The sequence below is a fragment of the Ostrea edulis genome, chromosome 7 (genome assembly GCF_947568905.1).
Source record: "Ostrea edulis chromosome 7, xbOstEdul1.1, whole genome shotgun sequence".
Classification (NCBI taxonomy): Eukaryota; Metazoa; Mollusca; class Bivalvia; order Ostreida; family Ostreidae; genus Ostrea; species Ostrea edulis.
In genome coordinates, this window is record NC_079170.1 from 73,279,168 (window position 1) to 73,330,655 (window position 51,488).

The 51,488-nt window shown below is 35.0% G+C and overlaps 1 protein-coding gene across 8 annotated transcripts; it reads left to right on the forward strand.

Annotated features, from left to right (window-relative positions):
• Nucleotides 1–9,696: 9,696 nt before the first annotated feature.
• On the forward strand, nt 9,697–50,944 carry LOC125654313 (sulfate transporter-like). 8 transcript variants are annotated; one of them, XM_056145317.1, is made up of 18 exons: nt 9,697–9,864; nt 30,317–30,649; nt 30,933–31,043; nt 32,180–32,406; nt 33,224–33,388; nt 37,147–37,308; nt 37,615–37,697; nt 37,857–38,004; nt 39,017–39,130; nt 39,327–39,404; nt 40,789–40,884; nt 42,665–42,771; nt 44,681–44,750; nt 45,287–45,472; nt 46,089–46,250; nt 46,957–47,011; nt 47,765–47,886; nt 48,359–50,944. In XM_056145317.1, exons 1-18 carry the CDS (start codon nt 9,807–9,809, stop codon nt 48,455–48,457), a joined length of 2,376 nt encoding a protein of 791 aa, XP_056001292.1. In that variant the 5' UTR covers nt 9,697–9,806; the 3' UTR covers nt 48,458–50,944. The 8 variants fall into 8 exon arrangements, with proteins under 8 accessions (XP_056001292.1, XP_048740182.1, XP_048740178.1 ...); XM_048884225.2 differs by lacking the exon at nt 9,697–9,864 and adding an exon at nt 13,187–13,719; XM_048884221.2 differs by lacking the exon at nt 9,697–9,864 and adding an exon at nt 13,187–13,367.
• Nucleotides 50,945–51,488: the final 544 nt, after the last annotated feature.

A 51,488-nucleotide genomic window follows, 5' to 3' on the forward strand; every position in this document is an offset into this window, starting at 1 on the left:
TCGATCTGCAAAACGTGGAATAAAACATCGGAAAACGTCATCCCGGTTCTTGTTTATGAACAAAACAGCGGCTCCATTCTCCCCGATGCCGCGTAAAACTTAAACGTTTAACATACCCGATGCTAAGAGCCGCTTTTATGAACTGTCATGACGCGTTCCGATTTTTTATTCCGCGTTTTGCAGAGAGTTTCGTAAATGTCAAATTCACGTATGGTTCTGTGTATATTATCTTATAGTTCGTGTTAGTGCGGATTTCAGTGGCCCTTTTAACAAAATATCTTATGATTATGATGAACACTATAATTATTTTAAAATTCTTCTTTCATATACATACAATGTATATTTCTCAGTGACCAACACCTATGTATGTCTACCTTGGTGATAAAACATGCATTCTTACTCAAAATATAGTATCACTCAAATGAGTACATGTATAAACAGAGACAAAATTTATATCTTAGTCGAAATATATTTTCGTGAAAATGGCCATAGTACAATGTATCTTGATTTCTGGAGAATCCCTGTCGCATTTATCTCTTTATTTAATGGATCTTGTTTTGAATGGAATCGAGGAAGAGGTACATACCACGGAATTTGTCTAGAAATTATAGGAGCTACGAGATCACTGTTCATTATCTTCACCTTTATAGGAATTATGAGATTGATCACTGTTCGTTATTTTCACTTTATAGGAGTTATGAGTTTGATCACTGTTCGTTATCTCCACCTTTATAGGAGTTATGAGATCACTGTTCGTTATTTTCACTTTATAGGAGTTATGAGATTACTGTTCGTTATCTTCACCTTTATAGGAGATATGAGATCACTATCCGTTATCTCCACCTTTATAGGAGTTATGAGATTGATCAGTGTTCGTTATCTTCACTTTATACTAGTTATGAGATAGATCACTGTTGGTTATCTTGACCTTGATAGGAGTTATGAGATTGATCACTGTTCGTTATCTTCACTTTATACTAGTTATGAGATAGATCACTGTTGGTTATCTTGACCTTGATAGGAGTTATGAGATTGATCACTGTTCGTTATCTTCACTTTATACTAGTTATGAGATAGATCACTGTTCGTTATCTTCATCTTGATAGGAGTTATGAGATTGATCACTGTTCGTTATTTTCACCTTTATACTAGTTATGAGATTGATCACTGTTCGTTATCTTCACCTTTATAGGAGTTATGAGATTGATCACTGTTCGTTATCTTCACTTTATATTAGTTATGAGATAGATCACTGTTCGTTATCTTTACCTTTATAGGAGTTATGAGATTGATCACTGTTCGTTATCTTCACCTTTATAAGAGTTATGAGATTGATCACTGTTCGTTATCTTCACCTTTATAAGAGTTATGAGATTGATCACTGTTTGTTATCTTCACCTTTATAAGAGTTATGAGATTGATCACTGTTCGTTATCTTCACCTTTATAGGAGTTGTGAGATTGATTACCAGTGGCGGATTTAGAGGGGGCGCAGCCGGCACCCCCTCCCTTAAAATTTTCAAATTTAAATTTAAGGTAAATCAAGGTATCTTGTTTCGGAAAATGTACTAAACGATAAAAGAAACAATAATTTCTTCCACTCCCGGAAAATAAATGACAAAATCTTTTGATTTCTTGAATTACTTTATAGGGAGAACTTACTTTTTTTCCAAAAAACCCTTAAAATTTTGGTCATTTTATTAATTTCACCTTATCAGAATGATAGAATATAGTACAAATGACTAAATAGGAGAAATATTTCAAGCCCCATAAAATCTGTAAAATCCGGGAGCTTCATGGGGCTTCGCCACCTGGGTCCCCACCAGGGCTTCGCCCCCTGGACCCAGTCTTCATAAAGTGGCGCCCCCCCCCCCGTAACCTCTATTCCTAGATCCGCCCCTGATCACTGTTCGTTATCTTCACCTATAGGAGTTATGAGATTGGTCACAGTTCGCTATCTTCATCCCTCATGCATGACGCTACCGGCAGAAGTAGCGAGGGTCCTTTATTTTTCAAACGCTTACCGGGACATAGATCCCCCCGTTTACAGTCATATCCGAGAGAACTGCAACTTTTAATACCAGACGTTGGGCAATGGAGCAGTATCATTTAGTTCAGTACCCTGCCAGTGTATGTGACAGGAATTTTCAAGACGGTCTTTAACCCTTCCGATCCGTCCCTTTTGCTGCATCCTTTCCATCGACACATGCACTTTCAAAGATTTTCCTTGCAGAAGGGAAACAATCGTCTTTCAGCTTTTCAATGGTATTATTGTTTTCAGCAAGTCATCAAGTGTCAAATTCACATTAGTGCTTAGTTCAACTAATTCCGAAGCCACGCAAAAAAAAAAAAAAAATTTAATAATAATAATTCCGAAGCCACGCAGAGGAAACTTGGATCGATCAGCTTGTTGCTGACATTGTTTTCGTTTTCACCCTCATTTTTGATTTCCACTATCATTCTAAACTTTTTACGTTGTGTTTTTATATATGAAAAGGTGAAGATAACAAACATTGATCACTCTCATAACTCCTATAAAGGTGAAGATAAGGAACAGTGATCAATCTCATAACTCCTATAAAGGTGAAGATAACGAACATTGATCCATTTCATATATCCTTTGAAGAATACAAAATTAAGAGTTGGGGAAAACATGGACTCCTGGACATACCAGATGTGGGAGCATGGACTCCTGGACATACCAGATATGGGAGCAGGTGCCTAGGAGGAGTAACTGGTACTTATATATTATCTACACACACGCCTACGATTCGTTCATCTTGATACTTACATTTTTAAATCGATTAATTTGATACAGAAGAGCTTGTTCTGCGTATGATCAGTTTTCAAATCGAAGCAGGCTAATGACAAACAAGTTGATGCTACAGGAGTTTCAACAGTCTCATTTAAAGTCGGCATTTCGCAAATTCTATGGTCGTTATAACAATCTAGTTTGCAAATACAACCCATCATTGGATCAAATGCTGTCTGACGTGACTTTTCTTGGTACACTGATTTTGACTACGGATAATTCCGTTTGCCTGATCAAGATATAGGGCTCACGGCGGATGTGATCGGTCGCCAGGGGATGCTTACTCCTCCTAAAGACACCTGATCACACCTCAGGTGTGTCCAGGGGTCCGTGTTTGCCCAACTCTCTATTTTGTATTGCTTATAGGAGTTATGAGATTGATCACTGTTCTTTATTTTCGTCTTTCATGATATACTTTTGGTAGTATCTATAATTGAAGACATTTCTTTTAAAACGCTACTCATGTATAATATATACATGAAAGAAATCTTTCAAAAGTAATACCATGGTGTACAATCAAACATCTAAAGAATGTCGATACTGATAATTATGCTTTTGAAATATTAAAATATAAAAAATTCTCGCAATACGATTTGTGCATGCGGGCATCACAATATTGATTTCAAAACAGCATCGGGCACTGAAACAGTACAAATTGAAGAATGAAAAATAAGGTTTGCCTCAATTTCTGCTACAGACCGGTGTGTGGGGTTTCATTTCCAATGCACCGCAATGATTTCTCAGATTTAAGTTTTGAAAATACCAGCGTTGGCTCTCTTGCTGTGAGTCTACACGAAATGAAAACTCAGAAGTATATGATCAATGGAACTGCTTTCAGTTTAATGGCAGATGATAACGACTTTAAGGATGTATGCTACAGCAGAGAAATTTGATGTGGATGAAAAGTGGAGGATATGTACAACAATATTTTGAAATTGAAAACTTTCAAATTCATTTTATTTAGTCAAAAAATGCAGGTTTAATAGAAATCACTCTGAAAAAATTTAAAACCCCTACTGGACTCGAATATGCGATCTACTGTTCAGCAGTCGACATGTTAATCTACTGAGCTACTCAGCTAGGCGATGAAGTTTTTAATGAATAGACAAATATTGCTGATATTTATATTTTCACCCATGTTTTAAAAGGAAGACAGCCATTATGACAATGTAGAAAACCTCCTTAAAATTGGCATTGTAACTAACGAGAGGGTCAAATATGTAATCTCAAGGATTGAAACGTTGAAAGCGGCCAATCCAAATGTATATTCATCTTTACTACGACTGTCCGGTTACGAGTATCCCATGCAATTCCGCAAACCAAAGCAAACCACATGAAATGTCTTTGAGAAAACCATGGAGAGTGTAAAGACAATACTGAGTGCATGAGTGAAGATGACGAATAGTGATTACTCTCATAAATCCTATTAAGATTGCAACATTGAGAGCAAACGCGTCCTATTGATCAGACAAACTACCGGTAGTCACAATCAGCATATAAAAATGATTTGGTGTGAAACACGTCAGACAGCATTGAACCGAATTACAGGTTGTATATGCAAATTAGATCATTATAACGGCCATACGATTTTCGAAAAGCTGACTTCAATCGAGACTGTTGAAACCCCTGTAACGTCAATGTATTTCTAAGTAACCTGACTCGGTTTAAAGTTGATCATACGTAGAACATACTCTTGAGTATTGAATCTATTGAAAGACGGTGATAATTAAATATTGCTATAGAAATATACGAAGTTGATGATTGAGAAGCTGAAGTCATCCCATTTGTCAGATCCAGAATCATCTCGATTCACATATAATGGCCCCGAGGTTATAAGTAAGACGGAAGATATTGTGTCATATATCCTGGGTCTTGTCGTGAAGGCCATTCAACAAAATCCAGAAAGTGTTTCGGGTTGAGAAGAGTGTTGTAGTAGATACACACAGGTCATCAACAAAGAAATTGAAATGAACTTCTGTAAAAGCCTACTGTGTTAATGAAATTTGATTTGCAAGAATTTAAACAGAAAATCAAGTAGACTAGACAAACCTGACGAGCCGTTTACAATGGAACCTACAAAATCATACACAAGTTCGTTCCACGGAAACTGGGTTTTTTTAAATACAGAAACCTTTAGGTTTTCGTAAGGAGCTCAGAAATGAAAAATAAAACCCCCCAAAAAAACCCAAAAGAGACACAACCTGAGAATCATGGGTCTTTCGGCAGGCGTTGGCACGAGAAAGAACCCTCACTTCTCGATCGGCCTTGAGCGCAAAGCATACTTCTAAAGGACTAAAGCCAGAAATCATGAAAAATGGCCCTGTTTCCAAAATTTAAAATCTGTTGGGGGTCAAAAGGCTACAAAATTTGCTTTCTAAAGCAATTAATTTTATCCAATTCAGCTGGTGACGTCTCATTATGAGTGAAAAATTCTCGACGGAACGTGAAGCAAACAATCAATGAATCATTGACGTAAAGCAGGCACTTTTCCCAGCACAATTGGGAACATATTCAACACTCATTAATATTTACATAACAGTAATATGAACTATACGGGACATTTTCTAACAGAACACAGATGACAACAGAAATAAATACATACTAATTGCCCTTTTTCTGTGATATATTTGTGAGGAATTATTCCAGTTTTCTACATAAACCAGAACACAAACACAACTGACGACTTCTGAATTGGGCACCTCGTCCATCATCAAATCTCTGGAGGAAAATTGCAAACTAACACTTTATACACATTAAATCTGCTATTGGCGATGTCCCCTTCTGTCTGGTACACAGGCAATTCAAATCTAACCCATGTTAGCCTCACTCATTGCATTTATTTACAATAAAAAAGTGAAGACAAAACAATGATCATTTCCATAATTCCTATAAAGAATTAATACAAAATTAAGAGTAGGACAAACACGGACACGGTCCTCTGGACAAGCACTAGGTGCAAGGACCCCCTGTTAGCCAGTCACACCCGCCGTGAACCTTATGTCTTGATCAGGTAAATGGAGTTATCCGTAGTCAAAATCAGTGTGCCAAGAACGGCCTAATAAAGGTTATGAAACAGGTCAGAAAGCATTTTACCAAAGGACAGGTTGTATTTGTAAATTAGATCATAATAACGACCATAGAATTTGCGAAATGCATACTTCAAATGAAACTGTTAAACCCCTGGTAATATCAACTTGCTTATCATTATTCAATAGCCTGTCTCGATTTAAAAACTGTTCATACTCAGAACATTCAAACAAAATCAATAAACAATTTAATCAAAGTTCACTCTACTTTGTATCTGTTTAGATTGATGACAAACCTGATGACTTCAGCTTTTCCATCATCATCTTCCCATATTTTTGTAGCAACATTCCATTATCACCTGCACACGGTGTTTATATCTCAATCGATTCGATCCCGTGGGGATCCGGGTTAGATTAGGTCCTCAGTACAGAAGATAACAAATAGTGATCAATCTCATAACTCCCATAAGCAATACAAAATAGTTAGTTTGGCGAACACGGACCCTTCGACACACCAGAGGTGGGAGCAGGTGTCTAGGAGGAGTAAACATCCCCTGTCGACCGGTCACACCCGCCGTGAGCCATATTGAAGGCCACAGCAAGATATTTTTTCCTTTCACGTATAAGTTTTTAAATAAATTCTGCTTCATATGAATATAGAAACAGGTCAGCTAACAAAGGAGCACAATTCGTGTCCATTGGAATTCCAACAGACTGTTGGAAGACCTGGTCACCAAAGACCACGAAGATATTGTCAATGAGGAACTCTAGCATATCTTTTATTTCAGCTTCAGAGTACTTGAGCATGGAATTAGAGTGGTGTTTAACAAAGTAATTTTTTTTTTGGATGATTGATCACTGAATATGAATTTTTCCGTTTTCCATTTTTGTTGAAGAAGCAACTGTCTATGATGTCAAAAAGTCTAGTCTTTAATTCATCGTGAGGAATGGTCGTGTAAAGTGTTCAAAAGTCACAGGATTTGATGTTATTGATTTGGGAAAAGTTTTGCGATTTCAAGTTTACTAAATGTTCTTTAGAATTTTTGAGAATCCACGTTTGATTAACACCAATTCTGGCAGATGTATTCGCACAGCAAGTTTGACGTTTCTCCTTCACGGCTGTTAAAAACACCGCCGCGGTGGACGAGAGGTTACAGCGTTCGCCCCGCATGCGGAGGGCCCGGGGTTCGAATCCCGGCCGCGACACACCTAAGTCGTTAAAACAGGTAGTGACAGTTCCATCGCCAAACGCTCGGCATCAGATGTGAATGTCATGGGTCCTCGGAGATGACCTTAAAAACGGATGACCCGTGTCACAGTAGGTGTGGCACGCTAAAGAACCCTCACTGCTCAATGGCCGTAAGCACCGAGCATAGGCATAAATTTGAAGCCTTTCACCGATCTTGGTGACGTCTCCATATGAGTGAAAAATTCTCGAGTGAGACGTTAAGCAAGATACAATCAATCAATCAATCACGGCTGTTAATGTTTTCGTGAAGAGCAAAGATAGGAGCTTGGTAGAGCACTTACTGGATCCAGCAATGTATCTGTGTAAGGGTTTTCATGTAGTTTAGGAATCCACTATAGGTACGGTTACTGATATCCATTCGACCCATTGATAGGGATATTAAATGTGTCTGAAACTGAAGCATGGTTTTGAAGAATTTCATCTTTTGAAACGGCAGTTGGAGTAAAAGTACGATTACCAAAAGTGGAATTAATGCCAAGTTCGTTTAAAATACAGGTGTAATAATGAGCCTTACAAACAAAGACAATGTTGTTACAAGCTTTGTCAGCTGGAACCAAAACATATTCCTCGTGTAACCTATCTAATTATTTGATCACGTCTAGTTTACTAAATACAGAAGGGTAGATAGTACGTATTTTTATTTTAATATGTCTAATGCGCGATTTTGATATTCCTCTTATGTTTTTAACCCATTCTGACAATATATCAAGTTCTTCGTTTTCATATTTAGCCCATCGCCTGGCATAATCTTCGACAGAATTCATAATAGAGATAAGTTCTGTCGCAAATTAAAAGACCGATGTTCTCTGTATTTAGGACCTTTTAGAATAAGTGACTTGAGGTCCTCATTTTCAACTATATCAACATCACCAGTAATGCCATGTCCAGCTGGACTATAGTTGAAAGAAGATGAAGAACAAGAACACGTTGGTGGATTACGTATAAGATGGTCTATATCTAGGCACTGCAAAGTTTTTTTTCATAATCAAAAAGTTTGGATGCAATAGAAGAAGTATATTTGTAGAAAATACAGGGTGTATACTTGAACTTGAAATAAGTTGGAAAACAAGACTGGACCCTTTTAAGACGAAGAATGTTGCCTATGTTGACGGCATCTATTTCTTTGTTAATACTTTGTAGATTTGAGCTTAAAAGGAACTGGCGGCATGATTTGGAAGGAAAATCATCCATGACCCGTGGTGGTTTAAAGAGACATCCATAATCATAGATTTCAGTCAATATTCAGGTGATGATTGTATCTCGGGAATTTTTCATTCATATGGAGACGTCACCAAGACCGGTGAAGGGCTTCAAATTTAGGCCTATGCTCGGCGCTTACGGCCATTGAGCAGCGAGGGTTCTTTAGCGTGCCACACCTACTGTGATACAGTGCATCCGTTTCAAGGTCATTTCCGAGGACCCTTGACATTCACACCTGATGCCGAGCGTTTGGCGATGGAACTGGCACTACCTGTTTTAAGGACTAAGGTCTATCGCGGCCGGGATTCGAACCCCGGCCTTCCACATGTGTGGTGAACGCTCTAACTTCTAGGCCACCGCGGCGGTAAGGTGATGAAAAAGTATACATGTAGATCTACTCGCTGTGGCTTCTTCAAATAACGTATGTAAAACTCTCAATGGAACAGAGTAAAGATTGTACGAATATGATGTGGACCTAATTGTCAGACAGATTTTACCCAATGACAGGCTGTGGTTGTATTGGCAAACTAGATCGTTATAACGACCATTCGGTTTGCGAAATTTTTTACTTTAAACGAGACTCTTAAAACCCCTGTCTTACAGTCATTGTCTTCCTTACACCGGAAACATTCGGGGATTTAGAAATCAGAATAAGGGAAAGGAAAGAGGAGTCCGAATTATAGCTGAAGCTGCATTACACAAAGGTGTGTATCTGTCACAGAGATTTCTGGAGAAAGGCTTAGTGAAGAAACCAGCACAAACACATCGTATGATGAATCGCATCCTGGGATTGTTTTGACACGTTTTCCTTCATGTTTTATGTAACTCTCTTGCTTTTAAGTTTATGTATTTAGTTGTTTTTTCTTCGTGCTAAGACAGACGTACGTGTGCCTATCTACAACACAAATTTCTCGTACATAACGGAGTCTGAATTCCACTACATGTTTAATTGCAAATCTCTGAATGATATAAGAAAACAATGTTTATCACCAAAACAAATACGTTTCAAAAACATCATCACTTTCAAAAATATAATGAATTCAAACAAGCAATCTTTTCTAAGAAGATTGTGTTCCTTTATAAGAAATATTAATAATCTCTGCTCCCCGACCCAATGACTACTCGAATCTAAAATTGCATATGTTGCCTATCTCCATACTCACGCATGCCTTCAAACATTTAGTGATATATTACCATCACTTTTATATAAAATATATGTACTAAATCTCTGTATACAATTGTGTAATTGTGATGAGAAATAAATTCAGTTCAGTTCAGGCAGTCACTAACAACACACAGCACAATCGTCACAATTTCTAGTCGCTGTACACAAATTCTTATAAAAAAAACGATGTTTCATGAGCATGCCTGTGAATTATGTTCTTAAAATTACTGTGTCCTTGTCAAGTCTATGCCAAACAAACATTACATTCATAGTCGGATTACATAACAAAGACATAGCACGGGGAAAACTGACCAATTGAACAATTAATTTTCCGTCCTATCAGGAAGTCCGGAAGATGAGTCTTTTATTAATTAACACGGCCAGGCTATCACCTGGAATTCACCTTTATCCAGGTAAGGTTCAAGCGGAAATTAGTATACCCTTGAGTATTTACGTACACCACCACCACTTCGAGAGATCTCGAGAGAAAAACACACCGGGACCCAATTTGACTTCGAAATATCGAAAGATCGATAGTTAATTGCATAGTTAGAGAAAAAAATCTGACTGGGCGATAATCCGGGAATATGAGGTCATGTACCCAGTCAAGAATACATGTAGATGGGATACAAAATGGCTTCCATAGATCTATATACATGTACTTAACCGATACGTAAAATAAACATTATTATAGAAAGAAATGATAATGATCCATTTTGAAATGATTGTTCGTGTCTGACGCGGTAAATTGATCCTACTTGGTATACAAAAACAAATCATTGAATAAAGTAAAACTTTTATATTTACTTATTAGCTCACTGACTTACGAACACAAATGAATATTTTCAGGTCACCTGAGTAAACTCAAGTCACCTATTGCGTCCGTCGTCGTCCGTCATGCGTCAACATATTGAACATTTTTAACTTCCTAATAACTGACATTTTAATTTTTTTTTTTTCGAATTTGGTATGAAGCGTCTTATATATTATGTGATGTAGAACAGGAAAGCCTCTACAAAATTTTTAAATTTCATGATATCCAGGGTGTAGAGGTCCAGACTCCAGGACGGGACCAAACTTGGTATATAGTATTCATGTGTAAAATTAGAAGAAAAAAACATCTCCTTTAATGCTATTTATACTAAATTGAAATTAAATGGATATGATAGCTCTTTATCAAAATTGTAAATTTCTTGATCCCACTGATAGGGGTTTTGGTATATTACGGTGGAGCCAAAATTGTATGTGATTAAATGTATTAACAATTGAATATTTTAGCTTCTTCTTAATGCATGTAACTATCATTCCAATTCTTTTCAAATTTGGTATGAAGCATGTTTGAAACAAGGGTAACACAAATTGTAAATTTCATGACTCCTGTACCCTTGGGCCTTAGGGGCAGTGCAAAAACTTCCAAATATTGGCCCAATTTTCAAAAATCTTCTTCTCTACAACCGTACATGTATAAGAAAAACTAAATGCATAGTGATGTAGAGCAGGAAAGCCTCTACAAAAATGGTAAATTTCATGATTTCCAGAGTAGAGGTTCGGACTCCAGGGCGGGGCCAAACTTGGTAGATAGTATTTATGCGTAAAACATTTTTTTAAAATTTCTTTAATGTTATTGATACTAAGTTGAGACTAGCTGGATATTTAGATAGAGCAGGTAACCCTTTACCAAAATTGTAAATTTTATGATCCCTGGGATAAAGGTTTAGAATCAGGGTGGGGGCCAAAATGGTAAGTGATTAAACGTTTTCACAAAAGAAAACATCTTAACTTCTTCTTGATAGCTACATGTATTATTCTAATTCTTTTAAAATTTAGTATGAAGCATCTTTCGAAAAAGGGTGGTATAACTTGTATATTTCAGGACTCCTGCCTTATTGCTGGGGCAAAAACAGTCAAAATTTAACCATGCACCGCATACAATTATATCTAAGAAAAACTAAATGCATAGTGGTGTAGAGAGGAATACCTCTACCAAAATGGTAAATTTTATGATCCCCGGGGTAGGGGTTCTGACCCCTGGGCGGGGCCAAACTTGGTATATATGGTGTATATGTGTAAAACTTTTAAATACTAGTAATATCGTCTTTGATGCTATTGATACTAAATTGAAACTAAATGGATATTTAAAAGGAGTAGGTAGTCCTTTACCAAAATTTTGAATCTTTATTATCCTAGAGGGTGAGGTGGGACAAAATTCATTAGATGTATAGTGATTATATATTGTCTTCATCATTTGAAAGATTTCTTTAAGTTTGCCAATGCTGTATAAGAACAAAAGCATATTTAGGAAAAGCAGAAAAGGGTGTATCAAAATGGTGAATTTCGCAACCCCAGGGTTTTGACTCTAGGACGGATCCAAATTAGTCATTATTCATATTGTGTTAATGTTGCATAATAATGTATTATGTAAATCCTTTCATCAGTATAGGCATTTTTAATGGGCATTTAAGTTTTAAGAACACACCTAGTTTGATATCTTAACTGAATGTTAGAATTCAGCTTGTAGATCCACGTATTCAGAACAGAATTTTTTTCTTCTTCTAGATTTCATTATAGTCCTGTCTGCCTCTTGCCTAATCTTGAAATTAAAAGACAAATATTAAATAAACATATACATTTTTATATGCATGTATGACAGCAGATAAAATGATAATAACGTTCAATAATAAACTTCGCGTAAGGCAAAACTGAAACATATTCCCGGGTGGGGTGGGGGTGCATCCAGACATCATGTTAGCCAGTTGATAAGAACATGTCACCTCGGATGAGATTAAGGAACAATGTAAAACAAAAAGAATTACGGTCGAGGGGAAAAACGATAAAAGAAGCAGTCATTTTTTAACTCTTAGAGAAATTAATTATTGTTACTTTTATTACTTTAAATTTGTGTCGTTTTATGAATTTGACCTCATTAAAAACTCTTCGCCAAATGAAACTAGGCTTCTTACAACGTAAGTCAATTTAAGTTTTATTGCCACATGGTCTGGCCCGACATGTAAGTGTAAATCATGCAGATCTTAGGTCCAGTGTACGTAGCTTTATATGTTGCTTCTGCTCTTTTTATCTATGCAGCTTTTTATGTGGTGTTTTTGTATGGCTCAGTAGAACCTTTGTTTTTTTTTCTATTTTGTCTCCTTAGTGATGTTTCTGCTTTGTAGCGTTAAATATCAAAATGAATTTGAAGATTTGAACTGATTTATTCATAACCATTATTGATTTATAATTATGTTTAAATTATATTGATTAGTACTATTTACCTAGTTTATTTGACTGCTGCTTTTTATGTGACATCCTTGTAGTCTTTTATTTATTCCTCTAAATCTTATGCTTTCTAAACGTCTACTTACTTATGACGGAAAATAATAAAAACATACTACAGAGGAGACGTATTTCAAGCCTATAAACATAGAGACAGCCCTGGAATCCACACATTTAGGAGAAATTATCGCCGCAAAATAAAAAAGATAATCAGAAAGGGGGTGGGCTAGTTGTGTCCATACTTCAGATGCCTGTGACCCTCACCGAGCTATTCTCTCTCTGAGTCTCTCTCTCTCTCTCTCTCTCTCTCTCTCTCTCTCTCTCTCTCTCTCTCTCTCTCTCTCTCTCAATCTCAATCTGCAGATTATTCCTTTAATTAAGAAATAGGCCAGTCGCTTACTTGTTTTCCTAAAAATTCTTGATTGTAATATATGAATGAACTTCGGTAAGAGTTAACAATCTACGTTTCAAATTCCAAGGGAAACTACTCGTGTTTCCAAGCAAAACAATGCAGAAATTTCAGAAAATTGACATAATTATAAACGTAACTGTGACTTTGATTACTCCTTCATATGACATATAACTCTGAGAAGTTCTTTCAAGATGTGAAGCAAGTCATTACCACGGATCCCGCGTCACGACTACAGTAAGTTCCTTCTGTATCTTGTGTCACGTTTCAGGGACATTTCGAATTTCCTCCAGATTCCGATCTCAAACAATCTGTGATTCAGGTCGTCCCTGTAGCCGTCACGTGCGTAGTCAGGTCCAAGGATAGCAGATTTTTGTGCATCAAAATGTTTTGATGATGAAGCTGTGGTAGATTGTTTTAGGAAATTTGGGATTTCTCAGCTGCTTCAGGGTCAATGTTCAATGAAGTGTTGATGAAATAGGTGACGAAATGGAACGACAATGTTTAAAAGATCCTCTTTATGTGATATTTGTAAAAAAGACTTCTGGGAAAGTGTTCTGAGACGTTGTGGCAAAAGTTATAACCAAAGGTAGAGTATTCAAAAAAGTTCTATTGTATATTAGTTCTGTGGAAACGGGGGCATAGGAAAGACCGAATATAAATAACCCCCTTGTTTCCACAGAAATTATATTGTATATAGTTCTTTAACATGATTTGAATTTTTGTTTAATGTTTATATTGAAAACAGAAAAAGGCGAGAGGGCAGAGTTCTTGAAATATATTTCTGTTGTATCAGACATTTCAAGATTTTATCAGTCAGAATAAAAATGAATTGTACTGTGAACTTTTCTGGTCTGAGAAAATTTTTATCAGTCAAATCCTTCGGACTGGTAAATTTCCAGAACACGGAAAAGGGTTAGAATGTTTTGTATGTTGGTATTACATGTAAAGAGGAGATGAATCTGACCCATTTCAACTGTTGATTATATGTACTAAAATATTACCCTCACTAACCTATTTCAAACAAAAGAACACATGTTAAATATTAAACCATCCTGATCTATTACAACTGTTGAGTATGTTAAATATGTAAAATATTACCCTCCCTAACTTATTTCAACTGTTGAATATGTGAAATATTACCCTCCCTGACCTATTCCAGCTGTTGAATATGTAAAATATTACCCTCCCTAACCTAGCTATTTCAATGGTTAAATATGTTAATGTTTACTTTTAACAGAGTGATAAAATTAGTTTTAGATACCGATCTCTTTTTACTGGGGCTTAGCTTTGATTTCGATGTATGGACTGTTAAGTCAGTAAGCTACTGACTTCTTCATGTAACATTTGTACAGTACATAAGAGCAGGCCTTAAAGCTAAGTGATATGCCTTGTATGCATTCATACCTGTATCTGTGTAGTCTGAGATTTTATTGGTAAAATCAGATGACAAGAAACAAGCAGTGAATGAACTCAGCATTCTTCCACATCATTAGGTAGAAAATATATAATTGTGTAAATGTATAGAAGATTACTGGTGCACGCATTCATGTCAAGATGAGCACGGACGAAACTGAGGCGACCGGTAGGTTTCTGTATGTTAGACATGTCTATTAGCAATATAACCAACTGTTGATTCTTAATCTTATATTGCTAGTCGAGGAAGTCTTACTTCCCTGAAGTTTATTGTAGTGTGTGGCATATAGTGTTTATTTATATTAAAATGTGCATTTCGGAATATGAATTTTATACAGCGTAACGTGCATGTAGTACTATTTTGGATCCAGAGTACTCATTATCTGTGTCAGTGTTATGTGATTGCATTGTGAATACTTTAATTCTAAAGAAGGAAGGTTGAAACATGTATGCATGGTGTCATATGAAAATCAGTCCACTGTGACTTACTGAAGACTGATTTCCTTCTTTCTCTGTGGAGAATAGGTCCATCATTCTGCCACCCTGCTTGTCTGTGTCCAGGTCTCATTTCTCTCTCTCTCTCTCTGCTGTTCTTCTCCATGTTTCTTTAGGTCTGCCTATCTTGTGCTCTCCTTCAGGAGCCCATGTGAGTGCTATTCAAAGGCCAATATTACAAACATTACCAAGGCTAAAGTTACCAACATTACCAAGGTATATTCATCAGTATAAAAATATTTTCAAAATTTTTGTGTATTCTTTGTATATCAAAAATGGTCATTGACAGATTCTACAGTTTTTAAGGGAATATTATGTAACTTTAAACTTCAAGAACTAATCTTAGATATCATAGTTATCGGGATACCCCACAAGAATTATCTTAAATATCATAGTTACCCCACAAGAACTATCCTAGATATCATATTTATCGGGATATCTCACAAGAATTATCCTAAATATCATAGTTACCCCACAAGAACTATCCTAGATATCATATTTATCAGAATATCTCACAAGAACTATCCTAGATATCATATTTATCAGGATACCCCACAAGAATTATCCTAGATATCATAGTTATTGGGATATCTCACAAGAACTATCCTAGATATCATAGTTACCCCACAAGAACTCTCCTAGATATAATATTTATTGGGATATCTCACAAGAACTCTCCTAGATATCATAGTTATCGGGATACCCCTCAAGAATTATCTCGGGTATCATAGTTATCGGGGATACCCCACAAGAATTATCCTAGATATCGTAGTTATTAGGATACCCCACAAGAACTAGTCTTAGATATTGTAGTTATCAGGATACCCCACAAGAACTCTCCTAGATATCATAGTTATCAGGATACCCCACAAGAACTCTTCTAGATATCATAGTTATCAGGATACCCCACAAGAACTATCCTAGATATCATATCTATCGGGATACCCCACAAGAACTCTCCTAGATATCATAGTTACCCCACAAGAACTCTCCTAGATATCATAGTTATCAGGATACCCCACAAGAACTCTTCTAGATATCATAGTTATCAGGATACCCCACAAGAACTATCCTAGATATCATATCTATCGGGATACCCCACAAGAACTCTCCTAGATATCATAGTTACCCCACAAGAACTCTCCTAGATATCATAGTTATCAGGATACCCCACAAGAACTCTTCTAGATATCATATTTATCAGGATATCTCACAAGAACTCTCCTAGATATCATAGTTATCAGGATACCCCACAAGAACTCTCCTAGATATCATAGTTACCCCACAAGAACTCTCCTAGATATCATAGTTATTGGGATACCCCACAAGAAAAGATCCTTATCGAACCTAAAGTTAGTTTCATTAGCATGTGTTACTCCTCTGACAATTGGAGATTATTTAGTCCAGTTACTGACAGTCAACATCTACAAGGACAGATCAATTTGTAAACACAGGGTATTATTGAAACAGCTGGGACAAAAGTAAATATTGGTTGGTGACCACCGTATTAATCATGTATTGCCAGTCCCGATTTAGTTCTACGTTTTGTGGTTTTGAGTGTAGTTTTTGGTTTTGTTATTTCATTTCAAATTCCTTGCAGTGTGAGATGAGTTAAAATGATGAGTTCAGCAATCACAAGTATGAACCTCAGTTCATGGTAAACATATGTCAAATTCAAAGATGTTAACTGTGTAGAGACCTGCAATCAAATGTTCATGTGAAAAAGTAACACTATATATATAGAGCAGTAAACCTGGGTATGTAGTATGTACGTGTAGGTTTAATTGACACAGTACTGGTGCATGTACTGACACATGATAGTACAGGGGCTGGTATATTGTATCTCAGCATCATCTTGTCATTCTTAGGAGAACTTCTAGATGATAAACAGGCTGACTATATTTAAGGAAGGAGTCGGAACTGAATATTTTTGAGGGAGTGGCTTGTGCTGAGTTTTATTTTTTTTATGGAAACTTCCATCAACAACGGAAAATTTGTAATGAATCAATTTCATAATTTAGTAAATGGACAAATGATCCACTGTAAAAATATCCGAGACTGTTACAACAGAATAGCTGCAGCGTAATTTAATAGATCTGCCTGTGATGACCATGATCGGGACTATATCTTGTTTAGTAAATGGACAAATGCTCAACTCTAAAAAGTACCAAAACCTGTTGTCTAAGTCAGAATAACAAGTACTGAACACATATTTTATTGATGACAAATGTTAAAAGGATTAGAAAATGTTCCATTAAGTCAAAACTACAGGTATACTTAATATATTCTTTAATCAGAATATCGGGCTATGATTCTCTCTGCAAGCATTTAAAACAATGTGGAAAGAACTGAGAAATGATGTCACGGATTTGAATGATATGTCATAACATATAAGGCATCCCAATTTGTATAGAAATTGGTCATTGCACTAATGAAAGCCGTCTAATTTCACACACACATGTACACGTTAAAACCTGGTTGTCATAGTGACATCATTGTAAAACAATGAGAGGAAACTGTAAGAGAACATTACAATATTTGTGATAAAGTTAAAACTGGATCATCAGTTTAAACTGTCTGTATTTCAAAAATCGGTAACATGATTAAATTCATATCATTTGAAGAATGCACAAGTCGAGTTACTCCAAAGTTCCAGTTAGATAATTTTTGGCAGAGTTATGCCCCTTGGACTTAGATAATTTTTCAAGCAACTCAACAGTTTCTATTCATTGTGTTAGTCATGCATGGACATTTTGAATAGAAATTTGGGATATAGATACATGTATATCATGAAAAAATGCAAGTCATGTACTTATATGGGTCCAGTCAGACAACTTTTAGCAGAGATTATGGTGGATATAAAATTTGTGCTCCAACACATCTAGTTTTTAAGGAAGTAATGCTACACCAGAGAGAAATTTAATGTGGATGAAAAGTGGAAGATATTTACAACAATGTATTGAAATTGAATACATTTAAATTTACTTTATTTAATCAAAAATGCAGTTTTAGTAGTAAGTAATCTGAATTTTTTTCAAACCGCTGCTAGACTTGAACCGCAGCGATCTACAGTTCAGCAGTCGACATGCTAACCTACTAAGCTACCCAGCTGCGCATTTGAATTGAAAAGGAATAGATAAATATTATTGATACATTTATTGTATATATATTTATATTTTCATCCTTGTTTTAAAAGGAAGTCAGCCATTATGACAGTGTAGTATACTTCCTTAACATAAACTATTTGTGTCTACTGCCATTAACTCTGACCTGAATTTTTGCATGCATGATACAAATCTATTTGGCATGTTGAGTATCTGCGTAAATCAATAAGCTACGTGCAGGTAATGAGAATATAAATCCTCTAATGGATGACTGTGTCATTTGTCAGCTATAGAGGCAGATCCAAACAAAAACTCAAAGGGGAGCTGCCACCTGAAATTTTTTTCTACCCCAAAAAAGGAGGGTTACTTCACCTCTCACCATTTATTTTCTTCTGACACTCAAGAAGGAATGTTACACCATAGAAACCCGATATGGATGAAAAGTGAAGGATACGTACAATAAAGTTTTGAAATTGAAAACTATAAAATTTACTTTAATTATCATAGGCCAAAAAAAAAAAAAAAAAAAAAAAGGAAAAAAAACAAAACAGTTTTAGTACAAAGTAATCTGGGGAAAAATTTAAAACAGCCCTGCTAGACTTCAACCCGCAATCTAGAGATCTGCGGTCGACACTATAACCTACTGAGCTACTCATGCAGCAAGGCGATTCAGTCTAAAAGGAATCGATAGATATTGCTGATATTTATATTTTCTTGCATGTTTTAATAGGAAATCAGATAATGCATAGTATACATGTACTTGCTACTGATTTTTGATTCATCTAGAATTCACCCTTTCGGATTTGAAGTCAGATTATTAACACACTAGTTTCTCGCTCCTACTACGTACGTACCCTGCAAGTTTGATTGTCGTAATCGGCAGTGGTTTTATATAAGAGGTACTGTGGTGACTCACAAGGACTTGTGGAATATTCCTCCAGGTAACCTGGTTGCCTCCTCTGTCAGTCAATCTCGTGCAACGATATCCGAGCCAAAGACATCAAGACAGTAATAATTAAATCTAGTATAGACCTTGTTTGTTATAGTCATTACAAATATAAAATTGAAACGTTTTTTTATATATATTGAGAGAAAATAACACAGTGGGTTATAAGGATTAGAATTACTCTGTGCTATACAATACTATTTTAAATCAGCCATATAAAATGCTAAATAAATGTGCAACATGCTGGAAAATAAAGTGCATTAAAGTTATTAAATGTAACAATTTTTAACAGATATATTACACATGTCAGGAAACTGCATGACATTAAACTAAAAAAGTACAAAGGTCATAATTACCCCATTCCATCTCTTTGAAGGTTGATGATCCACACTAATCAATTATTTGTAATATTGTCCATGACTTCAGACTATATTAGGCTGAGCCGATTCATTAATGACTGATTTAGACTATGGTTTGTAGTAGAACAAGATTTTTTTTTTCACGCTGATCAATATCATCATTTCAATATCTGCATCAATGCTCTTGTTTAAAAGCCACGGGCATTTTGTATATATTTGTACCTGTGCCTGTGGAGGTATATACATTGTAGCATTGTGGCAGGTGTTTATAGATTATTATTAGCAACAGCTGGCGGATTATAATTTCGTTATAGAGGAAATTCTGTCGGTGCTGGTATTGAAAGTGAAGGGAAGTGAGGATACAGCGACAAGCAGATTATAGCCATCTACAAATTAATGACACACATGTGTATTGTACAGAGTTAAAGTGTTCTTGGACAAGACGTTATATAATCTTCAGATGATCCAAAAATAGCAGATCTGTGTGGTGTCTTATTCATTGGAGTTTTTCTAGAGCTTTCTGAGTGTGGAAATTTTAATTGACTCAGACCTGTGACTAGGCAGACGTTCTCCTCTCTCTCTCTCTCTATATATATATTTATACCTATATTTATTGAGTGGATTTTGAGAACAGGAATTTGCAATGAATAGAAGACATTATAGTAAACCCCACTCAAAGTGGATCCACCAGATTTTTGGTAGGTTTGTTTTTGAAACATAAAAAAAAATCACACTAAAGGGACATTACCCTGTAAATCCTGTGTGAAGTTTCATTATCACTAAATATAACATTTTCATACAAGTATTAATATCTTCAGGGAACTATGACGTAGGGTGCATGCAGTGTTTTGAAATTGATTTATAGGTCAAGGTGTCTGGAGTTGTACTTCTAATTATCGTTTTTATGATGTGAGTGGACTGATAATTATATTGAACAGGCCAGCGTGGTGACAGCTATAGTGTTTGAATGAATAGAATTAGTTGATAGAACATGTGTCAATTAGCAGAGTATAGAATGTACTATTTGCAGTTACACATCAATGTCTCGATCTGTAGTAGTGCACTAGTATGTACTAAACAATATGTCACAGTACTCGAGGATTTCGCACACAAGTTCCTGAGTCTGTTTGATGCAGAAGGCTAAATTTCTTTTGTTGATTACACTTATTGATTTTAATGTTTTGTATCCTGCGACATATTTTCAACATTCATCATATCAATATTACGTACTGAAATATTCCTTCACTGATATTCAGTGATATAAGAAACTATATATTGCAGCATAATCCATAATCTCCTTAATAAAAACCTATATTTAAGGAATAAATGTCGAGGTTATGTTGAAGATAATGATTATGCAAAGATTACTACCTCAGAGTCCACAGTTAATTGTCTCAATCTGACAATGCATGTGTTAATTAATGTTCAAACCTCAAATGTAAACGATGAGTGAGTTACTATTATAGCTTCATAAATGTCTGCTGTGACTGTTTGTAGTGTCTGCTTGACAACAACTACAATTTATAGGTCCTCACCCTGAAATGGTTATAGCGTGTCGATGTTAAGTGTTTTTCCGTATCACGGGCATTTTCTGCAGCTGTCCATTTTTTGCGGATACAGATAGAAAAAATCTGCAAAAATTATAATCGCAAAAAAAGTATATCGATGCGTATACATATCAGGTATAACGCAACTGCAGAAATTGGAAATGCAGCTTATAATTTGCTACCTATTAGGGATCAGATCACAAAAATTCCACCCGCAGAAATTACGTGTCATATATGGTACCTGGCCTCTGTCATTCATTAAAACTGACCAGTAAGTACATGCACTATATTCTGACTTTCTTACATAGTATTGTATGAATAAACAAAATGGACTGATATCCACAATGTAGGTTACATACTATATGTACCTGAAAAATAATGTGATTAAAATTGCTGAAAGACACGCATATGCCTATAGTATCTAATTAAAATCATGCAGACTTCTTAGATCCGCACCATATACTCTTAAGCAGAGCATACGGTGTGGATCTAAGACGTCTTATTTTAATTAGATTGTACGTGTATGCATGTGCAATATTTTTGAGCTTGCTGTTTTTGGATATTCGTTCATCATTGAAATGTTTTGAAATTAGCATTGTAGGTATATGTTAAGACTTGTGTTTGGTCATTGTGGTCGGAATGCTCACTACCACACTCATACATGTGTGCTTAATTTGGATTGGATAATGCTCAAAAGTCTATAATTATAATCTTCTTACTTTTCAATGAATTTTTTTGAAAATCATACTGTACATAAATTTATAGTAAGGTGTTGGACGTACAGGCATTAGTCATTATATACTGACAGGCCATCGTCGGTGACTGACCAACATGTGCAAGCTAGAATACAAGAAACTGGAACAAGATGTTAGACTCCATCTGAATTGTATATTTCTAGTTGTTACAAATTTACAATTTTAGAATTTACATGCATTTTTACACATGTATTGCATGTTTTAATTTAACATTGATGATTTGCTTGTATAAAGTTTTACACCTATAGATATATATTAAGCCCATAAAATGAAATATTATATTTTTAGCAGTCACCAAATTGAATTTGAACATCATTGCACTATTCCATGTTTAATAAAGGTATACACTTTAAAACTAATTAATTTAGAATGTTTGTAATTTTACCTTGAATGAAATGTTTACGGATTAAGGGGTGACAAATGCAGCGCTTCACTTGATGTGATGGGACATTAGTTCGTTGTTGGTACCTGTCAGAACCGCTATAAAGCAGCAAGTGCACAGACCTTAACATATTTTTATTAAAAAGGTGAATAAGACGTTCATCCATCATTTTATAAACAAATGAGGATATTAGTGACGCAAGTTAACTCTTAATGCCTGCATTTACAAAGCATAACTTCTGGTTTTTAAATATCATATTGCTAAGTTTGTCAGTTAATGAATTCAGGTATTCAATAGTATATATATATTAACTGTGCCTGGTAATAATCATGATTTGATGAGGTAAATGAGAATTGTAATGAGAGCATCAGTGATAGCTGTTATATTTTAATTGTAAGATTTTGAAGGTCAGGTGATAATTGTTAAATTATAGTGGTTAATATTATAATAATGCTAGTATTATAAATTTGATGTGTGTTCAGTGATGATAAGATCAATAAAAAAAAAATTCGTGTGTATAAAAATTTTATATATATTTTTTTTATCATGGCACAAGTTCTAAAGTTTGCAAATTACCGAAAAGAAAAAAAGATAAAACAAATTTTAAAAAAAAGGAGAATAAAATTGAAATTAAAAAAAGATAGGTGTACAGATTAGATGAAAAATATTTTGATAAATCAGGATAGCAAATTCACAAAATAAAATTTTCTAGAATTGTATTCATGAATAAATATAATATGATATATATTTGCATCTTGAATTGACGCAAGTGTAAAGGTATACCGTAAACAGCTGCATACAATACATGCAATGCAGGTTTTCTCAGTTAAAGAAATTTAATCTTATAGAAATTTATAAGAAGATAAAACCATGTTATCTTCAAAATGTTTACTTCTTATTTTGAAAATAACATCACAAGTTGTTTGTTTATAAATTCCTGCATAGGATATACCTCTATACATGAAATTACCTATTGTTAACTCTTTTTCTTTTGAAAAGATTTTGATATCATCAATGCTTGTCTAGGGCTGACACCGATGACGTAATACCTTGACCCGAAAACTCACCACTTTGTCAGGTGTAATAAATATTTAACATACACCGCAATTAAAAAAGAAAAGATACATGTCCGTTTCAACTTTGTTGTAGCTTAATAGTTTCACCTGTTTATAAGATATCGTGAAATGACGCTGTTGTTTATATTAGTATAGTATATTCAGTAATTGTCGCACTGTTTCAACTTACCTGTGCTGCTTACATGTACCTGTAGATATATACGAGATCATTGTTAATTTACCTGGTCATTCTCTGACTGCAGGCTCACCTGTTCACTTGATAAAAATAATCGGGTCGAGGTGTAAGTTTATCAAGGCAAGGAATTAATACATAAAGGTAAAGTTGTATAAATTGAATGCGATGAAAATTAAAAATATAAAAAAGAAATAGACTAAAGCAAGTTTGATGATTTATGTGATGTTTCTCAAATTTAGATACACTAGAACGACTGCGACTAAAGTACTCTATTAAGTGTATAGTACTTGAAGTACATGTGTGAATTTCCGTTTAATAGTTGCATACATGCAATACACACATTTTTGTTCGGTTGTTGATTTACTTCTGTTTACACATTCTTTTATGACATTGAAATTTACATCTGATGATTCTATTGCAATTGGTACTTTTTGAAACGTCATATTGTATTGCAGTTTAAATTGAAGTAAGTCTAAATAAACTTGTAAAAGTTTGAACTTCTTGTAAGTTTTAGATTGTATGTACATGTACTTAATGAAAAGATAAGGCTGATGCATTCCTACAAAGATACTTATGCGTTAGGAAGATAAGGCTATTGGTCTGTCTACTGCAGTGAATTCTTGTAATGTGAAGTTCAAATATTGTACTGCACAAATGTTCTAGATGTTATGATGTAATTGTAACTGGCCAATTATAAAGATGATAGCAGATAGTCACATGGATTAATCTAGAGAGGGGTTGCATCCACCACATTTGTTGAACATTTTTAACAAAAATGGTCATTTTTTTGCCAGTTTTGGGGTTTTATTTGAGCAGAAAATGTGTTACATTACCTCCCCCCACCTCTTTAAAAATTTTCTGGATTCAATCCTAGGTCACAGTTCTAATGTTCCAGCATTTTTAAATTTCACTTGTTCATTGAAATTTTTTATAAGTTGTTAAGTGTCCTAGGTAGCTGTTATACAGAACATGTATTGAGTTGTTCAGAGTTATAACTGTTATACAGAACATGTAATGAGTTGTTCAGTGTTATAACTGTTATACAGAACATGTAATGAGTTGTTCAGTGTTCTAGCTGTTATACAGAACATATGTAATGAGTTCTTCAGTGTTCTAACTGTTATACAGAACATGTAATGAGTTGTTCAGTGTTCTAGCTGTTATACAGATCATGTAATGAGTTATTCAGTGCTCTAATTGTTATACAGATCATGTAATGAGTTGTTCAGTGTTATAACTGTTATACAGAACATATGTAATGAGTTGTTCAGTGTTCTAGCTGTTATACAGATCATGTAATGAGTTGTTCAGTGTTCTAGCTGTTATACAGATCATGTAATGAGTTGTTCAGTGTTCTAGCTGTTATACAGATCATGTAATGAGTTGTTCAGTGTTATAACTGTTATACAGAACATGTATTGAGTTGTTCAGTGTTCTAGCTGTTATACAGAACATGTAATGAGTTGTTCAGTGTTCTAACTGTTGTACAGATCATGTAATGAGTTGTTCAGTGTTATAACTGTTATACAGAACATGTATTGAGTTGTTCAGTGTTCTAGCTGTTATACAGAACATGTTATGAGTTGTTCAGTGTTTTAGCTGTTATACAGAACATGTTATGAGTTGTTCAGTGTTCTAGCTGTTATACAGATCATGTAATGAGTTGTTCAGTGTTCTAGCTGTTGTACAGATCATGTAATGAGTTGTTCAGTGTTCTAGCTGTTGTACAGATCATGTAATGAGTTGTTCAGTGTTCTAACTGTTATACAGAACATGTAATGAGTTGTTCAGAGTTCTAACTGTTGTACAGAACATGTAATGAGTTGTTCAGAGTTCTAACTGTTGTACAGAACATGTAATGAGTTGTTCAGAGCTATAACTGTTGTACAGATCATGTAATGAGTTGTTCAGTGTTCTAGCTGTTATACTGACCATGTAATGAGTTGTTCAGTGTTCTAGCTGTTATACAGATCATGTAATGAGTTGTTCAGTGTTCTAATGAGGTGTTTGTTGAAGCTTTCAAAATTGAAGATTTGGAGGGGAAATCCCCTGATTGGTCTGCAGTGCAGTGTGATAATGCAATCTTTTCTCTGATGCAAATTTTGATACAAAAGTATTACTTACCATTTCATTGCCAAATTAATTTATCTTCCAGTACACCTGTAATTAAGGTATTTTAAAATTGAATAGAAGTGCAGTGTGATGTAGAACATGGTGGTCTTCGCTAGATTTAGACAACAGTTACCACCAACATTTCCTGTGCATCTTCACGCTGTGTGAAGGTTAAACTCTCAGGATATTAATTATGATGTTTATATTAAGAGATACCCCTCCTTGACCCTGACCTTTGAACATGACCTTTCAGTGTACAGAACAGAGATTTATTTTCCATGCATGTGAACATGCCTGCACTTTGAAGTTCTCCTACAGTTTGATACATGTGATTACAGAAAATGAATTAGTAATACATGCAAAGGTGGCCCATTAATTCTCCTAATGGTCCATCAGTGTCGTGTGGGGAGCAGGTCAGATTTATGGGTCGATGAGAATCACCCCCTGTTTAAGTCCCCAGATAGTATATCTATTGTCTATCTAATCGTGATGAAGAAAGATATTTCTTTATGTGTGCAATGAAGAAAGTGATATTTCTTAATGTGTGCAATGAAGAAAGCGATATTTCAATATGTGTGCAATGAAGAAAGAGATATTTCTTTATGTGTGCAATGAAGAAAGAGATATTTCTTTATTCATTGTGTGATGTATGTGTTCCATGTAGAGGCCGGTGTATGAATTTTTTTTCCTACAGAGTTAATGGGTGAAGAAATATTTGGAAGCTTAATTAATTAATAACAGCTAGAGTTCATAAGTCATTTTCATACATAACTTTCAGTTACGGGATTCAATGAAATTTATCATGGATACATGTATATAGACATAAATGTACACATGTATAATGGATTTTTATCTGTGTGTGCAAACTTGTGATTTGCATTTTTTGGGGGGTTCAATTTTGATTAAGTGATCCATATTAAAACAGTATTCTATAGCTTAGATGCAATTAATATTTTGGAGGAGAAGGAATACTATAAACTTATTTAATGCAATACGGCTGGTATATACCAATAAGATAAACCTGTGGGAGTTATGTTACACACTTTAAGGTTTACAATAGTTAACTGAATAGCATATTTTGAAAACTCTTTTGCAAGTCTCTATATATACAGGGTATACTTTTCTCTTCGAGCTATTTTGTGAATGCAACACTTCAGTTTGATATTTATGTAATTTGTAATGCTAAATATAATGTATCAAGAAGTTAGAATTAGGAATGTGAAAAGAAAAACAAGGCAAAAACCTCATGGAGGTCAACTGCAGCCCACCCCAGAAAAGTGGGCGTGTCAGAGAATTCAATATATCAACAAAACTTAACTTTAGAACAAAACAATTTACAGTACGTGTCAAACATGATGTAGAGTATAGAACTGTGCAGGATGTGAAATAAAGTCGTGAATCTGCAATATCAACTGCACCTAATCGATCCACAGACTGAAAAACCCCCACCACTTTTCATCATAAAGAGTCGTGTAACAAAACATTTGATAATTAATTTTGTTGTGTAATTTATGCTACAGGTATAAAAAAATATATCAAAGGTACGTAAAGAGTTTTCGATTAAACAGTAAATAATACATGATTTACTCCTCAAATCAAAATATTGGCTGGAAATTTCTAAGTACACTTCATACGAGCCCTCGGTGCTGTTCAACAAGCTAGATCAAGCTAGCTATATCTTTGATGTGTAGATAGGGTTATTGTTGGAGATGTTGTGGTCTGAAATTTATTGTTGTAAATCTGTAGAACTTTCGTTTGAACGTGACATTGTTTAGAGTATGTGTATTGCTGTCACCTGTATATATACGACCTTGATGATTTAGAGACTGTAAGTATACATTTTAAACCGTTATAAATGTTTCTTCATGCTTTTTATCAACTTCTTTCTTTTCTTACATTTATATTTTCCCCTTCAGTTGTAGTGATTTTTATAACATACATTAAATGAAATATCCTATGTTTAGCTGGTCGTGATCTATGTCTCAGACAAGCTTTAATATTGTCATGCAGTATCTCTAGGGATATATGTCATGATCGTCTGCATTCACAGACGAAACATTAAGTTAAACATGCAGTCTAATTAAATCAGACTAACCTCACTTGTTTGATACTGACTGTATGGGAGCAGTGACTGTCTGTATACCTAGTGAAGTGAGAGCTATAGGTCTCATTTTAATCAGACTGCAAGTTAAAGCTTTTAAAACATGCCCCAATGTCCATGAATCTGATATGAAATCTAAAAGATTCAAACTTGCATGGATGTTGATGGATCGATGCACACAACCATTCAAGATTCGATCAGATTCTGCATCTGACCTAACCCATATATTTTGGATAAGTGACCAGGTCGAAGTTTTGTTTTTTATTGATAATGGAAAAACTATCAACTGAATTATATCCTACCCACTTTATCTGATCTTTCTTGATATAGATAATTTTAACATTGCTAATTCTCTAGATATTTCTAACATTGCTAATTCTCTAGATATTTCTAACATCACTAATTCTCTAGATATTTCTAACATCGCTAATTCTCTAGATATTTCTAACCTTGACAAGTCTATAGATCATTGTATAGAAATACTAACATTGATAATTCTATTGATAATTTTAGCATTGCTAATTCTATAGATAATTCTAACATTGATTTAGATAATTCTAACATGGATTAAGATAATTGCCATGTAAAATTGATTTAGATAATTCTAACATTGATTTAGATAATTCTAACATGGATCATAAGATAATTGTAAAATTGATTTAGATAATTCTAACATTGATTTAGATAATTCTAACATGGATTAAGATAATTGTAAAATTGATTTAGATGATTCTAACATTGATTTTGATAATTCTAACATGGATTAAGATAATTGTAAAATTGATTTAGATAATTCCAACATTGATTTAGATAATTCTAACATGGATTAAGATAATTGTAAAATTGATTTAGATAATTTTAACATTGATTTAGATAATTCTAACATTGATTTAGATAATCCTAACATTGATTTAGATAATTCTAACATTGATTTAGATAATTCTTACATTGATTTAGATAATTCTAACATTGATTTAGACATTAGTAATTCTTACATTGATTTAGATAATTGTAAAATTGATTTAGATAATTTTAACATTGATTTAGATAATCCAAACATTGATTTAGATAATTCTAACATTGATTTAGATAATTCTTACATTGCTATAGGTAATTCTAACATTGATTTAGATAATTCTAACATTGATTTAGATAATTCTAAGATTGACTTAGTAAGATAATTTTAACATTAATTATAGATAATTTTAACACTATATATGGATAATTCTAGGAGGCTGAAAATGGCATTTGCTCTGATCGATACACACGTACAAATCTAAATCTCACTCAACAAGCTCTGTTTTCTTAATGAAATTCTTGTTAATTTCAGTATTAATCAAACTGTGACTTTTTGTAATTAAAGCACTTGACCCAATTTTTGTCATGCGTGTGAGAGCCATTTTTTTTGGTACTTTTGTAATTAAATCTGAAGAAGAAAGTTAATGTAATTTTTTTTGTAATTGGCTGGGCAATTTAACTCATGACGCAAAGTCTTGACAGTCTTATAACCGTGACATCCACTGCACGAGGACGCTGATGTCGAGTGTCCTTATAGCCATGATGAGAGGTGACTACACACTTCATAATCAATGCGTAACTCATCCATACAAACACCATCACGGAAGTGTGGTCATGTATTTGTTTTGATGAGATATAAGAAATGCAGGTTGACAGTATAAGTCCACTAGGTTGGATATATATGTTTACCTTCTTTGACACTAATATGAAATACCAAACTCTGATAGAGGAGGATGCTGGGGGCTGTGAAAACATTTGTGATGGAGCCCATGGTAATGTTCCTCATGTAAACAAATAATAAATTTATCAGATTTCTGAATTGGTATCATAGTTACGTAAGTTGATAACAATTAACACAGAATTAACCTCAGAGGTATCTGTCACATGTTTAACTGTTTCATATTTGTAGTACCCTGAAATGCTATTATAGTCATTCAGTACCCCAAGGTTAGCTCTGTGGTGACTTCTTTTGTTTAAGGATAGAGGTAACAGAGAAATTTGATTTGGATGAAAAGTGGAAGATATATGTACAACAATATTTTGAAATTGAAAACTTTCAAATTTACTTTATTTAGTCAAAAATGCAGTTTTAATAGAAAGCAATCTGAAAAAAATAAATTTAAAACTGCTGCTGGACTCGAACCCACGATCTACAGTTCAGTGGTTGACAAGCTAACATACTGAGCTACTCAGGTAGAAAATGATATTTGAAATGAATAGACAAATTATTACTGATATTTATATTTTCATTCATATTTTAAAAGGAATATAAGTCAGCCATTTTGATGATGTAGAGTATGTACCTCCTTAAGATCAATATACCCCAAGGTTTTTGCATGTGACTTTATAAGACGAGTATCTGTAAGGGTTTTTTTTTGTGATGACTTTTGTTTGTTTATAAGACTGCAGTATAGGTTTTTTGAGGGTTTGTTTTTGTGATGCCTTTTTTTTGTTTATAAGACCAGTATCTATAAGGTTTTTTGTGATGACTTTTTTGTTTATAAGACTGGAGTACTAAGGTTTTTTACGGGTTTGTTTTTGTGATGACTTTTTTTGTTTAAGATCAGTATCTATAAGGTTTTTTGTCCTGACTTTTACTGCCATGCATTCACATTAATTTAATTGTCATTGTAAAAGATGTATAAAGTTGGCATCTGGTATTGTGCAACATGTGGTATTCATGGCTTTCTGATATTTAAGGTAAGAAGAAGATGAGCAGGGATGATGTGGAATCTCACGAGTCATTGTTGGACGAACAGCCCAATGGACACGCCAAAGTGGTCATCGATCGCCCTGTCTTCTCACAACAGAAATTTGACGAGGGATTTAGCCCTGGGTCACGACCTCAGACCACATTCAGGGAGTCCCTCCTTAAGTCCTGTAGGAAGTGTCAGTGTTCCAGGGACTGCTTCCTGGGATTTCTGTACAAGATATTCCCATTCATTGGGATCATGAAGGACTACAACATTCGTACTGATCTGACCGGGGACATAGTGTCAGGTTTAACAGTGGGGATCATGCACATTCCGCAGGGTAAGGGAGATAAGAAAGTGATTTCGTCAGATTAATTCAGGGACAGATCTCATACATGTATCAATTCAATTTTTTGCACTTTAGTACAAATAATAATGATAATAACAAAAAATGAGATGAGACCATAATCTTTATAATTAAGTTTGAAGGAAGTTTGAAAATATTGACAATTTAATCACATTTAGATTTATTTGATTTTATCAAACTGATTCAGAAGAAAATCGTTTTTAAATGCCATTAAACGCTGTAAAAATAAGAAATAACGACTTGTGCTGATTTACAGGTATGGCGTATGGCATGTTGACCACCCTGGATCCTGTATATGGCTTATATACATCCTTTTTTCCTGTGATCATATATTTCTTTTTTGGAACCTCGAGGCACATTTCCATAGGTAAGACCACACAGCTAGAACACCGGCGATGTGATAAATTCTACTTCTGAAAATCCTGTTTCAATATTCTTTCACAATGAACTTAAAACAGATATACCCAGTACATAATTATGAATATTTCAATATTAAATCGGGTTTGCAATTCTATTTTACCGATAAACGAAAGATTCATAGTAAGTCAATTTAAGTTATACCCATGCAGTGGCCAGTACATATGAATATTTTGATATTAAATTGGGTTCACAATATGCCAGTTTCGAGATAGGAGCTCTCTTGTGTAGGAGGTGCATTTAGTAGAACTTTGAGTGCCTAAGTGGGACAGAGTGAACTTACAGTCAGTGAGAAAGACGATAAAACGTAATTAAAAGCAGCTTCTCTTTAAATGTGTAAATGTAGGAAATACAAAATACTATCAAAAGAATATTTTACTAAAGTAGAAATATAAAAACAATGTCATATTTGAAAGTAATATCCTGGATATGATACCTACAATCAAACGAAATTACGTGATATGATAAGAATTCCACGTATTTAATTACTCCCTGAATACTTATCACTTACTTAGTTTGTGTATCAGTTGAATTTGGGTGATGAAACAGCATATGAGAAACATACTGAGTACATTCACTTATGCAGTGATGAATATTCGTCCCATTCCCGCATGTAAACAAGTTGTTTTACGTCTTACTATCTACGAGAGTTCTTCAAAGGGAAATAACTCGAACGTATCTCGAAACCGGCGTATTCTATTTTACCGATAAACGAAAGATTCACAGTAAGTCAAGTTATTGAGAGAATAAGATAGGAATTTAGAAAATAAATTATAAGGTACACTTGAAATAGAGATAAAATAAATTATCAAAATGTGTAAATACAGTACTTGTACTTTGTGCAGTCTTAGAATACATAAATTATATATGTCCAGTCAACGATAATCATGATAATTGTCGGAGTACTGAGTTGTTTAAAAAATACTATGTTATACATTACACTGTCTACAAAAATACTAATCTTCTTAAGACATGCCTATAAGTCTGTCATAGTGTTTTGGACCAATATTTAACTCCCAAAAAATCCGACTTATGTATGAGTATATATCTCAAATTTTGACAAATGAAGACTTTTCTTGGTTGTAGGAACTTTTGCAGTAGCCTGTTTAATGATGGGATCGGCCATTGAGAAGGGTTTGAAGTCCCCCAGTATAAGCATCATCGAAACATGTAACAACGTTTCCAACTCCATGGCGACCACTAATGTGACCAATCAGACGGGTCCTCTGTACACACTGGAGTGCACTGACAACAGTGAAGCAGTCAAGCTGGAGATAGCAATGGCAGTTACGTTCATGGTCGGCATTATACAGGTAGGTCTCATCGATATACACCCAGAAAAAGTGAAAATTTCTTGTTTGTAAAGGGTGGGTGGGGGGGGGAGGTTATTTTCAAATCTTGCTATGGTTATTGTGTTTAAATATAACTTAAACGTAGTGGATTGGATTGTCACTGTTCTCTGGCTAATTTAAAACCACAAGCAATTATATAGTCTGGGTTCTAATTTACTATTAGAGAATACTCTTTAATTATAGTGAATTTGAACCCAATATAATTGCCTGTGAGTAAAACCAGTTTCTTAGCTCGTTGCGCAATGTAAGAAAGGTATTGCTAGCTGCTGATCTTGAGAGTACCTGTACACAATTTTAAAGGCCAAGTTTAAATTAGCATTTCAATTTTTACTTTTTTATTGAAAGCTACTTGGGGTTTTTTCTCCAAAGCACAGTACTCCATTTCCAATGTCAGTCTAATGCAGTACTCCATTTCCAATGTCTAATACAGTACTCAATTTCCAATGTCAGTCTAATACAGTACTCCATTTCCAATGTCAGTCTAATACAGTACTCCATTTCCAATGTCTAATGCAGTTCTCCATTTCCAATGTCAGTCTAATACAGTACTCCATTTCCAATGTCTAATGCAGTACTCCATTTCGAATATCTGTCTAAGTTTTTTTTTCATCTATGGTCACTGTTCAGCATATAGTTGCATATCATACAAGACGAGTGTGTTGCATTAATTAATTTGCCCCAAAGTGATACTGTTCATTATTTTTTGCCCTTTGTCTCGTAATTAGATAATCTTTTTGATCATACTAGACTAGATCTATGATTTTACTTTCACTTTCAGCTTGTGATGGGCCTAGCCCGTCTGGGCTTTGTGACGACGTATTTGTCGGACCCCTTGATCAGTGGTTTCACCACGGGAGCTGCATGTCATGTGTTTACTAGTCAAATCAAACATGTATTTGGAATCCAAACTGCCCGATACAGCGGGGCATTCAAACTTATTTATGTAAGTTATAAACTAAAATCTATTAGATTAAGGAGGTATTCTACATCATCAGAATGGCTGACTTCCTTTTACAACATGGCTGAAAATATATATGTCAGCAATATTTGCCTATTCATTTCAAAATTCATCGTGTAGTTGAGTAGATCAGTAGGTTAAATTTAACATGTCAACTACTGAACTGTAGATCGCGGATTTGAGTATAGCAGCTGGGGTTTTAAATTTCTGTCAGATGGCTTTCTACTAAAACTGCATTTTTGACTAAATAAAATAAATTTAAAAGTTTTCAATTTCAAAATATTTTTGTACATATCCTCCACCTTTCATCCATATAAAGTTTTTCTGGTGTAGCATACCTCCTTAAGTTCAAAGTAATGAGATTGTCTTGTCACTGAATATTTCTTGTCTTGTGTAGATTACCATGAGATCCTTCAGTGCAAAACACAGGATCCTTTTACAAAATGTTTCTTTTATTTCCTTACACACCCGTCAATAATCCATGTTTTGATATTGGTAAATTCACAGTGTGATCCGATCGACTCTCCGGATAACCACACTGTGGTGATCTGATTCCAGATCAGGTCTCTCTGAAACTGATGACGTCACAATGCATCAACCCACATTTTTTGTGGAGACAGAACTGCATCCACAATTTTTGTTTCAATATATGTTTGTCTTTTTGTTAAGTAACTTAAAAAATGCATTCATTATCTTATAAATGTGTATTTAAGAATACATAAGGGTATATGTAATAAATTTATCATTACCACAGTAACTTGATCAGATGAGTTGGATCACGTCTTGTCGACAGGCATGGATCATCAGATCAATCGCGACACTTAATTTGCATCTCATTTGATATGTTGATCTGCAGTTGACAACTCAATGTGATCCGACTCTATGGTTCAAGTTACTATAGCAATAATATCATATATATTTAACTTCAACTAGTCCTCAGCATTTTTAGGCAGGTGTCAGAGCTATGTAGCACATAGGAAAGTGACAGGTGCTTGAGCAGTGCTGAAGGTCATGTTGTATTTAATTCCGGTAAATACCACAGTATGGAGGTCGTGTTGTATTTAATTCCGGTAAATACCACAGTATGGAGGTCGTGTTGTATTTAATTCCGGTAGATATCACAGTGTGGAGGTCGTGTTGTATTTAATTCCGGTAGATATCACAGTGTGGAGGTCGTGTTGTATTTAATTCCGGTAGATACTACTGTGTGGAGGTCGTGTTGTATTTAATTCCGGTAGATATCAGTATGGAGGTCGTGTTGTATTTAATTCCGGTAGATACCACAGTATGATTTATCTTCAGTGTACTGTCGGTCAGTCTGACGTCATCTTCAGTGTACTGTCGGTCAGTCTGACGTCATCTTCAGTGTACTGTCGGTCAGTCTGACGTCATCTTCAGTGTACTGTCGGTCAGTCTGACGTCATCTTCAGTGTACTGTCGGTCAGTCTGACGTCATCTTCAGTGTACTGTCGGTCAGTCTGACGTCATACGTGTGCGTAAAGCAGAAACTTGTAAAATTTATTAACACAATTTCAAATTACATTAATGTAATGATAGCATATTGTACATGAATGTAAGGCCAGGTAAAATTAATTAGTAGATTATCATTCCCGCCCGCCCCTCGAAAATCGTCCCGCCCCGATTTTTTTTATTTTTCAAAATTACGATTTCCGGATATTTTTATGTCCAGTCCGGTATCGTAAATGTACTTTGTTTCACTTTACCTTTTAGAAACCCAAATACAAATGTAATTATGATTTATAAAGCCTTTTCTCAATGAGAGAAGGCGTTTTCGAGGTCAAGAATACCATGGCGAAAAATAAAAAATAAAAAATAAAATCCTCCCACCCGCCACATTTTTTTGTGAAGTTTGAATGATAATCTACTAAGGGCTATTCCAGAAATAAATACATGGGGGGGGGGGGGGGTGTCGGGAGGCACCTTTTGTATATACCAAGCACCCATAAAAAAAATAAAAAATTACCCCATGACCCATCAAATTGATAAACTCATTTTACAATGACCCATCTAATTGTGTCGCCTGCGTTACCCAGTGGCGACATATAGGGATCACTATCCGTCGTCTTGCGTCGTCCTGCGTTGTCGTCTGGCGCCGTCGTCTGGCGTCGTCGTCGTCACAAAAAATTTCTGTCACAGTTTTCTCAAGAACCACATGAGGCAACTCCCTGATATTTGGCACAGAGCATCACTGTGGCCAACTGTATTGTGTAAGACATTTTCGAATCTGTCGCTTATCAACTTCCTGTTTGCCGGGACTTAGAATTTTTTACAGCAAAAAAATTTCTGTCACAGTTTTCTCAAGAACCACATGGGGCAACTCCCTGATATTTGGCACAGAGCATCACTGTGGCCAACTGTATTGTGTAAGACATTTTCGAATCTGTCGCTTATCAACTTCCTGTTTAGTGACAAACACCATTTCAATAATTTACTTTTTCAACATTATACGTGATATATTACATATAGAATGAACTAGCAGGCGACACATGTCTTCCGGGGAAGACTTAATACTGCGTTAAAAAAAAACTAACCAGACCCACCACAAAATATTTTTAAAAATGAAAACGGTACAAATCTCGCGAGATTTTCGGGACAAACATTCTAGTCAATGACGCGGTAATGCCTGTGAGACATTGTATCACAGTAGTTCTGAAGAAACGATGTCACATCAACAATCAAAGGCATCTATGGCGGGAATGTTGGAAAGATTGGGAGTCCAAACGATGCTATTATCATGAAATGGGTATGGATATGTTTTTCCACGAATCGTTCGTCTTCTAATGGAGCCCGCGCCCGGAGGCCTCTATATCACCATCACACTGACTGATAAATATAACGCATCGGTACCCTCGTATAAATCAACTAAGGTTTGCCTGTTTTTATTAGAAAATGGAATACCTATTGGTTTCAAAATATTCCCAAAATCGATGCACTGTAAACTGTAATAATCTACAGAACAGAGTTCGCCACCATCACATCCAAAGGGACCCTACTAAACGCGCCTCTAATTTGAAGAGTGCCGTAATGGAAAGTTATGCGCTGCAAAGAGCGACAACTCGAATAGTTCTATGTTACTTCCGATTTTGAAAGCAGCATTTTGAAAGCACGTTTTCAATTTTCCTTTGTAACCAACACGACAAGAGCGACAATAAAAATATTCTGAAAACTCAACACCCACGTGGCACAAAATAAAACAATAGAAACTACCCACTACCCATAATAAATATTTTTTGAACAGTCTTGAACCACGGACCAAATAAGATATGAAAAAATACGACCACCCACACAAAAAAAATATCATTTGCCGCCCGACCCCCCCCCCCCATTTGATCATTTCTGGAACAGCCCTAATTAATTTTACTTGACCTAACTGAACTTGCAACCATATCAAGCATTCATGCAGCTATGTTAATCCGATAATTTAACATCCGTCGTCAATGGACGAGCTAAATTTAGCGACTTCATAATTCCAGGAAAGATAACTATTACCTCCGATATGAAATAAATTATTAGCGATATTCAATTTTAACAATCTCATTACTCTCGCTAGTGATGCCAAAATTAAATCCTCGCTAAGAATTCTGCTTAATATATGGTATTTGGTGCAAACGCGGTCAGGTAGTTCTAGGTGCATCAAGACTCAGTGCTATAAATCACAGCCTCTACAGGTACAGTGTATTCGTAAAACTTGAGTATCAATGTTTTTACTGTTGTGATTTCAGACATACCGTGATTTCTTTGGGAACCTGCCGAAAACGAACGCCATTACTCTGATAGCCTCCGTTCTATTTATGGTGATGATTTACCTCGTCAAGGAGTACATCAACAATAACCCCAAGATAAAACCGAAGCTCAAAATGCCCGTCCCCATTGAGCTCATCGCTGTAAGTGTAACCACTGAACAAAGGGAAAAAATACATCCAAAATATTGTTATTATCGAATTATTATCAAATCTTTATTGTAAGGATATTGTCAGTTGCTAATCGCCATTCAGTTGTATTGTGAAAACTTTAATGTGAAAAGAGGATAGAGTTCGATATCTTCAGGGAAAAAAATACTTTTCGTGAAAATCATGTTTTTATTAAGTAGTGGAAATTCATGTCTAAAAACTGTCTCCGTTTCATTTATGATGCAATTGTACATGTTTTACAAGATGCTTAAACTGCCTGTTTTGACTATCTATTTGTAGGTAGTATTGGGAACTGTGATAGCATACTTTATGGATATTGAAAATAATTTTGATGTAAAAATTGTTGGAGATATTCCCACGGGGTGAGAAATGATACACATATTAACGCTCATTAATCTGGTTTATTCATGTAATTGCATGCCATTATATAGTAATTATTCCACACTTTGATGTGTTTGATGTCCGTAACAATATCTAACAAGTATACCCGTTATACACTAAATGACCTTTGACCTTTGTAGACTTCCTATGCCAACTGTGCCAAATTTCTCTCTGATGCCAGCTGTTATAGGCGATGCCTTTGCCCTGGCCATTGTTGTATTTGCCATCTCCGTTTCCATGGGAAAAATTCTGGCCAGAAAAGAGGGATACGAAATTGACTCTAACCAGGTGCCTGATTTTAGATCTAATTTGTAAAATGTTGCCATTAAGTAAAGAGAAAAAAGTGTAATACAACATTATATATAGTTTATAAATTCAAATTCCCATGTAGCCTCTGCATTATCTTGCTTTGAGATGGGAGGACATGCCTATAGAAACAAATGTTAACAACAGAAACAGACAAACAAACAAACCGATCTACACACACAGTAATTCATTGTCATGTTAACCAAAGAAACAGACAAACAAACCAATCTACACACACAGTAATTCATTGTCATGTTAACAACAGAAACAGACAAACAAACCAATCTACACACACAGTAATTCATTGTCATGTTAACAACAGAAACAGACAAACAAACCAATCTACACACACAGTAATTCATTGTCATGTTAACAACAGAAACAAACAAACAAACCAATCTACACACACAGTAATTCATTGTCATGTTAACAACAGAAACAGACAAACAAACCAATCTACACACACAGTAATTCATTGTCATCTTAACAACAGAAACAGACAAACAAACTAATCTACACACACAGTAATTCATTGTCATGTTAACAACAGAAACAAACAAACAAACCAATCTACACACACAGTAATTCATTGTCATGTTAACAACAGAAACAGACAAACAAACAAACCAATCTACACACACAGTAATTCATTGTCATGTTAACCAAAGAAACAGACAAACAAACCAATCTACACACACAGTAATTCATTGTCATGTTAACAACAGAAACAGACAAACAAACCAATCTACACACACAGTAATTCTTCTGTCATCCTTCAGGGCATGCGTTACTTGTACAACATTCCTTTTACAATTGTATTGGATGTAAATAGTAAAAAAAAAATTCTAAGAGACATGCTGGGTAATGTTGAGAATGATTTCTAAGAGACATGCTGGGTAATGTTGAGAATGATTTCTAAGAGACATGCTGGGTAATGTTGAGAATGATTTCTAAGAGACATACTGGGTAGTGATGAGAACGATTTCTGTTGCAGGAGTTGATTGCGTACGCCATCACCAATGTGGGTAGCTCATTCTTTTCTTCTGTTGCATCCTCGGCTTCTCTGTCAAGGAGTCTCATTCAGGAACATGTGGGCGGAGTCACTCAGGTTAGTAGGTCAAAGGTTATTAAAGCCCCCCCCCCCGAAAACTCTTGGAAAGTAACAGCGCTTCTATGGGACTTTCAAAAGTTAATTGAAACTTATAGAAAAAGATTTTATAATGGATATGTCATGGATGAGTGAATCCGTGAAGTGTATGAATTCTTTAAACTGTAAACCTGAATGTTTCTTTTTCATTCTGCAGCTGACGGGGCTGGTATCCAGTGCTCTGTTGCTCTTAGTTCTTCTGGTGATAGGACCTTACTTCAGATCCCTACCTAAGGTTAGTAGTGATAGGGCCTTACTTCAGATCCCTACCCAAGGTTAGTAGTGATGGGGCCTTACTTCAGATCCCTACCTAAGGTTAGTAGTGATGGGGCCTTATTTCAGATCCCTACCTAAGGTTAGTAGTGATGGGGCCTTATTTCAGATCCCTACCTAAGGTTAGTAAAGATAGGACCTTGCTTCAGATCCCTACCTAAGGTTAGTAGTGATAGGGCCTTACTTCAGATCCCTACCTAAGGTTAGTAGTGATAGGGCCTTACTTCAGATCCCTACCTAAGGTTAGTAGTGATAGGGCCTTATTCAGATCCCTACCTAAGGTTAGTAGTGATAGGGCCTTACTTCAGATCCCTACTGAAGGTTAGTAGTGATGGGGCCTTATTCAGATCCCTACCTAAGGTTAGTAAAGATAGGGCCTTACTTCAGATCCCTACCTAAGGTTAGTAGTGATAGGGCCTTACTTCAGATCCCTACCTAAGGTTAGTAGTGATAGGGCCTTACTTCAGATCCCTACCTAAGGTTAGTAGTGATAGGGCCTTACTTCAGATCCCTACCTAAGGTTAGTAGTGATAGGGCCTTACTTCAGATCCCTACCTAAGGTTAGTAAAGATAGGGCCTTACTTCAGATCCCTACCTAAGGTTAGTAAAGATAGGGCCTTACTTCAGATCCCTACCTAAGATTAGTAAAGATAGGGCCTTACTTCAGATCCCTACCTAAGGTTAGTAGTGATAGGGCCTTACTTCAGATCCCTACCTAAGGTTAGTAGTGATAGGACCTTACTTCAGATCCCTACCTAAGGTTAGTAGTGATAGGGCCTTACTTCAGATCCCTACCTAAGGTTAGTAGTGATGGGGCCTTACTTCAGATCCCTACCTAAGGTTAGTAGTGAATCTCTACACAGTAATACAATATCTATCCAGTGAGGGTAGCTTTTCTCATAATGACAGAATAAAATGAAAATATTTTTAATGATCTTTGTATGAATTTTTATGATATGAAAGCATAGACTGGCAAAAAATTTCATGACTTGATTACTACTAATGCAAGCAAAACAAAACTATTCAGTTTGTTGATAACACATCCTGCCAATCTCAGCGAGATTTGTCAAGGCTAGATATTTGGACACACCTTTTCTGGAAGAGGCATCAGTCCATGATTCCAACCTTAACGAATCTTGCTGAGATTAACCTACATGCATATATGGTTGAAGCGACCTTACAGAATACGCAGTACAGATATTTCTTTGTGTATTTACTGGTTAAAAGACGATCAGTTTCAATTTACAGTGTGTTGTAGTTGCATTTATTATGTTACATCTTTCATGCTACTTTCATTTTTACAGTGTACATGTTTTAGTTCTTTCATGCTACTTTCATTTTTACAGTGTGTTCTAGCCGCAATCATTATTGTTGCCCTGAAGGGGATGTTTCGTCAGTTTCTGGAGCTTCCTAAACTCTGGAAATTGTCCAAAATTGACTTTGTAAGTTTTACAAACAGTTTTCTATCAAAGCGTGAATTTTAAGTGCATGTGTTGTATATAGCCACACAGACAATCTATTCATTATACAAATTAGACATCATGCGTACTGCAAATCACTTTTATATCACACGGTTCGTTTCTGCAATCTCGCCTTGTCGGATGAGACATCAGACTGAGTTTAACCAATGTTCAGTTTGTTCATTAAATACATGTATATGTACATATGTTTACAATTACTTACATTTTGGAGGTCACCTGACTCACGGAGCCTGGAGAATGAATATCGTACTGCAATGGTAGCTAAAGCATACTATTGACCTAAAAAATTTCAGTATTTGTTTTGTTACATATTTGAATATTAACATAACCACAAACTTCAAATTCTTCATGAACAGAAAAATCAACAGTGAACTAAAAAAAAACAACCCAAAAAATAAAAGATACAACCTCATCAACGGTGAAATGAGAAAGTCATCAACATTTTATTTCTTCTCAAACCATGAAAATTTTACCCCTTGAAATTTTTTGACTTAACAGTAATGTGTATATAAGTGCTGCAATGCACTTTCAATCATAAGAACTATATTTTGTCCCAAATTCCCAATGTTTTCTTGACACTAGAAATTATGTTTTTGTGAATAATTTTCTTATCAGTATATGATTGTTAACAACCTAGGACAAATAAAATGCTGTGCTCACCTGTGTAATCCGACATCCAGACAACACACAGACTCCCGCAATTTGACAAATTCAAGTCATTTCACCATATTTAATATTATTAAGTACTCGCGTAAAATAAGGAATCTGCCGTATTAAAGTTCTCCCTGCATGTTGTGACTGTTGTTTATGATTACAGATTACATGGATTCTGTCTTTTGATTACAGATTACATGGATTCTGTCTTTTGATTACATGGATTCTGTCTTTTGATTACATGGATTCTGTCTTTTGATTACAGATTACATGGATTCTGTCTTTTGATTACATGGATTCTGTCTTATGATTACAGATTACATGGATTCTGTCTTTTGATTACAGATTACATGGATTCTGTCTTTTGATTACATGGATTCTGTCTTTTGATTACATGGATTCTGTCTTTTGATTACAGATTACATGGATTCTGTCTTTTGATTACATGGATTCTGTCTTATGATTACAGATTACATGGATTCTGTCTTTTGATTACATGGATTCTGTCTTATGATTACAGATTACATGGATTCTGTCTTTTGATTACAGATTACATGGATTCTGTCTTTTGATGACAGATTACATGGATTCTGTCTTTTGATTACATGGATTCTGTCTTTTGATTACAGATTACATGGATTCTGTCTTTTGATTACATGGATTCTGTCTTATGATTACAGATTACATGGATTCTGTCTTTTGATTACAGATTACATGGATTCTGTCTTTTGATTACAGATTACATGGATTCTGTCTTTTGATTACATGGATTCTGTCTTTTGATTACAGATTACATGGATTCTGTCTTTTGATTACAGATTACATGGATTCTGTCTTTTGATTACATATTACATGGATTCTGTCTTTTGATTACATGGATTCTGTCTTATGATTACAGATTACATGGATTCTGTCTTTTGATTACAGATTACATGGATTCTGTCTTTTGATGACAGATTACATGGATTCTGTCTTTTGATTACATGGATTCTGTCTTTTGATTACAGATTACATGGATTCTGTCTTTTGATTACAGATTACATGGATTCTGTCTTTTGATTACATGGATTCTGTCTTTTGATTACAGATTATATGGATTCTGTCTTTCCTAGCCACTGTGATATTAGATGTAGATCTCGGACTCTTGCTTGGCGTGGTGGTCGCAATATTTACAATTGTTTACAGAGTACAGAGGTAAGACTGCTTTTGTCATCAGAAGGACTGGGTGCAGTAGTGACCATTTTCTGGCTCCCTATTTGTACATTATGAGATAGAAATGCTTAATTGTTATCTAAAACTTTGGATTACCAGCTTGTTTCGAAACGGTATAATGCCTTTATGATGTCACAATTTACTAGTATTTACAGTACGAAAACAAGATTATTTTTTACGATTTTTAGCAGGTTTTTTCTGCGTGTGTAGAATTTGTCAGTTTTCTACCTTATAGGTATACACATGTTCTTAGTGGAATATAGTTTGGAATTCCAAAACATAAAAATTGATGGACAGTGTAGTATTAATAACTTATCTGTCATCAGGAACAACCGATATACAAGAATAGATATGGGTTACCCCATATCCAAGATATTCGACTTTTAATTTACTTGAATTTTCACTATGCTCAGCTGATCTCTAAGAAAAGACTGCACTTGTTATGAAACTGGTGTATAGGCCTTCATGTCCGTAGCAAATACCGTCACCAGTCTTTTGTCACTAGCAAACAGTGCACACACCGGTGCTTGCAAGACATATGAAAAAATGGATAGATGGCACAAATACGGAACAAAGATATTTATGCTTTTTTGTCGAATAATAAAGAAGGAAATCAAGGAAGTTGGGGATTAGCAAATTTATTGAAATACAGCAGAAAAGTATAGCTTTAAAAATACTACATGAGAATGTGTATACCTATTAATACAACTTATTGGGGCACATACTTTGTGCAGGCTTAATTTTTGCTAAAAATGATCATTTTTATCACAAAATTTCCCTATCAAACCAGTCTTATTTCATCATTCTTCCCAAATTTTTCCTTTTATATCTGTATGGAAATTCAAAGCAAAGACATGAAAAAATTGAAATCTCTCAGAATAAATACAATTGTACTCTAATTTTTACCATGTAACAAATTAATGTGAACTTTAGAATGTCAAAAACAAGAAGGATTGATGTAATCTACACTTTCTCCAAATTTTGTATATGGTACATGTATAACCTTAACAGCAAAGAAACCCTTAGAAAAATAAATAGACATGTATGTGTCACACTGAATACATTGCAAATATCTTCAGACTGGTGACCTTCACCTTTTAATTGTGGTCCGAATCCAGGTGTTGAGTGTTGTATACGCATTCCGTAAAACCCCACATAAATTAATGAATAACATTCTCTCTCAGAAGAAATTGTATGATAATTAATGAACAATATTCATCAAAGTAATATAATTGTTGCAATAGTATAATCAATCGTGAAAAAATTTTCAATTGAAGAATGACCTATATTTCGTGAAAAGACTGAGGAGGCAGCTAGCGTAGGAATATGAACACTTCTTATATACATTTCTGGCGGAAAAGTGATTTTTCTTAAAAACATGTGACTTTAATTTTGTTTTCTCCCACATATTACATACACATCGATATTCTATACATTTGTTGTAATCCTGTATCTGCTGATCATGAATGGAACTATATTTTTTCAGAGCAATTGTGTAAAGAGTACCTGAATCCAGTAATATATCTTGAATAGATAGTATGCACTGATCGAATATATTAAAAACAAAGCTGTAATATATTTACCTTCCAAGCTGAAGAGTGCTATATGTAGTACATATATACAGTACCTTTGACATAAAAACCACTGCTATACAGAGTTATCTTTCTTGTGAAAATTTGTGTCATGTTGGGTGCAAATATTTGATTATAATGAAATCACTAATACTCGTATAAGCCAAAATTGTCACCCTGTGGAAAAAACATGTATACAGTACTACATGTTAGGTTTTTGGGGGTTTATTCTGGTCAGAATTATTATTCCATTTCATTAAAGACACAATGACCTACATGTACACTATAATGCATGTAGATTTTTCTGTTTCGTTTGATAGGCCTTATGTGTGTGTATTGGGACAGATGCCTGGGACAGATATATACAGGGATGTTTCTGTCTATAAAGAGGTGAGACAGGGGGTTAAATCAGTCATAAAGAACTTGATGGAATCTTAGAGTGAAATGTTGTTTTTGAAAATTGATCACGCGAAAGTCGTTTTAAAAAAATTAGAATTTGCTAGAATCAATCAATGTTGTCTTTAATGACCATTTCGTAGATCAGAAAATATTTACCAAAATATTGTAAGAATAGGATTGAAGATTTAAACGGGGTAAAAACTTCTGATGAGCAATTGATATTACAGTGTGAGAATGGGATTGACAATTTACATGTAAACGGGGTAAAAACTTTTGATGAGCAATTGATATTATACTCAGTACAAAGAGAAGTATTAACAGTACTAAGTAATAGTAAATACTGCAAAAATGAAATTACAAAAATGAAATACCTGTAAATTTACTTTCTTGCAAAATTATGCAAATTCAAATTAAATCCTCTTGAATAAAACTAGATTCACAACATTCAATAAAATTGTTTGCTAAAAATACAGATTTCATTTGCTGTATTTTATTTTTGATTTTGAAAGTGAAAATGTAAATTTCAGGCAACAGAAATTCCTCGGGTGAAAATTTTCCGATTTGAAAATGCGATATTCTTTGTGAGTGTGGAATATTTCAAAACCATGCTCTTTAAGTACACGTGTAATCCCAGGCACGTGAAACAGGATATTGTGGCTGCTGAACGTCGAGCACGGAAGGAGAAAGAAAAGTTAGACAAAATCACATACAAGGTACAACAAATTTCATTTTGTTTGTGTTCTTATTCAGGGCTTATTGTACCCTTGGGGGTCCGGGTTAGAGCATGTCCGCAGCACCCCTTGTTTGTCGCAAGAGGTGACTAAATGGGGGTGGACCTCAAAAACTGAGGTCCTGTGTCACAGCAGGTGTGGCACGATAAAGATTCCTCCCTGCTCATAGCGCTGAGCATAAGCCTAAATTTTGCAGCCCTTCACCAGCGATGTTGACATCTCCATATTAGTTTAAAATTCTTGAGAGGGACGTTAAACAATATTCAATATCAACCAATCAGAGCTTATTGTGTATATGTAACTGTAAAACATGTATTACAATGTAGTTTAAATCAGATAAGTAAGTTACATGCTAACCATTTCCATTGTTTTGGATCAATTCACATATTCCCTAAACTGTGTCGCAAAAAGAAATAACAATCATTCAATTTGGGTAAACATGAATGAGCTAAAAATGGAAACATAATTAAGAAACAGTATTTAATCAATTTTGGATCTATGAGGTTGGCGATTTCTTCATTAAGCGGTACAAGTTAAATGTTGTACCTTGCATGTGCATTGTTGTTTACATATACATGTAGTTACACATGTTTTACAGAATGACACAAACGAGATTCAGTTGACTGTAAACGGAGACCAGACCCAGATTACAGAACTGCAGCCCAGCACTGATGTCCCAGACATCGGCTTCGACACGATCATCCTGGATTGTTCCACATGGAGTTTCATTGATTCGATGGGGGTGAAAGCTCTCACATCAGTAAGAACATCTTATATACTGTACATCATATGATGTGCCTTGAGATCAAAGATTGGGGGTGTGTGTGTGTGTGATTTCTTGGTCTCTCCATTGCCTGATCTCTGTATTTGTTAGCCCACAACTTTAACCCTGGTCATGATATATAACTGTTGGTCTGCGATACAAGAGAGAAACTTCATGTTTGATGAAATGTAAAACCAAGGTCATAGTGTTAGAGCTAAGGATTGTTTGCCAGGTCAGCTTTGGCACAGGTAAACTTCTCCCTGCTCAGAGCCACTATTTCTCACTAATACATCTTTTTGTCCCCCACCACAATGCGGAAGGGGTCATAAAAATATTGGTGTCCATCTGTCCCACTTTGTGGACACAACTCCCCTGAAACCACTCCACGGATTGTGTAGGATTGTTAGTCACTATATGTAGTTGATCATATTGCGCAGCCAATTTGATTCGACAAATTTTATAGGAGTTATGGGACTTTGTTGAAATTGTACATGCTACACTATTGCATGTAACTCCTCAGAGGCTTGTAGCACACAATTTTAATGGTGCAGCAGGAAGGAAGGAGGTATTCTTGGACAAGTTTTCACAGATTTGCATTGGGAATTTTGATAAGACCCTAAAATTTACGATAGGTTATCCCCCCTCAACTTCTATTTTAAGTTAATTTTACAAATGTATTAATGATGAATATATTCTCTTTCAGATTGTAAATGACTTCAGGGAAATAAGTGTCAAAATTCACCTGGCCTATTGTAAAGGTAAACAGAACAGCATGGTTCTATTTCTTTTGTATTAGCATGTAAGAACGGAAAGCTGCATAATTTCACCGGATGATGAAATCATTGTGAATACAGGTGTATATTTTTTAATTATTAACTTCTTTCATCTTATACTGAAGTCTAAACAGCAAGTGGTTTGTGCTAGATAAAGTAAACATTCATCTGAAGTATGTTTTATAAGGAAAAAAAATAATGTTATGGTTTTTCAGGCACCATTGTATCCTTGAAAAAGGTACCACATGAAATTTTTCTTCCTTCAATTTTTATTAATTTTATCTTTCATTGCATACTCATTTATGTACAATTGTTTAAGAATAATAAGTATACACTTGTTTTGATCATATTTTATTGTACATACATGATATACAAAAGGATCAGAAACAAGTTCAAATAACTTACGAGTTCTTCTCCTTAAGTATACACTTAATATCAATTAATGTGAAGCTATTTTTTCTCATAAAAATTCCATTGTTTGTTAACATGTTCACGAGGAAGAAAAGGCTTATGCTATAGTCAACATGAAAAGGAAAGATAACTCATGCTACAGCCAAGTAAAAAAAAGTACCTGCCTGCCTTATCAAAATTGTTGCTTGAGAAGCTATTTATTATTATTTTTTGGCCTAATGAAATAAGATATTTGAAGAAGTGATATCATGGTTCTGACTGCACCTGGCTGTTGAGAAGGCTTTTCACTTTGAACATCACACTCAGAATTCTTCATTGTATTTTCAGCTGGAATTCGAGAAATGCTGGAGAAGACCGGTTTCTTTGTCTGTTTAGACAGAGACAATTTGTTTGTGACCGTGCATGATGCCGTTTTACATGCTCAACTACAGAGCAGAAACGTAGCACAAGTAAGTGAGATCGAGTTATTTACGTCAGCTTCATCAACCAGTCCCACGGAAACAGAGAGGACTCAAAATCACGTAACATAGTAGTATATTCTGTACACGCTTTATCAGTGGACAGTGATGTACATAGTTCTCAGAATTAGTGGTTTTAGATATACACTATAACTTTTTGGTTGTTAGCAGTGTAATTACTAGAAGGAAATTAAGGTTAATTCTGTGGAAGGTCACGATTTGTGTCACGGAATGGAAGGTCTCTGAATTTCATTATATGCATTTACCTTCTGTATATATATATATGTAATTGCTGTATACTTTTAAATTTAAATATTTTCTCTTTTGATGATTTCCCTGGTAACTGAAAATTACTGATAAAAAGAATATTGCAGCCACAAGCCACCCCCACTCCCACCCCTGTTTTACAGTATACCTGACACTGTATTTTATTTTAATTTGGAACTTTTATTTTTTTTATCAGGATAGCGACTCTGATTCGCCAATAGATGGCGCTCCAGGTTCCACAGAAATAGTACAGAGGTCAGCCAGCAATGGAAGTCAAAGCGATGTCAGGTCATAACACACGTGTTAATATTCATACAACTGACACAACCATTTGCCAAAAGCCTGCATTGGCTGAGGTTCAAAAACTTCCAAAGCAATTCTTACATCGAACAGCAGTGTGTTCATGAATGACCATCTAAAGGAAAATTACATGTGCATGTTACAGTACCAGGGATGTTATTAACATGTCTCTGCCAGTACACAGAATTTGTGGCGAAAAATGAGACACAGTATATTTTTAATGGTGGATTGAATGTTTAATGCTGAGTCAGCACTATTTTACCAAGTATTTTTAATGTAAATTTTGAATGTGGGATGAAAAAAAAATAATGGGGAGTTTTAAAGTTTTTATCATGATGGGGAAGACATCCCTCTGCTGTTTCATCTGACTACTCTTGAAACCAGTCATTCAACACTTTACATGTATCATTGGAGAGAGAGTCTTATCAGGAATTGTATTATGTGTGCATCTTTGTAGTACAAACTATTGATTAGTATACACAAACCATTGATTGATACAGAGGTTGATCGTACAGAGCAATTTGATTTCCACTGTAGGTCAGATTCCGCTCATTACAAATTAAAACCACATTGAATACACCTACATGTACCTATATCCTCTCCATGCTCCCAAGGCTGTAATTGACAATTTCTTGTCACATAATGACTGCTTTCACTGCTAAGATAAAGATGAACCTCTATACAATATTTCTATCCAAGATCTTCCCTTTCTCCACAGTGTGCTCTCGGTTGTTTATAGGTTGTCAGTGTTTTCCCCTTTTTCTGAGGAGTCTCCATTGCTAAAGAGATTTTCAGGCTGTTGTTGTGGTATTGTCCAAGAACGTGGTCTATCCACTTCCATTGTCATATTTTTTAGCCAATATAGAACGGATTTCAAAACCATGACGAGTTTTAAAATTTTGTGACAACAAATTGTAATCAGAGAATTTGGAAATGATTCAAAGCAAATTATCTAGCTGTAGACTATTGATGTCAATACAGAAATGAATTTATCAACAGAAAGATAACAGAGCAATCATGAGTCAGCAGATTTTAGAGTTTGGTGTAAATGCAATCATACAATCGGTCATTTTTTTCCTGTTTAGTGTTTGCTTGTGAGTAGTTTTTTTAAATCTGAAATTCAAAAAGTACATTACATTACACTAATGCATTTTTTTTTATGTCCCAGAGATAAAAAGAAAATCAGGGGAGAAATTGTATTTATTTTGTTGATCTTTCTGCAACTTTAAGTAACCTTGGCGATGAATTATGAACAGCAGTACCCCAGTAAGTGTCATGTTTACACTATAGCTTGTCTTTTGAGTCACATGGTCAAAGACTGTTGCCTCTGCTAATGAAAGCAGATAATTTGTTTCTCAAGAAATGATTTGATCTCAGTAAAGGTGTGGACTTGGGTATTTGTATTTGCACTATGGGTTAGTCTTTTGAAAATCTTATCTGGGGTTTCCTAAGCGTTTGTCCTCTGTTACTAAGTATAGGTATTGATGATAGCATTTTTAGTATTTGATCTTGAGAAAATCAATCCGTATATTACATCTTGGCCTAATTAATCTGGAGCATTGATGTGTAACGAACATATCTCGTTTTAAAACAGCAGTTTTGTTGTCTGTACTTCCTGTCTTCCTATAACACACTGCTTTTTATGATAAAAATACCAGCTTCAGTGCAAGTAAAATCTATCTTAACATAACCGTATACATGGATTTTGAAATTCGTACCATACTCAAAATATTGGAACAGACTGTGGTAACTCTGCTGGCTGATACAGCGATCCCAACCCGACACTATTAAAACAGGAAGAAAACCGTGATAGAGACATCGATTACTGGCACCAAGCCAGCTCAAATATGGCTAAAAATAGAATTTACACGGAGGTTTTATGGACTGGTTTTTTTTTATTGTGTATAATTCTACAGTTGTTGGATATCGTGATTCAGATTATTAATAGTTTGTTATAAAAAAAATTATGATTTATGAATGTAGTTTTTTCATGCACACATACTAGTATTAGATTTTATTCGGATGCAAGTAGTTTTTGTTTGGATGCGAGTAGTTTTTCTGTGGATTTTGACGAGTGATTTACAAAGCATTATATATATACATTGTACATGTAATCATGGGTAATTAGCATGCAGTGTTCTGTGTATATGCACAATGTACAGTATATACATTGAAAATTGTGTATTTACAGTGGCGAGCATAAGGAATGTCATTTGTTAAGTGCATTGAGGGGGGAAATATGATCACAAACTTTATATTTCATTGTGAGAGAGCTTTACCCATGCTTTTATGAATTCTTTGATGTAACTATTTTAACATATATTTTATTTTTATCAAATTCAGGTGGAATGTTTTTCTCCAGTGGAGCATTGTTGTTCATTCCAATCGTTTATTTTTATCATCCTTATTACTGGGGGAAAACTCAATATATCATTATAGACTTGTTTATTTTTCGAAATAAAGGTTGTTCATGCTGCATTCATTTCATGTTTATATTATGAATTACAACCCCCCATCCCCCCCAAGGAGAGTTAAGTTGTATGAACTTGCTTCTGATCCTTTTGTATACATTATATAGAATGAAATATGTACAAATCAAACATCCCACCCCCCTTATTATCCCCTCACAATTTATTGCAAGAAGAGAATATAGTGACAGAACAGTTTGTGTGCAAGAAGTCTGTGTTTATATTCCATGTGCAACACTGAACTTATAAACATTCTACAAGCCACATTTTGTTGCTTGATTGATTTTGGGGTCAAAGTTCAAGGTCATTATGGAGTTCCATGAGAAAGGGTCTTGTAGTATTGTATCCGACAGGACAAGACGGAGATCCGGAAATGACATTACAGAATGAATTGAGATTGTTGATAGACAGCTGGTTTGACATTTGGTGACATCACAGTAAGAATTGAGATTGTTGATACTGCTGACCAATCGGATCACACGCTCGTCCTTTTCTGTAACCGGTAAGAAGACTCGGACGTGGATCGGTGCAAGAATTGCATCAAATCGATGCATTTCT

What these genes read in the sequence shown, in the direction of transcription:
- LOC125654313 (XM_048884226.2), top strand. Translation starts at nt 29,259, where the DNA reads ATGCAGGTTGACAGTATAAGTCCACTAGGTTGGATATATATGTTTACC. An exon ending in CTCGAGGCACATTTCCATAG is followed by an intron (nt 31,044 to 32,179) that starts GTAAGACCACAC and finishes TCTTGGTTGTAG; the next exon opens with GAACTTTTGCAGTAGCCTGT. An exon ending in AATTGTCCAAAATTGACTTT is followed by an intron (nt 40,885 to 42,664) that starts GTAAGTTTTACA and finishes TTTTGATTACAG; the next exon opens with ATTATATGGATTCTGTCTTT.